This window comes from Homarus americanus, unplaced genomic scaffold (genome assembly GCF_018991925.1).
Source record: "Homarus americanus isolate GMGI-L3 unplaced genomic scaffold, GMGI_Hamer_2.0 scaffold16430, whole genome shotgun sequence".
NCBI classification, from domain to species: domain Eukaryota; kingdom Metazoa; phylum Arthropoda; class Malacostraca; order Decapoda; family Nephropidae; genus Homarus; species Homarus americanus.
Window position 1 is genome coordinate 5103609 of NW_024729259.1, and position 72089 is coordinate 5175697.

At 36.7% G+C, this 72089-nt stretch overlaps 4 protein-coding genes across 4 annotated transcripts in view; 3 read left to right on the forward strand and 1 right to left on the reverse strand.

Moving 5' to 3' along the window:
* LOC121866540 (peroxisome biogenesis factor 1-like) overlaps window positions 1–12608 on the forward strand; it is a 12898-nt gene extending 290 nt beyond the window's left edge. The window contains exons 2-7 of the mRNA XM_042366308.1: window positions 743–891; window positions 1793–4400; window positions 6524–6759; window positions 7690–7754; window positions 8721–8926; window positions 11491–12608. Coding sequence (XP_042222242.1) covers window positions 743–891; window positions 1793–4400; window positions 6524–6759; window positions 7690–7754; window positions 8721–8926; window positions 11491–12248 — 4022 coding nt within the window. The 3' untranslated portion in view covers window positions 12249–12608. The remainder of the gene's footprint in view (window positions 1–742; window positions 892–1792; window positions 4401–6523; window positions 6760–7689; window positions 7755–8720; window positions 8927–11490) is intronic.
* Window positions 12609–17396: 4788 nt separating this feature from the next.
* Window positions 17397–20251, reverse strand: LOC121866453 (28S ribosomal protein S18c, mitochondrial-like). Its single transcript, XM_042366133.1, has 4 exons — window positions 20100–20251; window positions 19568–19701; window positions 18104–18311; window positions 17397–17620 (listed from the first exon to the last, which is right to left on the reverse strand). The coding sequence occupies exons 1-4, from the start codon at window positions 20191–20193 to the stop codon at window positions 17529–17531; spliced, it is 528 nt and encodes a 175-aa protein (XP_042222067.1). The 5' UTR covers window positions 20194–20251; the 3' UTR covers window positions 17397–17528.
* A 2321-nt stretch (window positions 20252–22572) lies between these two features.
* LOC121866454 (ELMO domain-containing protein 3-like) lies at window positions 22573–48170 on the forward strand. Its single transcript, XM_042366134.1, has 8 exons — window positions 22573–23743; window positions 31408–31514; window positions 31969–32221; window positions 33723–33846; window positions 34061–34182; window positions 34796–35004; window positions 37141–37268; window positions 39516–48170. The coding sequence occupies exons 1-8, from the start codon at window positions 23192–23194 to the stop codon at window positions 39611–39613; spliced, it is 1593 nt and encodes a 530-aa protein (XP_042222068.1). The 5' UTR covers window positions 22573–23191; the 3' UTR covers window positions 39614–48170.
* A 15388-nt stretch (window positions 48171–63558) lies between these two features.
* Window positions 63559–72089, forward strand: part of LOC121866455 (alkaline phosphatase-like) — a 29194-nt gene continuing 20663 nt past the window's right edge. Inside the window, exon 1 of the mRNA XM_042366135.1 lies at window positions 63559–63661. The gene's annotated coding sequence lies outside the window, so the exon portion shown is untranslated. The remainder of the gene's footprint in view (window positions 63662–72089) is intronic.

The window sequence follows — 72089 nt, forward strand, 5'->3', positions numbered from 1 at the left end:
CTTCAACAAGAATGTTTGGTATTACTGTGCTTGTATGACGAAAGTTTATCATTCACACCAGAGTTGTTATCCATCCATCAACGGCTATCATACTTGTCTCCCTACCCAACCATACTTAAGAGGAAATACTGTAATTAGAAACACAAATAATTGAGGGCTTAAGAGGGTACCAGGGTAATGTTTTTTATGGCCACACTAGTGTATCTTCAGAAATTAATTGGGTTTATCTTTTTTTTATTATGATGATTGCTTGTTGCCACAATCTGGCCTCTGACAGTAAGCATTTACAAGTCAGCTCTCATCATTAGCCGTATGGGCCTGGCATTACACATTATTGGTTAGGATATAGATACTAGTATCTCCTATTGTTGTCTTGATTTTGCAAAAATGGTATTTGTGAAACTAATTTTCCCATAAACAATGAAGTAGGTTGTGTTCTTGGCAGGAAGTTATTGGAACACTTGGACTGACTTTTCGTACAGAAACACTTAAATATTTATTTAAAAAAATATGGAATACATATAATCAGTATTCAATCATCAAAAATTTAATTTGTTCTAATCAAGGTCATTATCCATTACCAATTTTTCTTTAACACCAAAATTTTCAATACGTGGTGTATTGATTTTGGTGCCAATTATAACTCAGAGCTGTTTTTAATATCCAATGAGCATGAATTGGTGTTATAATACTGTAGTGTACACTTATCACTAACAGTTTTTTGGCTTGGTGTATTTTACAGGGGGTAGTATGGCCCCAATCTGGCACAGCTACTACACGGGTGTGAGGAAGGTATTATACGTTGTAGATGCAGTCAACTTAACGCAGTTGGGAGAAGCCACATTACTGCTGATGGATTTGTTAGCACACCCAAAGTTGAAGGCAGCACAGGTATGATATGGTGATACAGATGTATGTTTACCCAATTGTTTAAAGTGGAGATACATTAATGGCGAGTGAGAAACTTTCAAATTTCTGCATCACCTCTACCGACGTGATGCAGGTAGCTACAGTATTAGATTACTTAGTTGCACAATAAATTGTAACAAATAAGTATTTTGTTGATCATTAGTATCAAATAAAAATTTAGTTCAGATAAATAATGTATTATCAACCAGAAGTGTTGGTATGGTGTACTACAAACCACGTTCAGTGAATATTTGTCATGGTTGGAAAGTGAAACAATAAATTAAATGGGTTTATAAAGCCCCGGAATTTTTTTGGTAGAAATTTTTTATGCATGCTGGCAGGTTGAACTGAACCACATTGTCCACGATAAATATTATGCAATTGTCTGAGAGTAAAAGAGTCACATGTTTTCAAGTTGGCTTATCTTTATCATTTTTGCTGTTCCACTTGCACTTATTATTTGTTGCATTTATGCCATTACAGTACTGTAGCTTTAATTTTGAATTTTTTTATTATAGTACTGTGTAACATTTTATTTACAATACTGTACTGTATCTATTTTTTGTGTGATTTTTCTTAAGTGAATGTCATTAGTATTGTCCATCTTATCTCACCATATTCCTTAATTATGCTGTTATTTTACTCTTCTTCCTTTTCTCTTTTCTTTCAGTGGATTCAGTGAAATACAGGTCACAGTGATATTCAAAATTGTCCCCAGAATAAGTTATTTGAAACATGAGGAGCCTTTGTAATGTGATGTGCTGACACACATATACGCACTTAGTGTTTTATTTGTACTGTAGTTGTTAAGTATATAATAGAAAGTGAACATTTTGTGTGAAGTGGCATTGGCATAATTGTTTTATTCATAGAAATTATGCAGCCAGGAGGATTTTCACGCTCGGTGGTGGTGAAGGAGTGGGCTGCTCGCCACTGTTTTGTGTCTGTTCCCCGCCACTGGGCAGGCATGGCTCTTCCTGCCCCGACTCCAACCTTTTGCTTAGAAGCTTCAAAGGGGCAGACTGTCATGCTGTCATGGGCAGGGGATATACATAACCCAAGTATAGGCAATGAGAGCACAGTATTGGTGAGCAGAGAAGTGTTGAAAGATTGTGGTATAAATGATGGAGAAGATGGTGTGTTAACTCAGGTTCAGGTACCACCACCTTGCACAACAATTACTGTTGTCGTTGGGTCCTTAACACAGTGGCAAGACTTGGCGCTTAATGCAGAAGTTGCTCCATCTGCAATATTGAGCCAGGTACGTGTGATAGGTGTAGGGCAAAGTGTTCCCCTGTGGCTGGAGGGTGGAGCTTGTGTCTTTCTCACTGTCACCAGTCTTGATCCTCCTCTCAAGTTTGGTGTTCTTCAGCCCATGACCCAGGTGGAAGTTCTCCCACCCGTAGAAACTGATGGATCTCACGATTATACTTCAATTAACTTTACGCCAACAGCTGTAGAATCTTTAGTAAATAGCGAAATTATGAACATTGATCATGGAGAAGATTGGAATTGGTGTAATAAACCAAATGTAGTAAATGAAGATAAAAAAAAAAATCAGGGACGCAATAACTGTGAAGAAAACATGTATTCAATGGTACTGAGCTATATGTGTAATAAACTAAATGAACAGAAAGCAAAGAGTGAATGTCCAGTAAAGAGAGACATTCGTTTGGGTTATAGAGTTGTTCCTATGCCAGACGAACAGGACTCATTGCCCGGTGAAAGTCTTCCTAGTCATCCATCATTAATCATCATCAGCAGGGAAAGTCTGCTGTACACTAGTTACAAGAATGAAATTAACTTTATAGGTTGTCTGAAGAAAATTAATTCCCCAAAAGAAATTAGTGAAAACTCAAGTGCTTTAAGAGAGGAAAGTAAATCAAGTGAAAAAAAGAAACAAGACGTTACTGTAAGGGATGACTTGCACACTACTTACCTGTGCACAGTTATTGTCTGGGAAAATTTTCTTAAAGAAAGGAATGAAAATATAGATTTTGTTGAAAAGATGAAAAAGATAATGAAAAGAAACATCTGCGTTGTTCCTAATTGTTTAAGACGACTTATGAAACTCAGTACCTTAAGTGTTATTGAATTGCAGACGTCAGAATTTAAGTTCAAGACTGTACCTGTATCCGTAGATATATTACCTCTTACACCAGTAAGTGATTCCAAGACAAAGCTACTCAGTGAAAGTGTCAAGAACCTTTTGAAGAATTTAACAGATGAAACCCCAGTTATTATTAATCAGAATACGTTGTTAGAAGTTGATTTAAATGGCAAAACGATTGATGTGTTTATTACTACAAGGGATGGTGTTCCTCTCATGCTTACCAACAGATCAGTAGTGCTTCTGGAAATTACACTCTTGAGACACCATTCAAATCTTCCATATATTAGCAGTACAATTAGTGATCTAAATAAGACTTTTCTTTCAAAATTTTCCTATTTTGGAGAAGCTGATGTCTTTTTAAAGTTAAAGCAACATGTCTTGCTTGGACAAGGTTTCCTAACAGATTGTTGTCATGCTGTTCCTCAGTTTGCCCTTTTACATGGTAGTAAAGGTTTAGGAAAAACCAGCTTGGTTGAATCACTAGTTGAATGTCTTTCATCATATCCCTACTATATTCATAGTGATATTGTCAGTTTTAAGCAGCTGAAAGGAAAGAAAATGGAAACAATTGAGAAAAAACTGCAGCTCGTTTTCAGAGAAGCCATCTTCAAGAAACCCTCCATTATTGTTTTAGATGATATGGATCACTTGGTGCCTTCACAGGGGCTACTAGAGCAGGACTCTGGACCTGTTTATGAACACACAATGCAGATGGTCAGTATGCTCAAAGGGCTCCTGGATCAACTTATAGAATTTTTCAGTGATGAAGACTCCCCTCTTCACTTAGAGAACCCAAACACTGGTACTGTGATGGTGATTGCAACTTGTATAACAAGAACAAGTGTTCATCCTCTTCTAGTAAGCCCTCAAGGGTGTCATTATTTTCCCTGTACTTTTGGAATTCGTCCATTAAACCCAGAAGATAGAATAATGGCTTTCAATAATATGCTCAAAGCTCATATAAAAATGTACAAACTCCGTGAAAGATTATTGTCAGAAGACCACGGTAAAGATTCTCTACAAGATACCGACGCTGATCAGACCTGTGAGCCGGATAAGGATTCGTGTTCCCAGTATATTCAACTAGACGCCAAGGTGATAACCAGGCGAACAGAAAGCTTTGTTCTTCCAGATCTGAATCACCTTGCTTTGAGGACTTTCTTACAAGCAAAGCATCGGTGGGAATGTAAGGTGAATTTAAGAGATGGTAATTTTAAAAACAAGAAGAAAGGACATGAACAAAATAGAGTGCTCTTTCTTCCTAGCTCTTCCAATGTGATTGATTATAGTGTTGAGACTTCTGGGCCAGACTCAGATGCTATCCTGACCTGTGATGTGGAGGCTGCCCTTGAAGGATACACACATTTGGCTCTTAGAGGTGAGTTGTACATTCAGTGTGACTACATATTGTTATTTTGCCTTTTTTGACTTATGATAAATTTCATTTGGGAACTTCTTCGTGTGAAGATACAGTATACGGTAGTCTGGATTTAAGCGGTTTTTGTTTATGCGTTTGGTCATTTACGACGTGCCTTGCCAGAATGAAATTTTTTAATTACGCGGTAAATTTCATCATTTACGAGGGAAGCGGCGCATGCAGGGTGCGCACAAGGTTGCCCAGTCATCAAAACATTACCGCGTTCTTCACCTGCCACCCACCACAGCTGGCCCTATGTCAGTGATAGTGAGGATATGGACTTTGACGGGTTTTACAAAGAGGCCCTGCAAGCCTCTGTGGTGGATAGTGATACAATTGATACAAGTGATCGGTGAGGGCCAATAATCTGCCCTCTGCCTCGGAACCAACCCCCCATCCCCTTGTGCCCAGCCATCTTTTCTACTAATGTAAGTGTTAAAAAACCTAATATTGATATTTCTCTTGAATATTAATTGTGTGTGCATACCATCATAAAATTAAGATGTTATTTTTACTACAACGCACGTATTGTGTCGGAAAAAGTGGAGTTTGAGAGTCGGCCCTCTGTCTATTTCAATTAATCCCATATGTTCTGTTATTTCGTTTACGCGTTTCTCGTTTTACACGGACCTCCACGGGTTCAATTGACCGAGTAAATGCAGACTATACTGTATATAAATTATGTTTGTATTGTATTGATTAAACACGGATTTGGTAGATATTTTTAAAGAGATTTAATTGGATTTTTTTTTAGTTAAAAAGAGAGGTGCATTAACATTACAGTGACCCCTCGGTTAACGAACTCAATCCGTTCCAGAAGGTCGTTCGTTAACCGAAAAGTTCGTTAACCGAAACCATTGTTTCAATGGGTTTTTGGGTAATTGGTTCCAGCTCACCGAAAATTTCCTAAATTCAACAAAAATGGTAGAAAAGTTCACTTACTTTGAGGTGTGTATGTAGAAGGCTCCTGGATGATGATGATGATGATGGGAATTACAATGGGGGTGGAGGAGAAGGAAGAAGAGAAGGCATTGGGGTGGAAGAGAAGTCACCCCATGGCACCATTTCACCCATAAAATTTTAGTTCTCTTGGTGTATTTCAAGATTATTTTCTTTAAATCAACACTGTACTGCATTATATATTGTCAATATGTAAAATATATTTCAAAATGACCAATAATTTGCTTGGAAACACAGAAAAAAGCATTTAGTTGAAGAGAGTCTCAAGCAAGATGTTACCTCCAGTGAAAACAGAGAGACTAACGCCTGTTTGCTGTGTTAAGAGGCTGGATGCTGCGCTTTAAACTAGTCACTTTACCTTCAATTATGTTCAATAATTGTTCAAATGACTAAAAAATTGAATATTAAACTTTTAAAATTATTGAATAGTATAAACTTCTTGATATTTACTAAAATAGTTAGGAATTTAAGCCCTAGAACCGATTAATGTATTGGCGGACTGATACTTAAGCTGGTTGCCCGGCCAGTGCAAGCGAAAACATGTTGAGGTCGGTTCGTAAGAAATTCGTTAACCGAATTTTTGTTCGTTAACCGAATTGAAGATCCTTATGGAAGGCAGTTCGTTAACCGAAATTTCGTTAACCGAGGCGTTCGTTAAACGAGGGGTCACTGTACTTATTTAAGTACAATGGTCTCCTGCAAGTGTTCAAGATTTGATGTAAGATGGGCTTGTAATGGGTAAATGGTTTTATTAGTTGTTTGTGAATCATTATTCACCTCCACCTCGGTGGTGGATTCATTGAGTTTGGTCCAGAACAAGGGGACATGTTCGGTCTTGTTAAAAATCTGACCTTACCGTTTCCTGACAATGATTTCAAGCAATGTAACTACATAATAATAGTGCCAATTTAGTAAAACAATGGACTGATTATTTATTGGTAAACATTCTTATGTGATTTAACATTGGAAGTTCAGTGAGCCTTCTGCTGTACTCTTTTAAAGAAATCTTGGCTAAACCCTTTGCACCCGATATAATTGAGGGTAAAATAAAGTTAATGGATAGGTAGTTATAGTGGTATTCATATACTGTACATGTATTATATGTTTGTGGTATACTTTTCCAGGTTTAACATTATCAGAAAAGAAAAATGCTGCAAATGTCCGAGTTGGTGGCCTAGCAGAGGCAAGCAGGACACTGGAGGAGACTCTAACCTGGCCATCCATGTATCCAAACCTGTTTAGCAAGGTCAAGTTGAGGCTGCGCTCTGGAGTGTTGCTCTATGGTCCCCCTGGTTGTGGCAAAACACTTTTAGCAAACTCAGTCACTTCCAATTGCCAGCTCAATTTTATTTCTGTAAAGGTAAGCTTTGGCTTATTTTGTTAATAATTGTTGAACTGCCTTGAATTCTAATTATTAGTAGTGTAATGTATCTGTGGACCAATTCTTACTGTGGTAAGAAAGAAGTACTGTATTGCAAAAATTGGCTTCAGCTTTAATAATGTCCCCTGTAAACAAGTAACTTAAAAATTTTTTTTACATCATTGGTTTAGTGATCGTGAACAAATGTTATGAAATGGGTGAAATGTTTTGTTTAAAAATAGAGAACAGTATTTGAGGGCTACAGTGGCCAAGAAAAATAGTGTTTATTTCCTGTCATAAGATTGGTGATTTGTGCCTGGGGCACCTCAAATTCATCCAGCTTTGAATGAGTAACTAACCTTACAGTTGGGAAAGTGCTGGTCACACTGCCTTCATTATGTACCATATGCTTAGTAGTACTGTATTCCATGTGCTGAATTTGCAATGGCCCAAATGGGTCTTCAGGTCTTTGGAACCCATTTTCATGAATTTGTAAGGATTACCAAGTTTTTCCAGCTGATCAAGTTGAGCACATTTAGGGCAATAGAATTTCAACAAGTGTGAAAAGAAGTGAAAATTTAAAATTTGAGACCATATTATGTTAGAACTGATGAGTAGATCAACATATATTTTATGAAACTTGTAAGACAAAATGTACTCTAAAAGCTGAACTGAACCGAGATCTGGATCTTCAGTTTTACTGAGAAAAATAAAGACAATGAGAATATCCATTTGAATAAAGACAGTGTAAACTTTAGAAAAATGTGACGCACCATAACAAGGCACCTCTGTACTGTACTGTACTGTACTACATGTATAAAACCAAAGGAAAGAATCATGAGTGGAAGGTAAGTTGTGTTTAATGTACTGTTGATTCTTAATATTTCAAATGTCTTGAATATTTTGTTTCATATTTCTTATTCATTGCAGGGACCAGAACTTCTGTCAAAATATATTGGTGCAAGTGAGGAAGCTGTCAGAGATGCTTTTGAGAGGTAAATTTAAAATTAGTCTTGACAATTCAGAATGTAAATATTAACTTCACTAAGAGAAGTGTGAGTTTTCTGATCTCTTCAGTTTTGCTAAATGCAGTACTGTACTGTTCTACTGTACGTTGGTTTTGCTGTAAAGCGTGTAAAAAATTTCTTCCTCTATTTGGGCATAATTTGTTTTCCTATGGTTCAATATTTAGCCATTGTTGTGATACAACACAGTACTCTGTATATCACTATACCTTGATGACACAGTCTCTGATTTCACCAATCTCTCATAACATGTCTTTCACCATCCTATGAATTTTGTTATTATCTCCAACAATTTATCTTTTGTAATATATCCTGCAAGGCCACAGCTCCCTAGTATTCTTAAATACAAGTATCTTTCTGGTGACCTTTTCTTCCTGTATGTATCATCACTATTTAATTTATCAGTTTTATAATGCCTATTACTTTGCACAGACAACCTTGTTCTTAATTTATTTTCCATCTATGCCTCCAATATATCAAGTATTATATTGATATAAAATGACTATTATAAGTACTCCTTTGTAAATGCTTCTTGCATGTTCCAAAATGCACTTCCTCTATTTACTGAGGCACAGATGGAACAATTTTTATTTCCTATGATGAAATTTTCTTTCTGTTAAAAGGTCTTAATTATCTAAATATCTTAATAAAATGATACATTTGCTCTAAGTACCTTTCATGTCACAAAGACAGAGCAGTCATGGAATAAGGACCCAAAGGTAGTGCCAGTCTTAACAATATCTATATTTTACTTCATTTATTTGTTTCTTTTATGACTGATTGCACAAGTTTACATGGTATAGTACATTACAGTACAGTACTTTCACTATGGAAGGTACTGTAGTTGTCCATTATGTTGTACATTGATTTTATTGATCATTTTTATACTGTAGTGTCTTTTTTTGTGATTTAATCACTTTTGTTGCTCACCAACAGAGCCTCAAGTGCCAAGCCGTGTGTCCTCTTCTTCGATGAGTTTGAGTCTATTGCACCACGGCGTGGACATGACAGTACTGGAGTGACAGACCGAGTTGTGAATCAGTTACTTACACAAATGGATGGTGTTGAAGGGCTCACTGGTGTTTACATTCTAGCTGCCACCTCAAGGCCTGACCTTATTGATCCAGCACTGCTTCGTCCAGGTATTACACTTATTCGGGTACAGTACTGTTCAGGATTCTGAATGAGTTTCCTCTTTTCCTTGAGAATGAGATTGTTCATATATTCAAGGACATATCTTGTTTCAATTCCTAATTGGAATTGTTTTACATAAATATAGTCCTCATAATCCTATTCCATCCTAAACTAAATACAGTACCATATGCACTAAGTCTTCCAAAAATAAAGAAAAAATATAGTTGAACTTTGGTTCCATGAAACAAAGTTATAAAAGACCCAAAATTCTTTACTATTTTATGTTGATTCATCAGAGACTGTTCTTTATTCACTCTTCTATTCTCAGTTTTTCTCCACGGTACATGACCCTTTTTACTATTGTTCAGTGTCTATGTTCAATAGTTTGTCATTGATTCCCCAGTAAATACAGGATTCATATCGAAATTCAAATAAAAATAATTTCATCATAGTCCATACCATGAGAGAGCAGAATGTAAGAGAGTAACTGTAGGTCTCTTGTCTCTGAGATGAGTGTTTACTCCCTCTTTTTGGTAATACAGTGTACAGTATTGCAGTTTCACTTCCATTTGGTTTTTGACCAGAAATCTTGCCTTTTTCCCATGGTATTTGGTGTCATTCATTTGAATTTTACCTTCATTTCCGTTGGAAATGAGTCGTTATTGAGTTATCACCACCCCATAGAACCTGATTTAACCAGCCAAAGAAACCTACCTAACTACCTAGACCCCTTCCATATTAAACAGAAAGTAATTATTTTGGTATCTGGTATCAATGAAAGCAAGTTTATTGAAGCATCATGATGATATTTTAAATTTTTTTTGTGGATGTGAGAGTACTGTACCCTCAGGCCGAGCGGATCAATTGTAAACAAACAGACAACACGCGGTGACTGCAGATTTATGTGAATTTACCGTTTTGATTATTATCCATTTGCGACGGAAGTGGTATTAGAAAAAGTTGTTGCAATTGATGAGATATAACTTCTGGTGAACCCAAAATTGCTCTAACCCAATTGGGAGTGAAACTGTAATAATACCCTCGTTCTTCCTAAGAACAAGGAAGTTAATTTTGGGAGAGGAGGATCATGTTTTCTATGGATGACGTGTCCACAGTAGCATACATTACAGTAGGGTTTAGCAAAGTGTTGTCACCTGTGAGAGATTTCCAGGGAGTTGTTCTGACCTGTGTCTGAGCTACACTTTTCTGTCATGACCACCTAACTGGGAAGATGTTGAATGTAAAGGCAGATGCTCTATTGAAGGATATAGTGAACCCATCTGATTGTTTGTTGGAAAAGAACCATTTTCAAGAATTCTTCAGCTGAGAACTAATTTGTTGGTACTGTACTGTAGTTCTGTATGCAATGTTGGGAAATTACATCACATTTTCCATAGGTGAGTTCTGCTGAAGTGGATGCTTTTTCCTTGAATAAAAAGTCATGGATAAATTCTTTTCCCTCCGCTTTGTGGGATGCTCCTTTATTTGTCTTTGCCCAAAACCAGTCCAGATTCCTTCTTCTTCTTTGGATCAGAGAGTGGGGAGGGAGCTGGATTCATGTCTATACCCTCAGTTTTGCTCCTTAATGAATAGATTTTCCTGGTGATATTCCTTTTTCCTAGATAAATATCAGGGATTTTAGTGTTTTGATTATCATAATGATTTTTATCATTTACTTTTCCTTTCTCTTGGAAGATTTTTTAAGTCAGTTTGCAGTTAGCTGAACTGTTATGTTCTTACTTTTTACTTTGGGTCTGTGTGTGGAGTTTCTTGTGTTTCCAGTTGTTGACAATTATACTCGTACCGTGCCAATTGCCACTATTTACATGCACAGCTTTAACTTCAGGTTAGAGCCAATGCATCTTGTTGGGATCTGGTAAGGGGCATGTGATGTCCATTCTACAGTACATGTTGGGTTAACAGCTAAAGTAAGATCAACACAGAATAATATTAGAGGACTATATGGTATCCAGGTAGTTTATAAGGTCAGTTCCTTGTGCTCTTATATGTCTTTAGCTGAGTCAACTCCCTTGGTTGGATGCAGTTATTGAAGTTTACACGTTAGAGTGCCTTTCCTCTCCCTTTTCTCTTGTTGGCTTCAGTTACATGAACCATCTGCTCCAGGTATTAGGTTATGATTGAGCCTGAACTAGACAATTTTAACCCTTCCTTCTCTCTAAGGGTCACTATGAAGTCAGTAGAAAGTAAGTGGATAGTCAAGTACGTGCTCCCTGTTCACAGCCGAGCCTTGAAACAACCCATTCCGTTAGTATGGTACCTAACTCGTTAATCTCCAGCCATCAGTTGTTGGGGGTCTATGAAAGTCACCTATTGTAGCCTTGTCATGATATTGTCTTTTGGCTTTGAGTGGCTTCACCTTACTAAATAGACTCTCTGTGTAACCTGTGTGTTGTATTAGAAAACTCATATGGTATAAAGGTCGAAAATTTCTTGGATTGGTACACCTTCTCCACCTCCATAAAGGATGATAGATAAGATAAGGGTATGATTATAATACACTTTGTAATCTCTAGTTAATATATTTGTACCCACTTTCTTTTTCTTTGTACAGGTCGCCTGGACAAATGTGTGTTTTGTCCCATTCCATCTTTGAGTGACAGAGAAGAGATTCTCCAGGTCCTTAGTGATGACATAGACCTTGGTGAAGATATAGATTGGGGAGAGGTTGCTCATGTCACTGAAAATTTTACTGGTGCTGATCTCCAGAGTCTTCTGTCTACTGCACAAGTTCTAGTTGCACAGGAAGCACTTGGGGATACTTTATATGAGGGTGTTATTCCTAATGACCAACTTCAAGAAAAACAGCAACTGTCTAATACTGTAAGCTCAGTTAATGAACAAACTGAGGTAATAGAAAGAACCTCTTCTCTTGAACTTAGTAATGAAGAAAATGTGGTTCATGGACTTGGCAGTGATAGATATTTGTCACACACTGTACAAGAAGAGGTAATAATTGAAAAGGAAAGAGAAAAAGTGACGTTTAGCCAAAAAGTAGTCAACCTTCAAGAGAATGATGAATTAGATATAAAAAACAAGGATGAATACCAAGAAAATGAAGTTGTACAAGTTATTGACCCACCAGAATATACTGATGGATCATCACAAAGCAATGTTTGTTGTAGTAAACGATCAGAGAACCTAGAATTCAAAGTGTTCAAAAGACATATTAATGCTGCGTTAAAAGAAGTGAAGCCTTCTGTCTCACTGTCAGACCGCCTAAGATACGAACAATTATATGCAACATTTACCAAATCTAAAGGTGGAAACTTTGGACAACCATCTCCAGGCAAGAGGGCTACACTAGCTTAAGTGGGACAGAATTGAATATTTAATTATTTTCACATGTTTATTGTTGATCACTTATAACTACAGTTGAGAAATATATTGGAGACATATTGAAAAAATTTTTATTTTGGGGGGGAAGTAGATTCCCTCTTCTAACAGTAGTGATTACACTTATGTTTTGGTGAGATTTAATCTTATAACAAGCAAAATTAAATCCTGTATGATGGACATGTAATGAAAATTAGGCTGCTGTTTGTTAAGTACTTAATGGTAGTGTTACTTTGTGGGTACTGTATAGGGTATTGCAGGGTAAGTAAACAAACTGATAATTCCTCTTTTTTATGCTGGTATTGTGTTAGAGCCTTAAAAAATTATCTAAGATTATCTTCCCAGTTTCATTAATCCCAAAGTCACCTAACTTTGATGTTCTTCTCTGTTATGTACAATACTGTACTGTACTAGTGAGGTATTGTTTGTACTGTATATGAAAGTCCACTGATATCTAAGTATACTGTAAAATGTTTTAACACATTCGTGCACTCAGTCACGCTATTAGTGCTATGCACACCTTTTATTTGTCATTACTGTAGTATGCATTGATATCTCCACTCAGTGTAATATGTGCATTGCTGGTACTTGTAGATATTGCCCTTCCACCAAGACCACATTATGAAAGATGTGAGTGGATTTTTAGGGTTCTGAAATTTTTTGTTGGTGTTATTTTGACTGAGATGTCCTAATGTTCAGTATAACCTTTGGAAATATGTGGTTCATTAGCAGTTTGCTACTGTATTAGTAAAAGATGGGTGGACTTACAGGATATGTGAGTGATCATGTTAGGTGAGTACTGCTTTGTACTGCACTTAGGGATGAAAAGATAAAAAAGATAATTCTGTAATGGAGTTATGAAAAAGGGACAGTTTAGAAGTGTCTTGAAACTTGATTGTGTTCGGTCATTCTTAAAACAGATCCTTTGTTTTGACTGTGAATCCTATGGAGTGATTGAAAGGATGTGAAGATGATGAAAGCTTCCTGTTTTATCCCATAAAGTGAGAATGGAGCGAGGTATATTGACAAAGAGATGGAGAGATCAAAGGTAAAAACTGAACCTTGTCAAGATATAAACATTACTGGAAAAATGATACAAACATATACAGTATTACACCAGTGACATGTTAACAGACCATCAGGATTATCAACAGACTATAGTATGTCCAGGGTTAAGAAATTTGATAATTTAGTAGTACAGTACTGTATAGTTAAAATGTTTGGGAGTGAATCTTTGATTGTGACGAAAATTTTGAACTGGTTAATGGATAATAGCAAATATCAAATAATTGATAAAATATTTAGCCAAGAATCTGATATGAATAAGAAAAAAAAGATAAAATGTAATGGTATAGCCGTATGGGTACCATCATCATTGTTTTATGACCATTTTCCATACCTACAGGGGTTGACCTTGTTTACCTGACAGTAACTCACCATTCTGCTTCATTTAGTCATCAGGTTGTGTGAACATCATTTAGATCTCACTCCTTCCCTGTAAAAATTTATTGATGTTTATACTCGGATCCATAGCCAAATAAGAGTTTAAATAGTTCAATTAAACTTGTTCGGGAGGATAACTGACTATGTGGAAGAGTTTCCAAGTGAAGATTGACTGTGTTTGTTTATACTTTGGATATAATTGGCAACTGGAATGAGCAGGCATATCAGAACTGTACATGACACTATATACACGATATATACTTTTGCCTGTGTGAGTGTTGAGGTGCCAGAGAGGATAGTTCTACTAGTGAACTCAAAAAGATAGAATAAACAAAATAGAACAATCATAAAAACTTAAAGATGATAGTTCTTAGGTTTTTATTTAAAGAGTAGATGTCCCTTTCCTGTGTTTACCCAGGTGATATTGTGGACACGGCTGTAAATCAATTGGTGGATCATCTGTCGGGTTAACCAATGATATAGCTCACAACTATGGATGTAGTTACTGTTTTAGTGGCAGCTTATACACCTTGCACAAATTTCTTCCATGTTTGGCCCAAAGAGCAAACATTCTCAAGCACTAGGGTTATCCATTATAATTATTGTATTCAAAGTGTAAAATAACAAACTTTCTTGAATATTCCAGGTATTTATTTTGTTAACAGTCTATGTATAATTTAAAATTGTGTAGTACAGTACAGGATTCATTTATATTGTACAAGATGTGTTTTGGTGTTTGAGGAGCAGGTAAGTACTGTACTGTAGACCTGAGGCTTATATGGGTGCCCTTACATGAGGTTCATTTAGTGTAAAGGCTGGACCTCCCTCAAAATATATTTTACTGTACTTAGTTTCTCCTTGTACCTGTGTATCTCCACTTATATTTATGGTATCTCCACTTATGTGTATTTTATCCCCATTTATGTGTGTAGTACAGGTACCCCTTTTTTATCAAGATATCCCATTCATTTACTAAACAACCCTGGAGATATAAATGATATCACTACTCATTTGAAAAACACTAATACTTAATACAGATCTTTCATATGAGGCATTGCAGGTATTAATGAAGTCCTCTATATGTACGAGTATATGTAAATTTGTTTTCTGTGGTAACAATCTACAGTCTGTGGAAGAGAATGATTACCATTATGTCCCAGATGCCACCTCACCTTGTCATCAGTATTGGGATAATTAGCTGTATGTAAAGGGCTAGTGCAGGTGGTCTTGGTGTTGGCTGGGAGGATATCAGTTATGACCTGGGGAGGTAGCTGGGGGAATCAAAGCCACTTATGGGCCCTATGTCACAGCCACATCTCCCTTCCTTCTTCAGCACTCCAATATTCACCCCCTTCAAATATTTCTAATTTTCCTGCAATGCCTCATATACAGTACTGTACTTGTACTTTACAGTATTGGCATTTATTAATTACTAATCATAAGCATTATTAATTCTTTATTATTATGTATGACATAAGCAAAATGTCCTAACAACATTATAATTTTTTAATTTTGTTGCAGGTGGCGATAGTCCTCAACAAAACAGACAGTTGTATGAGCCGGGGTGTGAACGAGCTGTTAAATGTAATGAGGCTTGACAACCTGAAGGAATATGCCCCACAACAGCTTTTCACTTTTGAAGTTAGTGCACTTGCTGGTAAAGGACTTAGAGCATTGCTCAAGTGGATTAAAGGGGAAAAGTGAGTTTTCTTAAAAGCACTTTACAGTATTTGTGAAAAATATTCAGTAGAAGCAACTCCAGTGAAAATGACATTAAATATTTTAGTAGATATACAAATGTAAGGTATAACCTACAATTCAAGTTTATCTTTACTGAGAATACAGTGGGGTATGCTATAACGAACGGATCCTACTACGAATATTCCTATAACGAACGGTTTTACCTATAAAATTGATAATGCTATAACGAACGAAACTCCTACAACGAACATTATTTATTTATTTATTTTTCTAATTTATTGTTTTTTTATTACAAATATAAATGATATTCTTTATTTCAGGGGTTTAGATGCATATTTATGCACTTTTTTACAATTTTATATTATATTTTTCAGTGTTAAGTGGTTGTATTTGGGGGCCTGGAACGGATTAATCCTATAACGAACGAATGCTATAACGAACAAGGTTCTAGAACCAATTAGATTCGTTATAGCATACCCCACTGTACATTATTTAAATGTTATATGAACAAAATATTTTTTAAATAGTGTATAAAATAAAGGTGACAAAGTTAACATCCTCTCATTTACCCATGAAAATAAAAACACAGTAGGCTCTCACCAATAACGTTTAATAGGTGCCTGAAAAACACCGTTATTAGCAAAAACGTTATTTGTGTGACATTAAAATACATGTAAAAAGGGTTTATTGGTGCCGCCGCTACAAGAATTTCACCCATTTTTTCCCCTTGAAGCCCTCCTAACACTTTGTTAGCTGAAATAAAAAGAACTGTTATTCAATCATCAAAATAAAGAGTTTGAGTAATATAACACTTAGCTTGGGGGAGTTTTTGAGGTGCTTGGCGTGATGATTGTTCCGTATCTGAGGGCCGCTAAGACTTGCACTGTCTTTCATTCTACAAGCTAACCATTTCACAAGAAAATGCTGTTATCACTGACAACCTGTTTCTATCGCCTTTATCATTCATAGCTCGCCTCGCATCACTACCGAAATATTTTTAGCCAGCGCAATACTCTTCTTGGTCTCCTCTAAGTTCCTCTTAATATTTCGCACTGTAGACTCAGGACAGTTCAATTTCCTCACTTTAAAAGTTCCCAGTCATTCAGGTGGCAAATCACTCCCTCCACCACCTCCCCTAGCCCCCACAGGCAAAAATGCGGAAGCCATTATTGATCACCGACCCTGACAACCACTGGTTATAGTGGCGAAAATCTCACACGTGGGCGCAGCGCTGTATTCCACTCAGCGTGTGTGAGAGTGAGGCGGAGTGGACAACTACGTCATCAACATGGCGTCAAACAAACGCTATCATTGATGCGCTCGGACGCTTCCCGCGAAATTTCCGTTATTCAAGAGAATCCAGACGTTATTATCGAAAATGAGTATCTATTGTAACTTACCGTTATTTTCGAAAACGTTATTGTGGAAGTCGTTATTGGCGAGAGCCTACTGTACTTTCATCAGTCTTATGCACTGGGCACTTAAAGAACAGAGACATTCATGCAAAGATACAGTAAAGATAAACACTAAACAGTACAAGCTGCTGTGGTATTCACTATGCCACAACAGTACAGTACTACAACCTAACCTCAGTAGTACTGTAGTTGTTTTATGTACTTAGTACTAATACAGTATTGCTAAAGTCTTTAATCATCACTCACAAATCTTCAACATTATAACTATACCACATGTCTAGTTATTTTTTGTGTACCGGGTACCTTAAAATTTCCAATGTAGAATTTGTGCACTCTTGGCATTGGCATTATAATGTGAAGTACCACAAGCATCACAAGTTAGAGTACTAGGTTAAGCTGGAATTCCTTGTTCAGTACTGTACAAATTATAGTAGCATTTATAGAAAAACATGTCACTGCCCCTCATGTTAGCTTTGATTTTTGGACCCCAAGTTATGGAGTCAAGGTAACACTTCACTTTGTAAAATCATGTACAGGTACTATACACACTAAAGAAAGCCTCATATAATCATAATCATTTATTATAACAAATAACCTACAAATATCATGTTCAAATTACAATAAAAATACGTACTGTACATGAAAAGTTGAATTTATATACATCTGAATGTGTAACTTCAAATCAACAGATATATCACTAATAATTATGGGGTCTCACTGGATTATTAGGATCAAATAACTTAGGATCCTTTAAGAATCCCACATCCTTCAGCATCACAGCTATGTATCCTGAAAAGAACAAGTGAGGTTTTAATGCTTGGTGGAAATTCGTACTCAATTAAAAAACTATCATGTCTTTAGTCACTTTATTAGAAAAAATTAAAAGTAAAATTCACTATACACAATGCAAGAAATATTGACAAAATAATCCCCATGATGTCTTGATTAGCCATACAAGAGAGAGTACCTGTCTTGTAATACACAGATAGAGGCACACTCTCTCCCTAATGCTCTTTTCCTCATGTATAGGAGGGATAATTCTGTACTTATTTTGGAGGGAATACTTGAAAGATAAAAGGGAAGCAAGAAAAACAGAATGAAAACACTAAATCATGACTACAAGGTTATAGAGGAAGTAGAGCAGTGACTAGAGACAAGAGGGCCAGAGAACTATCAAGGGTAGCCACTTCACTTTTTCATAACACAGCTTCCATAGGTGGCTGAAACTGTTAATTTTAGCTACTAGGGTACTTACAAAACTTTGTATCTCACCTGCAGCTATACTCTTCTGTACTTCCTTTTCCAACTCTCCCTGTTGTTTGCGGCATAATCGAGTAATGTTCCGTCCATAAACTTTACCAGTGTATGGCGAGATAAACTGTGATAGTAGCCTTACATTCTTGTAATCGAGGCGAATATTGTACTTGCAAAGAATACAACGGATTTTCTCTCGTTCATATGGGTTGGACATATCGATGGGCTGAAAATATAAGGAATCTAATATAGTTGCGTATATTTCTATTAAAAGCACACAGTGTAACATTATTTAAATAAGTATTGGGCCACAAAAATGACTGTTCTTGATATAATCTTTTATGAATTAAAGGAGAGTGGATAGCCCATAGTAGAATCACTATCCCAACATGAATGAGACACATTAACAGGTCCCTGATCAAAGTGGAAAAGATATCATCTATTTATTTACCATTTATTTACGTTATCAGATGTACTGGTAGTTGCAGTTGCCTACAGGTACAGTATAATGATCCATCCCTTGGTGGCTATTCTGTACATGTGGCAACTAAGAATTTGCACTATGAATGAACTAGTAGCTTGACTAGAGCATTTTCCAACAATAGGTTTGTCAGTATTTTGTGTACTCAAGATTTGTGCTAAGCTAAATGATAGATGTAATAATATTGTAAAGAAACTTTGTCTATGAATTAATATTAAGATTTCACTAGTTTGCATTATGGGTTTTTATCTCATATTTGACCATCTATTGTGGACAACATAATCCACCTTCTTATACTCAGATAACGGAAATGTTCCCACTCACTGTCAACTATGTACACTGTACTAACAAGTTGATGTATGACGAGCGGTGTGAAACAATACAGTACAGTATATAGATTAATATGCAGTTACTTAAAATCTTGTTACATTACTTAGTATTCATTTCATTAAGACTTCATTATACTTAGAGACTATTCACTCGCAATAATGAGCTTACATTCAACAGTCCTGTTATATATAGATCTACGTCACAACTGTTTTAGAAGCTTGTGTCTCACCCATCACCAAGACGTTATCACATTTAGGGAATGGTCACCAAGGAGTGGAACACTATACGGTACCCACATAAACCTGTACTTGTCATCTGTGTTACATCTTAACAACACAATTTACAGGTAATTATTTACAACTTCACAGACGCTGATTTTTCATGGAAAACTAATTTAAAAACACCACAATTTCACTGTGTTTTATAGAGGACACTGTTGTAGTTATGGCAAATGTGTTAAAAACTATTTATTTATAAGTTCAAGTCAAATTAACTTACCCTAACCAAACCTAACCTTAACCTAACTAGCATAACTTAACATCTGTCGTGAGTGAACTTACTGTTACTGAGATGGGGGGAAGCGGCTGTAAAGTCCTCCATATTAGCCAAGTTTGCAATATTAAGTGCAATATAATTCTCTTAATACAATAAAACTTCACTTAATGTCCTACCATGTCTTTTTCTCTCATTTCCATAAGCACATGCTCCACTTGAGAGGAACTCAGTGCATCATTCTTTGCTTCACCAGAGATGGGGCTTGTGTTGCTTGTATCTGCTGTTGTGCTGCATGATGCTCTACCCACACCTAATAAAAGTATTAAGTGCTTCAAAGTAAATTCTATTGGAAGTAAAGGAGGAGACGTTAATCACTACAGCAAATACTGTATTCTTATTGAAGTGAAGCTCTTCCTGAAGCCTAAGGTTTTATAAGAGAGGACAGTCAGTTTAGTTCAGTGCTTGATATCATGACTGGCTGGATAACTCGGAGTTTTGTTCTCAAATATTACAGTAAGAAAACATGTATCTTCTATTGAAACATTTCATCAAGCACTGGTTTACCAACACTGTCTTCTAGTATTAACGGGTGACAGTCTCTCCCTACCGGTAACCACAGTAATAGGCAATTACCTTTTTTTTTATTTAATAATAAAATACAATCCCGTCTAGCTTATAATGCTCATGATATGATAAGTACGAACTTACGAATATAACGAGAAGTTCCTGGTGGTAAGTGTCTGCCTATTAAATAACTTTTGAGGGACAAGAACATTCGTCTGCCACAAGTCGTTGACGCCATGACCTTCACTGCTTATATGTGTGGCAATATCTTATTAACAAATATATATTTCTTCATACAATACGTTAATTTCTTAAAATCAACATAATTCAATATTGTAACCTCTACAAAAATAAAAACAGAAATCTCATGAAATTATTAAATGGCTATCAAGATAAAACAGCATCAATATAATTAAATTTGGTGCTAACTTATAATTTAAAAAAACAATTATATTTTTCTGCTCATATAATTATAAGTAATTTTGTCGTGAATAAATATATATTACAATATTATCTTTCATTTGAGACAGAAGTAGAATCTTTAGTAATTCCGACAAATAATATGAATTCCCGATGATTATAACCACACCAGACTGAAGTTAAAGTGAAGGATACTTTAGTCACTACATGAAGAATCTCTAAAATGTAGGTTTATTTTCGTGTAGTGAGATGAAATATTAATGATTATAAGGCCACTAAAAGGTTGACGGGTTGGGAGTTCAGTTTCAGTCAGTAGCGTTTGTGCATCACCCAGCCAGCACCTCACCTACCACCCTCTACCACAGTCTACCACCATCCTCAGTTATGCTATGTGAGTGAGTGTCTGTGTCTGTGTGTGAGGCCCAGCACAGATGTTCTCCCTGGCTGCTAGATGAGGAAGACCCGTGTGATGGTACCGTCTGTCTAAGTCATTATGGTATGATAGTTGTTATTATTATCAAGAGAATTTACTTTGGGTGGGTCCTGTGAGGGTTTAAGTAGGTATATAGTAATTGTATTTGTGTCTTCCTTGTGATTTAGTAGCTGTAATGCTAAGGTACCATAAGACAGGGTGACTTCAGGCAGTGTTGGAGGTTTAATGATGTCTGAAGTCAACCCATCTGGGGTGACTTCAGACAATAGTATTAATTAAATTGGCTGTACTGTACCTGTTAGATCCTCTCTGGACAGTCTGGGGGGTGGCTTCGAGCATCAATGAAATCAGAAAATTTGGGCCAAAATCTGCAGCAACCAAAGGCTAATGTTGACGACTGACCCACTGACGAGTTATTTGTTTTGGTGTTTATTTTCTTATTATATTCTTGTGCAAATGCTTCGTTTAGTACTCGGTAGATATTTAAGTAACTAAGGTGTGCACTACTTTATCTTCTTGGCAGTAATGCAACAGGTGTTAAGTTATGCTAGGTTTTATGTTAAGGTTAGGTTACGTTAGGGTAAGGTTAGGTTAGGTTAGGTTAGGTTAGGTTAGGTTAGGTTAGGTTAGGTTAGGGTAGGGTTATTAAAAAACAAAGCCAAAAATTGTACGAACTACGACAGTGTCCTCTATAAAACATAGTGAAATTGCGCCATTTTTATAATCATTTACTATGCAAAATCGCCGTCAGGTAAGTCTTCGGTTATTACCCAACACAATTACATATAAAGTATAGATCAAACAGGGAAGAAGAATCAAGACAAGGGAAAACTTTTCAAGGAAATTGTATTACGTGAAAATAACTTGCTATTTGATTCTGTTAGGGGCTCATTTTTTAAGATTATACATTAGGAGAGCCCCATAGTTAAGCAGCTTCTAAAGCTGAAATCTGTCGAATATTGGGAACACAAGTTTTTGAGCGATTGAAATTCCCGCCTGCCTGCCTACCATTATTTTGAAGTGCTCAAAGAACTACAATTACCAACTTTGTTGTGCCTTTGGTGACAGTGGTGGACTATTTTTTGTAGCCATCAGTTCCAAACCAAACAAGGTGGTGTAGTGGCTAAAAGGAAGCGTAGTTACTATAGGGTGGACGTGAAATTAGAAGTTACATGTCGAAAGGAAAGTGGTGAGTGTTTCAGTGAACCACTTTCACTGAGATGAGCGTACAAGTACGTGGTTAGGTAGCTTGCGTCACATCAACACACTGACCCCAAACAACTTTAAGTACCGTATGTAAGTTATAAAGTTAATTAATTTCATAAAATCATGTGTAGTCAAATGTTTCTAAGGTACTGTACTGTACTATATATAAATGTTAAAAGGTATCAAATTAAACCTTATGAGTGTCACAAAGTGATAGTCTCGATTAGACCCTATTCTTATTAATTCATAATAATTCCCCTATATAAGTGGTTTCATTATGAGTGTTTTTTGTTTTTTTAGGGTCCCTTATAATGAGGACCCCATACTGTAGACTGAATATTTACCTTCCTAGCCACCTGATAGCTCACCAATAAAGGTGACGCCATTAAAAATTTCCCATAATTTTTTTATTGCTGAATGACCATTATACTCATGTGTAACAAGGCAGAGGTAGATATTTTTGGTGGTAGTGACTGGGTTTGGTACAATAGAGTACTGTATAGTATAGTCATGTGAGTTAATGGGATTGGGTTCCTGGCAACCTTGTAAACTAATGACTTCACAAACTTCATACTGTACTGTATTCAGAATATCATGAACTTCAACATTATGAACTTGCAGTTGTAACTTAATTTATATTGCTTCCAGTATGTTTCAAGCAACCAAATTGTCAAACGGTGCGGAGATTATTATTATCGGTATGTAGGAAAAATAGTACAGGATATCCAAGACATAAAGGATAAATAGACCGAGTTATGTAATGTATAGCATAAGTTATTGAACTAATTGATCAATAACAGCTGTGTATGGACAACTTGCTGACTGTGAGTGAGTCAGCACCTATCTGTATCTGTAAAAGAGAAACACATTGATAAATGAAAGATGAAAACTGTAATATGGGTAACTATTTCATAATATATGTACTGTACTATAAGCTCCCAACAATATAATATACATATTGTATGGAGTGAAAATTGTAAAGGATAGAATGCTGTGTTCCCTACTTTATGTGGTTAGCTTTCAAGGACTTTTAATCATAGGCTTATAATTCTATGTCTTTCAGATTGCAGTGGATGTGAATCGGTAACACCTTACTGTTCCAGGCAAAAGAGCTTTGTGTCTTGAGGTACTAGTTGACCAAAATGGTACTGGTACAAGTAGTACAATAGACAGTACAATGGAGGCTGGTGGTCTGTTTAAAGTATATTCAAGAAGAAGTATTAAAGATAAATCTACCTATTCTGCAAATGTTGTGGCTACAGATTGGTCACTTTGCATTTTTTGCCAGAAGTTTAGTAATAAAAAACTTGTTTGTCTAGCTGATTCTAAACCAAAAGTTGCAGTTGTAGGATACAGTACTCTTGCAGATGACTTGAATAGTTTCCATCGGATTGGGGAATTACCAGAATCCATGAAACTAGACCGCCTCGACGAAGGATATGGAGTCAGCACTACACTGGCAAACCACAAGGCAAAGTGGCATAAGACCTGTAGAGACAACTACAACCGAACTCAGCTAACTTATCTGCAGAAACGAAAATGTGTCGACTCCAGTCCATCAGCAAGTGAAGTGAGGATGTCAAAACGTAGTAGATCTTACTCCACTGGTGCTCATATAGAAGACATTATCCATCTAAAAGGCTTCTGTAATGAAGTTGGAAAACCAGGAGAACTACATCAAGCTAACACGTTTGGCCTTGGTTGTAGAGTACGATCGGCTTCCCTTCGGGTAGGTGACACCAAAATTACTACTGTATTACCTAAATACTGTACTGTACAAATGATGTAGCTGCCATTGAAAATTATATTACAGTACTTACTACTGTACAGTATATGGAACTGCTGTATACCAAAGCCAGTCAATGTTATTTCACATTTGAAGAAATTTATGTTTTCACAATTTAAAATTTACTAAATTTATTATGTTAATCAAAGAATTTAACACATGATATTCGTTGATGACTTTATCAAGACGGTCACTCCAGCATTAAAGTTATCAGTTTTAATAGACACATACCTAGAGTTCTTTACATCCAAAAGGAGTTGAGGGTTCATCCCTTCACCTGAGGCTAAAAACTCCTTGTTCACAGCTCAGGTGTTGAATTTTAAACAAATTGGAAAGTTACTATGTGGATCCATGACACATGTAGGAATAGCACCATCAGAGGCTTTATTACAAGAGTAATGACGTGAGGTCACTCAGCATGTACTTTATGGCCCAACTTGTTGGGGTTTGATGCTTGAGAAAGACAAGGTTTCTTGGGGCAGCAGAACATTACCTGGAACTAATTTTATTAACTGGAAAAAAGGTTAATGCAATGGAGTTCAAACAATGCTTACTGTACTGCATTCAGTGCAGTGATAAGCAGGACATTGTAATTAAAATCAATCAATGTAATTCCTAATTCTCTCAAGTCCTGAAGCACTAATGTTTCTAGTACAGTACAAGTATATACCAGTTGAAGATAATTATTTAAGGACCACATTGCTCTTTGACTGCATGATGGAGAATACATCAATATCCAGATCATCTAAACCCATCATAAATTTGTAACATTCTTATTCTCTTACAATATTATCAAATTGTACTGTTTGTGTAAAGAAAATTTTCTAGATTTTCCAATGATTATAGAAGTTTTCCAGTCATTGTGAACTCCAATTAGATTTGTTACATGACATTTCCAATGTTTTCCCATTTTATGGCATTATAATTGTTACTGAAATTGGAGATAGGGAGTGACTTTTTCACCTAAAATGATTCCTAGAGATTAATTTTAGAAAGGTAAGACATTGAAATAGGTTAAGTTGAGGATATGACTGAGCTTTATATCTTGTTTACAGATGCAAACCTAGACTTAACCTAACAGTTGGCATTAATTAAACATTAAGGGTATCTGCTGTCACTGCCATTGCCATTAAAAAGAGGAAAATCAGATATTACAGTTACCACCTATGGATGGGAGCTGAATGAGTCATGGTGTACAGTAACCAGCACAATGCCCTCTCTCAGTCACCTTTAACCACGTTGAATTTCTAGGAATAACCTCAGTCCAGCTGTCTCCCTAAAACTGATTAACACTTGGGGAGTATTATATAATGCTACATCGTTCCTGCATATTGTTAAAATGACAAACTGTAGACTTTCTATCACATTCCAATTGGTGCTAAAAATCCAGATGACTGTTCAGTCAGCTGCCAGTTTGTAGTGCCAGGCTTTACCCATAGTATGTCAAAATTTGGGCTAGATTTGATGGTGTACATAACTCAGCCTATCCATAGAGAATAGTGGTTGTAAGCCAGGTTGATGTTTGGCCCATGAGATGAGATGTCAAAATAGGATCGTAAGATTCAGGAGGTTTTGTGGTGAATAATACTCAGTTACTAAAGTATATGCATGCAACAAATTTTCCTTATCGGTATTTTGTTATATAAGTGATAATACCAATATTCAACTTGAGTTTTGTGTGAGTGTAGAGGCAAAACTTGATTTGGCCAGGGAAGAAAATGTCCAGTTTTCCAGAATCTTTTGTTTTCTGAGATCTGGTTTCAAGGGTCTTTATCTGTAATGGGTTTCTGGAAAGGAAGTCCAGTTTGGCTTACAGTGGACAAAAAAAAGATTGAGTTACATAGGTCAATGTGCACCAACACCCATTTACCTCTCATTCCCTAAGACGTAGCCAGTGCCTCTGATCCCCCAAACAAGGGCGATGGTTGCAATGGGAGAAGTGTACAGATTGTTTAAAAAGTGGCAGCTGTTATTATTGAGTGTTAAGCCTGGGGTGGGATCTGAAGACTTGGTAGATACAATACACGGTCTCCTTTCCTCAACTTCAGTCATAAGATTGGTTTTCTGGATTTATTGATTTTGTGTGTGAAATGAAGCTTTGGGTTTGCATTGTCACATTTATAATACAACTGTCCCTCACTCTGCATGTGGTTTGCATATTGCTGTCTCTCAAATGTATACACAATACATGTATATGTTACCTAAGATAAAACAATTTACAATATAAAATCATACAAATGGAATATTTACTAGTAGAGAATCAAAATAATTAGTTGATACACTAGCCCGGGAGTGAGTCAAGAGTTACTGGCTGTGGGCATTGCAGCTTGCCCTCTCTTAAGTCATCCAAATACTGTATATATATTTATTTTTAACTTGGATACTGATATTGAAACAGATTATTTAGCCAGTAAAATACAGATACAGAGTGGACAATAATAACAATACTGTATTGACATGGCCGAGCCTGAGCCGTCCTAGTGGCACGTGATATTTAGTGTGCATTTATCTTAATGAATTGTTATATAACATTTTGTGTCCTCTGGATTAGTATACATATCATGGTGTTAGTAAATACATATGAAAATGTTACCAAGATTAGATCTTTTTTATTTTTATGTATATTTATTTATTATTACTTTTAACAGTACTGTATATTATAAATATATGCATATTTTACAGTAGAGTTGATATACAGTACAGCACTGTAATCTGATAAGTGAGTGGAAGCAAATACAGCAGGGGTTGTGTTCAGGTGAAACAAAGGCACACACAATACTGTATCAGTATAATTATTGCAATGGTAATTTCTATCTGTGTGACAATTATGATATAATGGTTATGATGGTACAGTAAAGTAACTGTTACAAAAATATTAATACTTAGACAATAGATATCTTTAAAGAGATGATTTAAAAGAAGGGAGCGTAGTCTTTGCTTGGATGGGTGAGGGGAGGGAGTTGTTCCACACCTTATGGGGGTGGTGTTAGTAGGTCTGGGTGTCTTAACCCTTTCACTGCACCGTCTTTAATTAATCAGGATATCCTGTGTGCGGACATTTTAAAAAATATATTCTGTCTATATATTTCTATTATACAAGTACAGTATAATGAAAATTTTATTTTATATTTTTTGCCGGGTTCATTTTACATATTTCCACTTTGTAGAAAAATACTTACGTATAATGCAGTCACATTTTTGCTCGTCAGGTGCGCACTCCAATTTTAAACCACATGATCATATACGATACAGTCGCAGTGAAAGGGTTAAGTTATACCTCTGGTTATTCCAGAACTGGAAATAATTATTCTCAATCAAGTGATTAACTAATTTATAAACAAATAGAGCACAGCAGTAAGTTTTAAATACTTAAGAACTGTAGTGACTCTTCACATGTCTGTCTGCCAGCCAATGAGCTGGCTTGCTACAAACTGACCCTAGGTTTCAGTTGCAAAGTTAGAGTAAACAGACGACAAGCAGTCCCCGGATTATGTACGAGTTCCATTCCTACAGATGTTCTTTAGTCAAAAAATGTACAGTGACCCTTAACGGTAACGCTCGTTAACGAAATTTCGGTTAACGAACTGCCTTCCATAAGGATCTTCAATTCGGTTAACGAACTTCTTACGAACCGACCTCAACATGTTTTCGCTTGCACTGGCCGGGCAACCAGCTTAAGTATCAGTCCGCCAATACATTAATCGGTTCTAGGGCTTAAATTCCTAACTATTTTAGTAAATATCAAGAAGTTTATACTATTCAATAATTTTAAAAGTTTAATATTCAATTTTTTAGTCATTTTAACAATTATTGAACATAATTGAAGGTAAAGTGACTAGTTTAAAGCGCAGCATCCAGCCTCTTAACACAGCAAACAGGCGTTAGTCTCTCTGTTTTCACTGGAGGTAACATCTTGCTTGAGACTCTCTTCAACTAAACGCTTTTTTCTGTGTTTCCAAGCAAATTATTGGTCATTTTGAAATATATTTTACATATTGACAATATATAATGCAGTACAGTGTTGATTTAAAGAAAATAATCTTGAAATACACCAAGAGAACTAAAATTTTATGGGTGAAATGGTGCCATGGGGTGACTTCTCTTCCACCCCAATGCCTTCTCTTCTTCCTTCTCCTCCACCCCATTGTAATTCCCATCATCATCATCATCATCCAGGAGCCTTCTACATACACACCTCAAAGTAAGTGAACTTTTCTACCATTTTTGTTGAATTTAGGAAATTTTCGGTGAGTTGGAACCATTACCAAAAACCCATTGAAACAATGGTTTCGTTAACGAACTTTTCGGTTAACTAACGACCTTCTGGAACGGATTGAGTTCGTAACCGAGGGGTCACTGTACTTTACTTGAAACATATACCCTATGTGCATACTGTACTTACATAACAATGTTTAAAATCCCACTATATCATAGCCCAAGTCCCTATATACTTAAAAAATCACTTAATTTAAGAGAAAAGAAGAAATAGAATGACAAAATACAGGAAATGAAAGCTAAAAATACGTAGGTAGTAGGTAGCTATCAAACAGGGAAGTACTTCTTCCTGGAAAGATATTGCAAGCATAATGTGATGTCTGATGTGCTTTTATGGGACCTCGTTCGTATCAGCGGGTGTTTGTAAGTCGGACATTCGTAGGTCTGGCCCCCCTGTATAGTAATCACACTCCTATGATACATATGTTTCCAACAATGCTTTTCTTGGCATACATTTTGAAATTTACATTGGCAGAAGCACAGACCTTGGCCATTCATCTCTGGCAGTGTATATTTTTATACAAAATTAATAAATTGTGTCGTAACTACTGTACTGGAGTTCATGCAAAGTGAGGAAGAGTTGTACTTTACATCTGTACATGGGTTAAAGTACTGTACTTTGGTTTTGATTTTAACAATCATATTAGTATTTGTTTAAGTATTTTACTGCTTTGTGGCACACATAACCTGCTTTCAGCTGTTTCAAAATAAGGCTTTATGCTTAGCAAGCATTAGTTTCTTGATTGAATCTTGTTAGCTACTTTTCTGTTGATTTTATATAAATTAAATTAACTCCTACTTGTAAATTACCAATCGCTTCAACTAATTCTTTATAATTCCTGTTATACTGTATGTGATATAATTGCTGTGTTGATTAATGAAAGAACTCTTTGTATATTATATTATATATATATATATATATATATATATATATATATATATATATATATATATATATTTAGATATCAGAAAAGCTTAGAGCTACTTACAAGTACTTTGGACAGTAACACAGAAAGCTGTAAGGTGTCAGTGAAGCATAGCATAGGTTGTAGGTATATTTACTCATTGTGATGATTGTTTTGTTTGTACTGTACTGTATGACCAAATGACCCAATTATTGATTGATTGTTGATTAATAATTTTTGATCACCTCAGGGAGTTGTGACCCTGTCTTGCCAGCTGTTCCCACCCTGTAGGTTGGTGTTAGAAAGGGCAATAGTATAACTTTGCTTCAACCTTCCTGATGGTAACTGGGTCACCAGAACTGTGCCCATCCCCTGGTCTCTGCTGCATTTTCTGGGCTGATGCCCTGGGTTTGTAGAGGAGTGGGGACATCCTGAACTGGTTTTACCCAACAACTGCCATCAGATTTTTGCTGCTAACCCACGTGTGTAATATGCCCAGTCTCTTTTACAACTAGGGGTGCTGCTGTTGGTTCTATTGGACATTTTAAAGCAAATTGTACATTAGCAAAAGTACCACAAATGTATAGTGTTTCATGGATTTCATTTAAAGGGGAAAATCTTACTTAGTTTTTTTGGTCATCTGTTTTATTGTGTAAATGGTATACAATTGTGCAAAATATTGGTTCCCGTCAGTAGAGACAACGTGTTTTGTCTGGGACTTTTTTGTTATGAGTAAGGTTATGAATTTCTGGTGGTTGAGATTTAAACATTAATTTCTTATTAATTGTGAAGAAAATTTACTGATAAATTTCCACTCAAATACCAACTCGCAAAGGAACACAGTTATCCTCCTTATCACTGACTGTATGTGAAGTAATTAATTCTGTCAGTCATTCATTTAACCAATTTATTAAGAATAAATCCTCCTACAATATTTGATTATTGCCAATGTTTTGTAATACACAGTGTTAATTGGTTATTTTTTATTACCTGTACAGGATAATTATAATTCATAATTAACTCTAGTTGAAAGAAATAATAAACAAATTAGTAAGACTACAGTAATATCAAAATTAAAACAAATATAAATGCTGATTTTAAGAAGATTTTCTGAATATATTCTTTTTGACAGTTAAAGTATGCAGAGGAAATTGATCAGATAATTGTTATGCATCATGTACAGTGGAGTTGTGTCATATATAATAGTGTGAATGATCTGAATGACTTTGTTTAAAATACACATTGGGTTACAACAAAGCAGTAACTACAAACAATTACAGGATTGATGATTTACTGTTCATAGTTTAGTACTGTACTGGTGTGATTCATATGCAAGTTGACAATACTCTACTGTATACAGAGAAGTATAGAAATGTTTTGGCCTTTTCTTGTTAATACTATCTATCTTTTTTCTTCCCGTTCTTCCCTACTTGCTTGAGGTTTGTGTCTTCTCTTGATCTACTCCATGCATGTGGGAGCAGAGGAAAGACATTGTAATAAATAGAGATGTTGCAGTTGTCTCCTCTGCATTACTCCTGCCACATTCATTGTAACAATAGTTTTTAATTAATTAAGACACTTTCTAAAGGCTCTGTTTTGCAAAGTAACAAAAAGTTTAGAATTAATATGAAGTGTGTGATTGCCTCTGCTCAGCTGTAACCCAGAGCACTCTAATTGGATATCCTGGCTTAGGTTTGTACAGTTTAAGCATCAAATAACAAGGTAACAATTTTTCCCTGATTGCTTAACCATCCCAGAATTCATTGTTGTTTTTAATGCTTGTAATGGTTCTAATACATAATGTTTATGAGTGGAAATGGGGTGATGCTCAAGCTATATGACCTTAAGTATTGCCTATGTTACATAGAGTTGTTGTCTTTGTACTGTACTGTACAAGGACTTGGTATGAACCAGTATCAGTTGGTTTTGTAGCAGTTGCTTGTATACTGTACTTGATATACTGTATATCAATTTTGCAGAATCTTGCTGTAACATGGCAATTTGGGACAGCTATTGGCATACCTGTATTCACCATTTAATCAAGAAACACCATTAACCAAAGCTTCAAACTTTAAATTTTAAGGTATAGTCACTAACAGTCTATGCATGCCTAAGCAGAAGTTTTAAAAATAATCTTACACACTTAATTCCAAATTTTGGGAGCATGACATTATCATTTTCAGTAATTGTTGTTACACTTTAAGAGTCTTAAGTTACTTAACAGAAATACATCTTTATATATGTAATTTTCTTGGGCTCAAAATTATTCACAAGTAATAATATTGTACCAAACAGGAGTTTTCAGTCAATAGTAAAGAGATTGTGTAGTTGGCAGAAACAAATAATAAAATTAGTCAGTAATGGGATACTAAACCATACTGGATACAAATAGTATGATGTAATCTTACATAATTTGGAATGTTTCAGATGTTAGAAAGTTTGCATCAAAAAGAACCACCGTCTGAATTTGTAGATGTTGCCGAAAGGAACCGAAAGAACAAGAGTCATGGGGCGAGCCGTGTAGATAGAGTAAGGTACGTAAATAATACTACTGTAATTTATATCACTACAAGAAAGGAATGGTTGGCTCATTTTATTTTGCATTGTCTTAGATCCATATGATGTGCGAGTTGATTAATTTGGGTAACTGCACTGCTCTGCCTAAGACTATTGAAACCTTGCTATACTGTAAATTAAACTTAGTTATAGCATAGGGTACGCAGGAGTACCTCAGATTTGTTAAGTCAAATTATGAAATGTAGGAATGGCTGAATAGAATTAGTTGCATAGCTTGTACAAATTGGAGTAACATCAGGTGATAAAGTGTGTTATGGATGAGTATTGTAAGGTATTGAAGTGCACGATAGTACAGTGTACAGTGCTTCCTCTTTTAAGATATATTTTTAGGGGTAATTATTTTAAATTTCTTTATCAGTAAATTTAGTCAATTTTGTTTACCTGTAGCTGAAACTATTTTTATGTGCACAGCCAAGATGAAGATTTTGCTGCAGCGCAGGAGGAATGGGAGGCTGTTCAGTGTGTGGAGCCAATACTCCGCTCCCCACACAAGGAGGACTTCCATAAAAGTCCCAAGAAATATATTGATAGATCATCATCCTCACCTGCAAAATCTCCTGCAAAATCTCCTCAAGGCTTACCACCAAATGTGAAAATTACTCCCCACACAGATTTTGATGAAGTGTGGGATTTCTTCACTCGTCAAGATATGAGTCATGTAATGGTGAATATTGACTAATTCTTGTTTTATCTTACAATTTGCTTAATTTTTGAAATCTTTAATTTTGTACATTTACTCCAGAAATACAGGTTATAATGTGTTGTGATACGATCATTCACTATAGCAACATAGTCATACCCCATACCCAAGTTACAATTGGTCACTTACAGTTTAATGATCGGCCGTCTCCTGACCGCAACTCTCCTGTCACATACTATCTGAATGCAATCAATACTCCAACTCCTGGCCATAACTATTACTATTCCTTGTCCCTATTCAAATTGCTCTGTTTTATGCCAGTTTGAGAATGTGAAATGTTGTGAAATATTTGTTGAGTGCTCAGTGTTCCACAATTACACATACTGCAAGTAATTGTTTTATGAACAATAACTGTGAGACCAGACCAAGTCTACCATTCCGTAAATTTTTCAGCCAACCCAGGAAGAGACTGCTTTGGAGTCTGCTGTAGTTTCTGTGCTTGTTTATAATATTTATAGTATCTGTACTAACATTCTGTGTTGTAGGATATATATGTCCAATAGTGTTAGATGTATTTAGGCTACATTAACGTTATATAAAGTAGGATATGTAGGCTACAATATACAAATAAAGTACTGTACAGTACAGTATGTTGTTAGATATTCATAGGCTATGCAAATGTCATGCTCTATCAGGTAAGTAGCCTAGGCTAAAAAGATAAAATTGACGGAGGCCTGTGCAGAAATAAGCCTGTTTTTGTTAGGTCTTTGTATATCTCAAGCAACTAATGCTGACACTGTACACTATATACAGTATAATCAATCCGGTACTGATGAATTATAACATTGTTTCAGACATCTTCTGATGGCTTGTAATATCAGTTTAAAGTTTTAAACATTAATTAACTACTGACGACAAACAGCTGTGAGTGATAACATAATACAGCGATATCCCCGTTAGCCGGAACAATTAGTGCAAAGCACTTCCAGGAATGAGAGATTTCCGGGTAACGAGACAACTCTCTCAAAGCAGGAAAAATATCCCTCATTCCCAGAATTTTCTGGGTAACGGAAAAATGTTCTCGGAAGTTCCAGAAATTGCCCGCTATAATATACTGTATATTCATCTCTCAAACTCGGAAAAAACTCCCCCATCCCCGGAATTTTCTGGGGATCGGGAAAATTCTCTCTGAATTTTCTGTAAAATGTGCCCCTCGGAAAATCGTTTCCAAAGCCGGAATTTTCCAGAAAATTACTTCTTTGGGAATGATTTTCCGAGAAAATTTCAATTCCGGCCATCGGAGAGTTTCGGATTTGAGGGATTCCGGCTAACAGAGATATTGCTGTATACAGTATAGTACAGTATACTGTACATCTTTTATGTTCAAATATAATAATGAATTTAAAACATTTGTTTTCTTTTTTTAGAGGAGTAAAAAATTTTGAAATTAGAATTTTATGGTTTCATATTAATATGCATTTGAAATGAGTACAGAGGATACTTGAGATACTTATTTATTTTTCAGGGATCCATTAAACCAACACTAGAACAGAGAGGAGTAAATGGTCTCTTTCGGACAATATTTGGACCCAAGAAATTGAAAGCTGAGCTTGTGGAAGAGAGGAACTTACTCTTTGCAATTGCACAATGTGAGTATTTTTTATTTTTTTATTTCTTTGAGAATTGTAAATTCCTTTACACCCTTATTTTTAATTCTGTCATGAAGCCTCGTAGTTTTGTATTGATTATTTTTATCTCTCTTGAATTGACACAGGATGTATTGTGCAGACAATATATTTTAAAGGCAAGTAGCCATGCATTAATATCATCCCCCAGACTTACATACTGCTAATTCTATTGCAGGTCAGTTTGATAACAGTGAACCAATCCACCTCCAGATTTTACAAACTGTGTACAAAGTCCTCACTGGAACCAAGGTTGATTGTCCTCGCTTTGGCAGTCATTGGGATGTGATTGGATTCCAGGTAGGATAGCACCGTTTCCCAAAAAGATAAATCTATCTCTGGGAAAAACATAGGCCATTATTGTGCGAGTTCTTATTTATTTTTTATTTTTAACAATGTGAATGGCGATTTAATGATGATGAATAAGTGGATTTTTTATTTTATGAGCTTTCATTTTTACACAAATGATATTCACAAATGATGTAGAGAGAATGTCAGTCTAGATTTGGTTAGGTTAAGAGTTGTAGCCTTGGGGAGACACTGATTGTTCTGAGTAATTTTGATGATGACATGTTGGAAACAACTGTCACTAGGGAATGAACTTTAGACAATTTGTATGAAAAGAAATTTGAACATGAATAAAAAGAAAGAAAAAACGTGATTTTGTTTGTTTAATGAATTTCAGTGGAAAAAACTAATTTGTTGAATGACTTCTTCTGTTGAAACTCCTGAGCAGAAGTCATTCCCAAAGGTCACATATTATTTTCTATATAGCTTCCATTAAAAATGGAAATGAAGATGTCTCTGTAATGTATCAAGTAGATTTGTTCCTTTTGTGATATGAATAACTAATTGGTGACTGATGTGCTCATATACAGTGTATGATATTATTTTTTAACTTTATTCCCTTCAGGGTGTTGACCCTGCAACCGACTTGCGAGGTGTTGGTCTGCTTGGGTTGGTTCAGGCTCTCTATTTGTTAACCCACGAACCTCTGCTGCCTCTGGCTCGGGACATATTCTGTCTGAGTCATGATCAACATTCTCAGTTCCCACTTATGGTGCTCTCAATTAATGTCACAAGGATATCACTGCAAACTCTTCGAGAAGGGTATTTAAATAAGTAAGTTTATCATTTTTCTTTTATCCCTGGTATATAAGGATGGAATTTCTAATCCATTTATCACATTACATTGTGAGTCATGCAAAATAAATTGGTTCATATTTCTTGCTGTATAATGATGCTCAATAACCCCTTTAACCCTTATAGTCTGTGTGTGAAATGGCACAACACTCTATCTCTAATGGCAAGATAGCCAACATATTAAGACTGCATCCACTTTTTTGCACTTAGTAGCTATATCAGTTCCCATGTATAGAACCAAACACACAATGTGCTTGAATACCGCTGATGCAAATGTGAATAACAAAGTGTGCAGCCAGACACACTGCCTCACACTCCTTATTTGCAACTGCATGAGTTGTGAATGAGTTACCCTTTATGTATAGAACTAAACAAGGAATTTATTTGAAATACTGTATAACATTCAATGCCATAATATCCTGACCACGGGGGTTAATTATTATGACCCTTTGTGAACTCTACTCTGCAATCCTTTTGCGCTACCGCTCACAGAATAAGGTTGGAGTGCACAATAAACTAGCCGCTCTAAGTGGCAAAATTAAAAATTAAATGAAAGTCAGAGGACGTACTGTGTATGTTCTAAAACACCAAGCACACTGTATGTACAGTAAGTCCGCGCTCAATGTCGTCCCGCTTAACATTGTTTCGGTACTACGTTGCTAAAATTTTGAGATAAAAAATTTGTATAACGTCCCGATGATCTGATACTACGTCGTTTTGCTTCGTTATGGACTATGTTCTACAGCACATCACCCTCTCTCGCCTGTCCCTGCTACACTCTCTCGGCTCGGCACAGACTCTTAGTGATTCACCACCCCCCTCCGCTCCCGCCTCGTTTCTCCCCTTCTCTCGGCACACTCCTCCCCTCCCGCCATTTGCCCCCTCTGCTTCACTACCCACCACACACTCGCTCTACCACCTCCGCCCATCGGTGAGTACCAATACAAACTTAGTAGTCGTATATGTATGCACTATTTTCTATAGAAATGGCAATGATTTTCTGTGTATGTATTGTATTTCATGGGGCAACGGGAGGCTGGGGAACGTTACTTCCATATTTTATTTATTTCTTGTGGGGAAAATTGATCCGCTTAACGTTGTTTCGTATAACGTCGCGCTTTCCGGAACGTAACCCCGACGCTAAGCGAGAACTTACTGTACAAGTAACGTGAGTGATACAAGTACTGTATGATATATAATAAATAGGTGAGTGTATTGGGGTGAGTATAAAGATGGTATTGAGGTGGTAGTGTAAGACGATTATTGATATGGTAAGAGGGGTGAGTATTGAGAGATGTGGGGGTGTTTATGGTGTGGCGTGCGGTTGTGACTCATAATATAGTGATAATAATAATGGGTTTGTATGTGTGCAGGTGACTGAACATTCATAAACCGAGAATTGGAGGGCACTGTATTCATTTCATACAGGGTGGCTCAGAGTATGTTTTCTCTAATTTCATTCTTCAACAATGATTTTAGAAAAGGACCCCCCCCCCACCCCACCCCCCTTCCCCCAAAAATGCTCATATACCTTGTATTAGCATTTTATACCATCATAGTCATAAGTGCAGTACTGAATAACTTTGATATTAATCACTGTAAGCTGAGTACAGGTAAAATTCAGCTTAAGCAGGTTTAGTGTTTAACTAAATGGGTTGAACCTTTTTCTTAGATTCGTTTTCAGTGGCAGTCCTTGTCACAGTAGCCTCAGTCATTAGGGTTAATAATCTTGCAAAGTTTTTTTTTTTTTTTTTTTGCCAAATCATCATTCAGAGTTCATTGAACTGTATTATGATTTTGCTGCTACATATTCAGGGCTTGAATGTCTAAATTTAAAAATATTAGGTAAAACAGCTTCTCCAGTGATATAGGTTTGTCTTTTGAATTTGAATTTATAATACTAAGGATGTGCAATGTATCAATAATATCTTTGTAAGTAAAATAGTTCAAAGATATTTCTAAACATGTACTGTATCTGTTTAGACTGCTTGTTTATTTAAGAAAAAAAACATGATATCTGTATTTCCGCAGTTGCCTCTTCCGACATCCATCACGACTGCTTGAAATATTCTCAAAACTAAATTAAAACCTACTCATGACGCCTTTTTTCCTCAGAGAATGCAATAGTCGTAGCAACGTGAGGCATGTGCTCAACCAGTTCTTCACTGCTGTCATGTTCCACATCTACTGGATTTGGAAAACTGAATCGAAGACAATAAAAGACTCTGGCTTTATAATCAAAGGTGAGCATGTAGGATGACTTTCTTCTGTGCAGTCTGAATTGTTTGTATACATCTCAAACTTAATATGCATAAAGATGATTATTAACTTCAAAGTAGTTGATCAGTTACAACTCTCATGTTATACAGTATAGTAGTTAATTATGTTTGTTGGCATTGACTGATGATTTACTTTTATTTTACATATTACCCCTTAAAGAATGCAATTCCCAATCCACGTCTTTCCTGCAGATGCAAAAATGGATATTCAAAAGATATATGTAGAGGATTTTTAGTCTTATGGACTCATAGAGAATAATTTTTGGAGTTGGGGAATGTCACAGAAATTCCTGTAGTGGTCAACCAAGTGATGCAGTAGACTGTCAAAGTGTGGGAGGAAGAGTTGGGTTTGGAGAGGCACGTGCAGCCTAGTCTTCTATCCCATTTCTCAGTCTCATTCTCCTCACCGCTGCTCAAAATTTCGTTCACAGTTTTTGCCAATTCTTCAAATATATGTATTAGCGCCTTGAATATCTTAGGTTTCGGCGTAGAAGAAGGTGAGAGGGTTAGCAAGCCTGCGTTGTTGAAGCACATTGAGCAAGCATGGTGGTCTGTATGTTTCTGGGGAGTCTGTCATTTCAAGTGCTCTTGGTCTGAAGATGCCAAATACTGTAGTACTTTTCTACGTTTCATTAGCCACAAGCTGTTTAGGTCCAAAATAGAGGCACTCAATTTAAAATCACAATCAGGGCTTATGATCTAAGATCAGTGATAATACAGACAAACCTCGCTAATCCAGATCCCAATTATCCAGATGTCGCTTAATCTGGACGTCAGATGTCAATCCAAACTGAATCTGGACAGGCGTGGAAGTGAGCTTTCTTAATTCAGAAATTTATGTCGATCTGGACTGAACTCATTCTGTAGTACAACAATACCTTGTACCCCATGTAGAGGTCGAGATAGGTTCCTAACTCATAGACCTCTGACTGAATGAACTCTAATAGAGGTCACTACACCATAATATATAAGATGTGTACCTAAAGCTGTTTCTTACCTGGGTGTTGGGAAACATTTTCTTATAGTGCTTGTACTATTTTATTTGATAATATATGCATGAGCCACTGAGCTGTATCCTAATTATTGTTTACTGTATTAGTGGTATTAGCAATCACGAAGTTAGGAGAGGGAGTGGTGATGGTGGTAAGCAGCACTGGATGGTGGAGGCAGACAGTTGTTAAGTGGTAGGGGTATGGTACATCTGTTTCTGTGGTAACGTTGGCTGCTCACTGCCAGATGCACGTGAACATTTGACTTCCGGCCCTCAAGTAATCAGATTTGACACACGTAGAATTATAAAATTAATAGATATTTACAGAGTCAATTGTTATTTTATATATTTGAAAATGATGAAATCAGTAAGAAAGAGATTAGGTGCATAAACCACTCATGTTACTACTGTACAATGCTCTGTGTTACTCCCACCACCGCGCTCATCAACCACACAGCCCTCTAGATACACGCTCGTCATACAATCCTCCACTACGCATTTAGGCTTTTCAGCCACAACATTTTGCCATGCATAATAACACAATATAAAAACTGATAAGATCAATTTAACAGAATGTAGCCATGGAGTGGGAAAGGCTCTAACTTGAAACTTAAGGCACACTTACAACACTATCACTTGAAAGATCTAAAAACAGTCACAATAATTTGCATAAATCATTCAGTTAAGAGAGAGTGTAGCTAGTCCAGTATCAGGAGCACAGCTGGGAAAAAATTGTACCTGAAGAGAGAGTTATTGGGTTAAGGGTTAAGAATAAACTTCATATATGATTTAGGTATTTGACACATTTTCTGCAATAGATTGATACATGCTAGGTTTTTATATTCATATACAACTGAATTACATTTAGCAGTTTTCTCAATTGAAATTATTAAAAACAAAATTTCAGTGTTTTAACTGAAGAATAATTACTTGAATATCATACTAAATTTTAACTTAATGCAATTCACAGGTTTTACAATACACAGTGACTTCTATTTCCTTGCAGTTGATTTCAAAGTTATATTGCTTTAAGAAAACTATTTTTTATACAGCCACTCAGGATTCACTTCAATATTTCTAGTTTTTATTTTTACTTCTGAAGATTTTTAATTATAAAATGGTAATTATATTTATTAGTTTATCAATTGTGCAGCTTTCAGTCTCAACTAAAGGGACTGAATGTACCATGTGCTTCGGAACATAATTTTTGGAAATTACAGATGCAGAAGCCTATTGCAAACGAAATGTGAAGACTGTCCTACAAAAACTGCAGGCACAGTTACGCAGATACTCGCACGACGAAGCAGAAATGCTGTGAGTTGTAGAAACCTTACTTTTAGGCTCATGAAAGGATCTCATAGATAATCAAGAAAATCTTAAACCAAACAAGAGCTGGGTGTGACAGGTTGTGATTGTTCTTCATACGTTAGGTGACTTCCTTCTTGCTGTGAATAATGCTAGATAAACAAATGTAATACATATTTTTCCATTCCAAATGTGACACTTAGGAAAAAATTAAACCAGATAGGAAAGATAAATGGCCTTTTAATCATTTGTAAATAAAATTTCAGCAGATATTTTCATCAATATTGAGAAAATGATGTGTAGTTACAGACCTTGTTATACGAAATGAATGTCTTACTGCATTTATTGATTATTTTTATGTTTTTTATATATATATTTATAAAAGACTAGTTAAGAGTTATGGTAAAAAGTAATTTATGCTATCGTGACTTGGGAGGGATGTAGTGTATATTCATGAAGAACTACTACCTAATGAAACATGCAATTATGAAACTATTTATACTCACACACACACACAGACACACATAAACACACACATACATCATACACAGGTAGACCCTAATTTATGAGAATTTAATTTATGACTATGGAGTTACGAAAAAGCAAATGGCCCACGCTTTGATTTACGAGCAATATCTCTGAGTTAAAAAAAATCCTTAGTAATGATGAAAATATGTTAAAATAGTGTAGGTTTATTATTATTACCAGTATGTTTACTTACTTCATTATTCTCTAACATTCACAATGTTGTTATTCTACAAATAAGCTTTCAGAATGTCATCTTTCTCCTACAATTGTCACACAGATATATCTTAGTCCTCACTTGAGTCACTGAACCAGTTGCCTGAATGTCCAATTTCACCTCATTTATTCTCATGTAATATGTGGAAAATTGGACAAAAGAAATTTATTCAGTATTCTTAAATTTAATTTGCTAATTATATGCAATAAAAGTGTAAAGTTGTAAAAGGAAGTGTGGAATTTGGAAATGAAGAAATGTTTGTAGGTGTGGATGTTGCTGGCAATGCACAAGGGAGGGAGAGTGGAGCATCATATGACTGAGCTGAAATGCAGGCTGGCTGGTGACTTTGTGCCTCTGTGTTCTGATATTTTTTTCTCCAGTGGCTTTAAGACAGCACATTTAAATGTTTGAAGCCATCCCACAGCTAAATCACAGTGCTATGCATTTACCAGTTCTCCATAGACTGCAGTTAGTCAAGTTTTTGTAGAATTTCCACCTTTTCTTTTACACTAAGCACTTTGTTTCCTTCAGTGCAGCTAAACTCGGTTCTATCACTTTGGAGTTTGAGGGCATTGTAAAAGCAAAATAAAATCTCTTTTTAAACAATGATTACAGAGCACACCCATCTTAATGCTTGAAACAGTGTCATCATAGCTCAAGGTGTCTCTGATTGCAGTGTCTGCACCAAGTAAAGAAAGTGAGAAATATAGGAGACACAATAACTCCTCAAGGGTCAAGCGTGGATGTTTTCTCTCTCTCCATAGAGAACATCTCCAGTTATATAATGGCAGTCAGTATATTATTAGGCTAATATAACTATTATACTTGGCTTAACATTTCATACTGTTCAATTGTTTCCAATCTCGTCCATTTTCTCTTTTTAAGTACTGTACAGGGATATAATTATTACTCTACTGCATGTATACAGTGTACAGTACTTCACTTACTACATACAGTATTTAATGACTTATAATCATTGTGTATTCCAAAAAATTTCATCAAAACCCTGTTTGTAGCACTATGTGGCATTTTAAGACATTTGGGGAAAGTTTATTTTTTGTAGGAAAGTATCCCAGTTTTTATAATGGGAATCTAAGGGAAAATGTTCATTGATTTATGGAAAATTAAATTACAAGAGATTTTTTAGGAGCATAACCCTTTCATAAGTCTGGGTCTGTCTGTACTTAATAACATACAGGTATACACATTAATTCATGCATTTATTGCCGGTAGTACAGTATATGAATATTAACACAAACATGAACCGTCTCGGATATATTTATTCACACATACAAATTTACAGTTACCAGTACTCACAATATAATATCCATAAACAGTTGTGTGTGTAATTACAAATGCCGAATCACAATTACTCATGTGAAGCAGCCTCACACCAGATGATCTCCCCAGTATGAGATGCTTATTAAGGTAGCATAAAGATGTAAGAGTGTTATACTATTCTGAAAATAATAGCTTCACAGCTTTGGGAAAAAACTCATTAATGTTGCTCATACATTTGCACACAATACTGTTGCACTTCAGTTCTGATACCTCTCTTTTACCTTTATAGTACAGTACATGGTTAAGGTTAACTATTTACATGAACAATTTAGTATTGATGTATGGTACAACACACCTCCTTTGTTTGTGTGCCACTTATCTTTATGTACAATAACTAGGTCAGCCTGGCCTAATTAGGTAAGTTTTTTTTACATTTTTTCCTGACTTAATTTTATTTTGTTTTCATTATCAAAACCAAAAATTACTTTTTATTTTAGTTCATGCTGTGACCTAAAATCATGTGGGATGGGTTCTGGTAATTCTTTGCTGCATATAATTATATTCCTTGTAAACTGTATTTAGAACAGAAAATTCTTACATTTTGTATCCAAAGAAATAACCTTATTGGTAGAATATGGTAGCCTGGTGGTCGTCTGATCACTTGGCATGTTTAGAAGTACAGTAATAATATTATTAACAATATAGTTGGATAGAATCAAGAATTGCCTGCACCTGTCCCATATAAGCATAATTAGGTTTTCATATTATGTAAATTGTAAGTCCACATAAATATTAAGAGTAATTTAAATAATCACTGTGAAGTTCCTCAAAATTACTTGTCTTTTATATTATGGTGAGGTTTTGGTCTCTACTGCACAGTGAGGCTTTTGTAATGATATAATTAACACAGCACATGCAGATTAAACAGACATTTTCTCTTGTCTGGTATACCAGTAGTTTTTATTATGCTAAGAAAGTGGAAGTTTTGAATGCCCTTAGGCATTTTAAACAGTTTTATGAGAAACGGCACAAAGGAAGTACAGTACAGTAGGGTATTGATAATGAAATAATATAAGGAAGATGTTATGACGACTGGGAGTCCCATATTAAAAATGAAGTAAATGTTAAAAGAAGCCGCAGGAAGTTAAAATAATTTAAGTTCTTTTGTATGGATATAAAATTATATTGTCTCTCTTTTAGGTGCCTGTACAGTATTTGAAGAACAGAAAGAAAGAAATTGATATAATTAAGAATGCATAATATGAAAAGGTGGGATGATAAACACGGTGTGTTGGTTTTTAAGTGAAAAGTGTTTGAAAGTTATTGAAGAAGTTCAGTGGAAAAGATTACGTGCAAAAAATGATGGTTACCGTAGTGAAGCTTTAAATCTAATCACTGTACTACTCAGTTGGTGAAAATCCACATTGTTTTGATTTTTGTTACATGACATAACTTATAAGACATGGGGTAAATTCTACTGTGAGGGTTAATGCATTGATCTTTTCATTAGGAGTTAGAATGTGTATATAATAATAGAACAAAAGTTGTGCTTTTATAGGTGACGTTACATGGTTGTAGTTCGCAGTTTTATTGTTACTGTGCAGAAGGGATCAAAACTGGCTGAGACATATTGGAACCCCTTATATGATACAGGGAAACTTATTAGACTATCATTTGGTTCATATGTCAAAGATGTATTAATAAGTTTATTGTCAGAGCATGAAGCCTATCATGAAATATTGGTCAAGAATTACTTTTTTAAGTTTAGTATTAAATAAGGAAACCAAACCTTTAATGCTTCAGTATTGCTCATATCCACTAATGTTGGCTGAACATGTATTTGAAGCAAGGTGATTATTTTTCTGTATTAGATAGAAAATAGACAAGCAAGAATCCTGCCAGTTCATTTATCATCATATTTACTTCCATGGTTTGCAGGAATTTGTGTAGCTGGTAAGCACATATTTGTTAAGTGTATGAATGTTTTTAATATATTCAGCAGTATGAAGATTGCTAGGTTTGCCATACCATCAACACAAGAATCAGGATTATATTTTTTTACAAAAGGTGTTGTATGGTTAATGACACTTGTACGTTTGTCCTTTAGTTGTACAACAGAATTCTCACATTATGTTTTACAGATGATAACACTGAAATAGAAAAAAAAAGAACAGAAAAAAAAGGTCACTTGTAGTAAGCCTATTGTGTGCAACCATAAACACTGTGATTTTGTATTAATATTTACACTCTTGCATACTCTACTGCAATGCTTTTGTATAGATAGAGAAGTTTTGGTAATTGTCTAGATGGTGTAGCAGTCACTTTTCATCCATTATTTAGCATTTTATCAACAGGTATAAAAGTACAGTAATGTTGTTCTGCCCTTTGACGTTTTATCATATACAGTAACGGTCTTAAACTTTGGAAACTTTGGATCTTCCAAAATTATTAGTTTTGGGAAAAAATCATATAAAACATCTTTTCAAACAGACAGAACAAATCAGCTAAACCCAACCCAACCCAACCCAACCCAACTTAGTATCTTACAATATATTTTAATTAAGTTGGGTAATGTTAGTAAGATTATACGTTCGGATGGTTCATTTGGCCAGTTTTGAGAGACATGAATGATATTTTAGCCACCGTAATGGAAAAGGGTTATGACATATTCTAGACAGTTAGCAAGGTTTTGTTTGTGTTTAAGGTGTATTTTGTATAGTGCTTGATAAACTACTGTATACCATACGGACATCTGTAAATTCTTAAGACACAAGTCCTAAAGTGGAGTACACACACACACTGCTAATTATATATTATTTTAGTATTAATGTTTTTGGGTTTTTTTAGCTGGTTGTTATCCTTCATCTGAGGTAACGCAATGAAGGATTTTTGTGTGTGTGTGTGATGAGGATGAAGATATTGCCGTTGCTGTACAAATATTATGATAAAGGATGAAGAGGCTCCTTTTTTGTTTACCATGTTCATGCAGAGGCAGATGTGTTCTTATTTTTGTGTCGTTGATTTTATTTTTAGTGCAGTTTTCATATTTTTTTTTTTAAATTTGTAGTATGTGATGTGAAAGTCATGCTCAGAATGATATACAGTACAGTATTTCAGTCTTGTTCTGATTATTATCATTACTGTAGTTTGTTCTCATCTGCTCCTCGTGTCAGCTTTTATGTTATATATTATTTGTAATTATTGAGTTGGAAGTTATATGTTACATAATTGCATTCTCATTTGTCTCCCTCATATTCATGTAGATAGTGCATACTTTATTACACATACGGTAGACCTAACTATCCTATAGTGATCTGTTAGGGAAAAATGTGGTGTACAGTATTTTTCATGCTGTATACAGTAAATCCTCACTAATAGCCAAAAATCTGAATTAATGAAGTAAAATTTACACTTGAATTCCAGCATATTTAAATTGGTATGATACTGTAAATAATCACCATTTTTACATGAGCATTTATATAAACATACTGTGTATCAATAAGTACTTAAATAAATTTAATACTTACTGTACTATTGAATTGTAAAAAAAGGATGGGTTGGTCTTGAAATCCCAGTTTATAACCAAGACCAGACTAGATGACTCATTATATTAGCTTTACAGGGCTAACACCAGATTAACTCTGCAATAGAGCTGTTGGGACTAATTATTTATCCTTTAGAATATAGAAATAGGTGTTGCCATTTAAAGCAGAAGGTAATTGAGTTAATGCCACACCAGCAGTTTCTACACACTTGTCACTTACTTGATTGTACCTTAGGACCATATCAATAGTCCATTTTTCAGTGCCAGCTGTTTTGCAGAGGGAGAATAACTGAATTACTCAGAGTGGTCTCAGTTGTATTAAACATATACAAAGACAAACACTGAATTAGATATCTGCCTCTTGTAGACAGGATAGACATATCCACACATATTAAGTAAAGTACAGTGTTGGAGGTTAGACTGTTGCTGTGGTCCAAAGTGATGGGTGATTTACACACTATACATGCAACAATGACTTAATACCTGCTTTAAATAGTACAGTAACTCCTACTTTTAAGAGAACCCTTTTGAGGACCCTGGTTGTAGTTGGAGGGTGTAGTAATTATTCAAATACTTTTTACAGGAGTTAATATGGGCTTTATTTCCATAGCTGATACACAACACGAGTCTTCCAGGATGGTTACAAGGTTACAGCTACCTTACAGAGTAGCTAGTAGAGTAGTGAAGGAAATTGCAATGGCTGCCTAATTGTGTTTGAGTGGATAGTGCAAGGGTAGTCAGAGCAGGGGATCTTGCACCTTCATACATACTATTAACCCTCTCGCTCACCATGACATGAATCGCGTTATATTATTTGGTAGCACTAAATGCATCGGTGACGTGAATCGCGTCATAAAACTTAAAAATTCGCCCCAAAAAAGTTTTTAAGATAATCGCATCAATTTTAATGTATCATAGATAGCTGCATGATCTCACGAGGCAAACTTCCAGAAAGTAGAGTACAGTACAGTGGACATAAGCGCGGGTCAATTGTTTACCAGTCTTCTCCCGTCAACCAAGCTGGTAGGATATGTCTCTGTCTTTTTAACTCCTGTCAAACTCTCCCCATTACATCTGCTGTACACGTTTTGACTACAGTGTTGTTTTATAGTGAATTAGTTTTCAAGTTTCAGTAAAAAAAAAATTTGTTTGCAGAAAATATTTTAAATTTTTAATTTAATTCAAACAATAATGGTACATGCCTCACAAGGTTCATTATCATAGAAAATAGCTAGGGGACGAGGAAACTGCTCCTACCCCAAAGGATTATCAAGCAGTTATAGTGAAAGTGTTGTTGGCAAGGAAACAAAATTAGAAAAACAGAGCAAGAATGGCAAGCAGCTCGTCACTACCACCGCCTCCACCATATGTAAATCGTTTATATGGCCTATACAGTACGTTTATATACAAGGTACTTATATAAATTAATTTTTTAATTTATGTATGTAACAATATATGCATAATTCCTACAATATCATTATCTATATAACAAACATACAAAATGTAGAGAGAGAGAGAGAGTGTGTCTCGGAGCATGACTTTGAAAAATGCCAGTCCACCAGCTTCAAAAATCGATTATATAACCATAAGTGCTACAGGATATTTAAGACCACATTTCCTTCTTAACATTACAAATTATACAATACACAAAAATTTAATACAATAAACCTCATAGGTGTGAAAAAAAATATATATATATATTTGGATTTTGGTGATTTTTAGGCATTTCTATTTTTTTTTTAATTTTCTCCCCAAATTATGAGACATATAGATTTTTGAAAGTCAATGTTATAAAGCTCATAAACTTCTACTTCTATAATTATGATATACCTGGTGGGTTTATGACAAAAATATTTGAGATATGATGCCGGGAACTCGTTATTTGGAGTGAAAAAACCAGTCTCTTTTTAGTCTTATCTATGTATTTTCTGTGTAATGTTAAAGCTAAAACAATAATGAAGTTAGTGTTATATTGAATATGTAAAAAAAAATTCTTGTGGGGTAAATTGGCCACATTATTACTTGTCATGGTCACAGAAATTTAAAAACTTATTGTGTGAGCGAGAAGGTTCAATAAAGAATAATACTACAGTACTGCAATAGTAAGAAAATAATATTATATAGAGAAAAATAATTACCAGTTGTTGAAAATAAAAGTGTATTGTACTTATCTAAGTGATATATGTTTGGTCTTGGACATATTTCTGCTTAGCCTAGTAAAGATGTGGAATAAAACAGGTAAATGAAGGGGAAAGTGTAAAATATTAATTTGAAATAACCTTAATAGTGATTTTTTATAAGCTTCCTGTTTATTGTGATTGAACATTATAAATACAAAACACAACACTAGAGGTAAACTTTATTTTGGCATATGCAGAATTATAGGAATGAGATCAACTCTTACTTCAGTTTTCACCATTAACACTTAATAAAGGAGGCAATTATTTGATAATGTACTGTCTTGCCTTACCAACTAAGAGGCTACTTGGAAGTCCTACACATAATGCCCAGTTCCCACTCTGTAAAAGTGAAGTGACAATAGTAAGAGCTTCCAAATGTAAAACTTGCTTCCAATATACCTGATGGCACCTGGGGCACCATGCCATCAAGTTATCATGGCTAGCCCATGTAAGTGTGGATAATGGCCATAAAATGGTGATGATCAAGATGACCGTGAGATATTCCATTTATGTAAAGTACGTAAATTCTTTTCTCTGAGATGCTTTTTTAGGAATACCCACTCGAGATCATCTCATAACCTTGACTACTCTCCTTTCTACTGCACTGGGTGCCCTCTTTACTGTTGTCAGACGCCACTACAATGCTCAATTTCTGGTGCTTGTGAAAGGTAAAATGCAAATATTTTGGCTTAAATAATTATATTCCATAATTAATTTTTTTGTCCATATTACAATTTTTTTTTTTTTTTCCTCAAGTTGTGGTTACTGTACTTGTGCAATTTTTAAAGTACCTTTAGTTTCACTTTTTTTTTTAAATACAGTACAGTACATTATATTGACATTACAGTACTGTAATGTGAGATTATCTCCTCTTATTCTATGTAGTTCACTTCCCAATACTGGTGCACACTTTATTGATTTGAAATCATCTCTTTTATTACTTACAATGAAACATGAGAGAAATTTTCACAGGAAAATGAATACTGTATTAGTACATTCCTGTACATACTCTCACATATACGTTAGAAGAATATATGATAGTGTTAAATAATAAGAGACAAACTATTTTTATGAACAGTCTAACTGATAACGAATGCTTCATATTGTAGGTGGTTGGCCTGCTTTGTTATAGACAAAATCAGAACGTGATGCTCAAAAGTAATTTTCCCTTTGAAACTTGTTCAGGTAATCTGAAATTCAAATTAGTGAGGTGTTACTGTATATATTTTTGTATTCCCACATAACATCCAGTCATTAGTTTTGTTGATCCATATCATTAAAACTTAGTTACCACTTTGAGGTTTAGTGTACTGTACTGTTCTGGCATGAGCATTAAGATGTGTTATGCTCTTGCTTTTTTATTGAAAAACAGTGGACAAAGATATTGTTTGGATTTATGTGGGAATGTGATGTGTATGATATGTTTTAATAATCAAGGGACCATGTAAGAGGGTTATAGACATGCAGCACACAGGGTGAGCATTATGATGGGTGATACCATACCCAGTATCTGCCGGCAACACAGTACCGGTAGTATGTAGAGTTTATCATTAGAAATAGCATTATCCGTGTTTCGTATACCAAAGTTTGCTGTAGTCGACACTACGTGCTTTTAGCTAGCTTTATGTGTGTTGAGGGATTCGTACTTAGTACAATGCAGTATCTATCTTTAGATGAATCTTCAAAGTGCTTTAAAGCTTGCATGTATATTTTATGTTTTTTATATCTTGATCTATCTACAAAAACTTAAGATTCTAAAAAGACATATTTATCAGTGATGATAAGAGACATTATATTATTGTTTTAGGGATATGTTTTCTGATCTGTACAATTTTGGTTTGGAATCATTACGTTTCTTATAATTTTTTCTGCCATTCAGTTCAAGGTGCATTTGTTTTATATTCTGAAGTATTGCAACAACATAAGTTAAAGTGTTTTGACAATCTTGTGGTTTTAGAAGTGAAAACCGTACTCTTATAATGATAGATACAATATGTGCATGCTGCTTCTCATGTTAGTATGGCAGAATTCACTTGTCAGTTGGCTGTAACACAGTGTGCTGTTCTGTGTGTTTCTTAATGTGATAAACAGTATCAGTGATGATAGTATATGTGATGTAAAGAAATCATTTTATAACTGTGAATGTAGACAATAATAACTTGACATGAAATTGAGCAATAGGTTTTTAACCCCTTCACTTATTGCATGGTCTAGGAACTCCATTTATTGTCACTGTATATGTAAATGCCAGCTTGGCCACATGGTTAGGAAGGGGTTAAGCAGAAACCTGGCACCATAGGTAATTGTATGAGGGGCTGGAGATTCTGTTGAATGGTGTTATAGTTAGTGAGTTACCTTATCCTTACATCTAAGTACCTGTTTTAAGCAGAACTATGTACATGGCTCTGTTGGAGCTATTTAATTGTGTTCATATTGTTTTGGCCGGTGATCACCAGAGCCAGTATTGTGTGTGACTAACAGAAAGTATAGTTTTTGTTATATTGAGTGCAATATAATTTACTCCATCAGAGAGTTTCTATTAACAGTATGTTTTGGCATTGACTTTACTTATGTTACAAATAATCTTTAAAAGGTATGAAAGGTGTTCATTTACTCCTGTATATAATGATAGGAGACAAACAGCAATTGAAAAACTTTGGGAAGAGCACATGCAATAATTGTAGAGTTATTAACTTATGAATTTTGGTTTGTGAGGTAATGTGATGAATACAGGATTTATTTGCTGTGAACTTAATTATATATAGTGAAAAGACTTTGGCTGAGAGAATGCATGACCACAGACATTGAAAAACTGTGGACTTCATTTGAATTATAATGGAAATACCATATTGTATTATTATTATTTTGTGTCTGTTTAAAAAAATATTATTACTATAGGTACTGCAATTATTTTTGGATACAAAATTGCAGACGAGTTCTGAACTGTGGGTTTCTATTTTTCATTTTTTCTCCACCAGTTCTTCATGTGACTTGGGTGACAGTTTTCAAAGTATTGCACTGTATTTCTGAAATTCATTATAACAAGTGAAGTCGGACAGATAATGTACATTACACCCACAGGGATCTTTTGTCAGCAACACTATGAAAGTGTCATCAACAGTGTCAGATTTCATTATATCTTTAAAGCAGTAATTCTTGATATCTCTTATATGAGGGAACAAATATGTAGTCATATATTATGAATAACAGTTTGTGTTGTTTCTGTATTATAGGTTGACAACCCTTTATCTGAAAAGCTCTGAAAACCGAAAGTTTTTTTGTGGAGCAATATTTTTTTTTTTTACAGGGATTAGCCCAGCCAGGCATAGATCACTGACCCACATCGGGGCCTGGGAGGAGGTGGAAGGGAATGTAATAGTAATAATAATAATTATTCATAGTAAATAAATTTTTTAATAAAAAAATACACCAAAATAATAATGATAATGATAACAATAATAATAATATATAATAATAAAATATAATAAAATTAATAATAATAACAATAATACTGTATTAATAAAATAATAATAAAGATACACAAGAATGAAAAAAAAGATAAAAAGTGAGAAACACGACCTAAGCCTTTGAATTATTATTATTATTATTATTATTTATTATTATTATTATCATTATTATTATTATTATAATAATAATAATAATAATAATAATAATAATAATAATAATAATAATAATAATAATAATAATAATAATAATAATAATAATATTCCCCAGGCCCTATGTGGGTCAGTGACCTGTGCCAGGTGGGCTATAAAAAAAAAAAAAAAAAAAATCTAAAAACCGAAAAAATCCGAAATGCCTCTGGCCCCAAGGATTTCGGATAAGGGATTGTTAACCTGTACTGAGTAAAGTGCATACGTGTATGAGAGTATAATATTTCCAGATTGACAGTATCGCACACTAATACATATTTTATCTATAAAAGGCTAACTGCAGGGTTCTATTGATATTATGCATTTAAGTTGTGTTGCTGACAAAATAACAACTGTAAGTGATTTTTATTATAACTAATATTGAAGGAAACTTAAACTTGTTGGTTTCACATTACAAGGGCAGTTGAGCACATATCACTTGTATTATGCACTTAACCATGGCTTAATTGTCAGAGAATACCTCCCTTGGGTATTTTTTGGCATTTTGTAGTTTACTTTTCAGTTGCATTGTTTTAGAATAATGTACATGACTGGTAGTTTGCATCTTATTAAGTAAAAGGGATATACAAAATTTCTAGTTTACTTAATGCATACTTAATTACTTTGTGATCCACTGATGTAGGTGATAAACCTCTAAACTGGGGTATTAAAGATATAAAAAAAAATCAGGATTTTATTTTGTACTAACTCATTACCTGCAATTAACCCTGTGAAAAATTGTAGTTAGAAATATATATGCCACAAATGTTGTATGCCCTAATGCCTTGTTAGTGGCTTGTGTGTTATGCTAACCATGTACAGTGAGTACTGAAGAGGTCCAGGAAGCCCATCAACAATAATGGCTGAGCTGAAATTATGAATAAGTTATTCCTTCTTATTGCAACTGTACTGTATTAGGCAACATTAAGGTGTTTTATCAGTCAGTGTAACTAGACTTTCTTCCAGTAGGCCATATTGGTTTCACAGGCATACATCCTACTCAGTCTCAGCCATGATTTCTCACTAAATATTTGTCTCCATGTTTGCAATATCTCCCAATATTGGAGGTAAGTGCTTTGTCCTTAATATTATAGCACTATACAGTATAACAGTTATTGGTTGGACTACACAGTATTTAGCTTTAGTAGTACAGTAAAGTAAAAGGATTGTTTATTTGTGATCATTACACGTGTTGTTTATGCTAGCAATCCAGTTTCAGTCAACTTGTGTTAAGTGCCAACTTGACCCACACTGTGTCAAAGAGAAAAATTTTCCGTTACCCAGAAAATTCCGGGGATGAGGGATTTTTTTTCCGGCTTTGAGAGAGTCGTCTAATGGAGATATCACTGTACTATATTACCCATGCTATGATATTTATTGTGTTGGATTGCTTTAATTATAGGGAGTGAAATGGTCCTGGTAAAAATCTTGATAGCATTTTTCAATATGGTGTAGATTCTATGATGACCTCAGTTTTTATGAGGTATATCTCCTTGTATTCTTGGATCATGTGTTTAGGAGCAGAACTCTTTTTAACTTCAGAGTTTATTTAAATTCTAGAGGTAAGAATCTTACTGAGGCTGTGAATCAAAGCTCAACAGCCCAGATTTAGTTCTTCCCATTTATGGTTTTGTCTGGCCTCTTGGTTCTGGACCTGATTTGGTACTTGGCTCAGGTACTGCCCCAACACCTGGATCAGTTGGTGATATGCCACTTTCAGTTTTTAGTATTGGATGGTAAACAATGACAAGGAAGATAAGGTTAATGGACTCACTGTAAGGGTATTCTGAGGGTTATGGTAGTTAACCTACTCCATCCTACATGTTTATATGAGAAGGATGGTTCAAAGGATCAGGATGTGGAAACGGTGAGAGAGATGGTATAACTTCTCATTTGTTGACTGCAGAATTTTTTTTACTGATCTCTAGACTGTCCTACTGGAACACTCAATGGCAACAAGTTCAAAGTGTTATGGGTAAGGAAGTGGAAAGGGGAACACTGATGTGTTCAACCTCCTCTTTCTGTAGATTGTTTGAAATGGAAATGTGGAAAGAGGGTTTAAATGTAGCAAAGAATTCAAGCTTCCGTTGTCATGTGTATCTGTCTCGGAGACAACATTTGCTATGCCTGTTTTCAAGGATTAATTTGCAAGCCTGTTAAAGCTGCTGCCTCTGTTGGCATGGTTAAACTGTTAGGGCTTTGGTTGGAAACAATACTGTACAGCATCTCCAAAGTGTCTGGTTCCATGGAAATTTCCATGAGGAATACTGTTCATGTAGCCATATCCTCATAATGTATTTATTTTACACCAGACATTGAACTATTCGGTCCCTCAGGTGAATTGAATGATGATTGACTCAGTGGGAGGTTTGTTAATCCACTTGAAGGACTATGCATTTTCCAGTATTGAGCTTCTCTTGGGTCAGTAGTAATCAGGAAGGAAATGTTTAAACTTAAACCTGTGGTTTGTGAATTCATTTCACATAATTCCCTGTGTGGCCAAGGTCAAGAAATTAATTTTTCTTACAATTACATAATACTGTGATTCTGAAAGCAGTTTCTTTTTAATGCTCTCTCATGACATTAGACAAAAATATTACTGATGCATATATGAATGGGCAAGATATTGAGGCCTTTGACCCCCTAAGCCAGGCAACGCACACACACACACCCTCGCTCTACAGCCTCAAGGGCCTAATTGAACATGTTACAGTCCATACATTGCTATTTGGTAACTCTAGGTTGCCAAAGAAACAATTGGCTGTCATATTGGGCTGAAAGAAAGCATGAGTAATTATGTGTAAAAACATATAATATAAGGGTATCGCGGCAGCTGGGGGCATGGTAATTTCGTCTGCAGATAGTCGACCCTCGTTAATTCGGACTAATAGGGAGGGAAGGGTGTCCGTTTTAGCCGATTGTCCGAATTAACCGATTTAGTGGTTAATATTGCATTATATTTCAAAGTCATTGTTTTTGTCACGATTTTATCCCACTTTCCACTGTAATACGTACGTAATTTCAGCAAAAATATTACATTTCCATGAATGTATTATATCAAGCACAGTATGAATAGAATATCATTGTAATATAACAGTATTTTAACCGAAAACTAGTAAAAAAACGAATAACATCTCAAGAACATCGGAAGCTTAGGTAAAATCTTTTGTTTTCGTCATGTATTTTATCCTATTTTACATTAAAATACATCACGCTTCAGCAAAACTATTATTTATTTCCGAGAATATATTCATTCAGGCGCAGTTTAGGTAAAATATACGTGTGATGTAACAGTTTTTTTTAACTGAAAACGATTCGAAAACACGTGTACCGTCTAGCTGATACTCAACAGCTGGTGGTGCGTCATGCGTCGTTGTAATCAATAGGAGGTTGAAGTAGATTACCGGGTATTATATTAAGTGTGAAATATCGAAAAGGTTTTTATTCCCGGTATTTTTTGTAGATCAATGAGAACTGTGATGCTGTATATGATATGATAAGTTAGCCTGTGCTAAGAACTTCAACATAGACAACTGAAAACACGTTGTAAGGTAATTTAGCCTATTGTAAGTTGGTGAGCTTCATTTGCTGAAGGAACTGCACAACTTTTCATTACTAATTGGTACATATTTTACGTTTCCATTGTTTACTGGCTGTAAATGGTAAATATTTTTCATGTCTGAAGCTAAAAGTTGCATCCACCCCTTCCCCACACTTGTGGTGGAGATGTTACATTTAACCAAAAAGACGCTGGTGTTTTATCCCAGCAGTGGGTGGACCAGCATTTAGCTTAAGGTCCGCGTAGGTAATATTCCTACAAATCTAGAAAAAAAAATCGTTCAGATTTTGTCGGAATTATCCGAAAACCGGATTAAAGGGGTCAGAATTAACGAGGGTCGACATCACTTTAGGCTGACCACTTCACCAATCTGCAGAGATTCTCTATTGATATGCTATTGTATAATACAGGGGTCTTAGTGTTACGAACGTCCAACTTAACAACACCCACCCATACGAACAAGGTCTCATAAGGTCAATTATTTTAAGAATCCTCGCTTAACGTCGGGGTTATGTTCCTAAAAGCGGGATGCTATACGGAACGACGTTAAGCGGATCAATTTTCCACATAAGAAATAGATAAAATACGCGAGTTACGTTCCTGAGCCTCCCTTTACCCCATGAAAAACATTATATATACAGAAAATCATTGCCATTTCTATAGAAAATTGTACCAATGATATGTATTCGTAACAGAGACTGGCTTGGCGTCGCTTGGGGACGCTGTGACGTACTGCCAGTGAGGGCACGAGCTGAAAGAGCATAGCACGGCCAGACAAGAGAGTGGGTGATGAGCCGTAGAAAGTAGTCCGTGACGACGCAAAACGACATAGTATCGGATCACCAGGACGTTATAAGAATTTTTGGTCTCTAAAGTTTAGCGACGTAGTACCGAAACAACGTTAAGCGGGACGACGTTATACGAGGATGCGCTGTACAACCGGTTAGTAGTATTAACATATGAGAACTAGTTTGTGTGGCGTAGCGGCGAGGCAAAGTGAATCGGCTGCTTGTCCAATTAACCAGTCCGTTCACACATATTTATATTTGGGTTTTAAGTCACGAAACCCAAACGGTAGTGCGCTGCTGCTGGTTTCCTTGGCAACGAGAAGACGCTTCTGCTTTGGTAAGAGATGAGTCCACTTGAAATACCTGTAGGTGAGTTCCTCCTCCGGCGATCAGAAAACTGATGATTGGTTATCACACTGGTCGTGCTGGTTCGCTGGCGAAAACTGCCGTGTGCCAATTCTTCACAGTCCACGTATATATGGAGATCTGTATGATGACATCGGAATTCGTAATTCGTGCTGACGACACAACAATACTGCTCAGCTGCTAGTGAAATACCAATTGAATTCCAGGTTACGAAACTGTTGTTCAACACTGCAACACTGTAATGTCTAGGGAATGCTGAGTGGAGTCTATCTCAACCGGCTCAATCTGGATATGTACCAACAGGCTGTAATATTTGTATATTACGAATTCTGCACGTATTTGTATGTGACAGAGATAAGGAGCGCTCACTACATATCGTCTCAATACGGGATATAGTTTTAAACACTCGGATTATGTAACGCGTCACTGCTGTGTGGTTTCTTGTTTTTCACAAGACACAGACGGATGATACGACTACCAGTTTGAAGAATCCGTCCCACCGCTGCCACCTATATGAATCGGCTGCTTGTCCAATTAACCAGTCCGTTCACACATATTTATATTTGGGTTTTAAGTAACGAAACCCAAACGGTAGTTCCTTTGTTTTATTATAAAAGGTTGTGTATATAATTCCTGAGTGTATATCAACCGTAAGTCTCACTCTAGGAGTGAATGAGAAAGGGACGGCGTTTATGTATGATAAACGTTAGGTCACGTCCTTACAATATGAGTTGTGGTGAGCTACTGAAGCTTAGGGGCATCGCAGTGCGTGCTTACAGAAATGCTGAGCTATGGGTCTCGCCCTCTTGGGTAAGTTGCCCGCTCACGTGTCAATCTCATGTCTTACTCATAGACAGTGGAAAGTTACAGGGTGGTGAATCTGAATATAATATCAGATGTATTGACCCATTTATATAATACGTTCTGTTGATGAGACAGGGGCCTATTACAAAAGCAGCGGGTGGGTAATAAGGCATCACCCAAGTACGTGGCTTAAAGGAGTGTCAGTATGCCTTACCCTCACCTCAGTAGTGTGCGTGATCAAGTGTAAACTGTTAGTTTATGCTTATTAACTCTATTTTCTGCCCTCATCATGGCTCCCAAATGCAAAATTGATGCAAGTGATAATAGTGCATCCAAGAAAAGGAAAACAATTACAATGGAAGGGAAAGTTGATGTCATTAAGTGTTCTGAAAAAAATCAAAACACCCTCAGTCATTGGTAATGCATTGGGCTTCAGTCAGTCAATGATCGGCACAATTTTGAAAGACAAACACAAAATTTTTGAACATGTTAAATGATCTACACCAATGCACTCGGGTTTCAATGTAAGTGTTAAACCTTAATTCCTTTACTGCATTTTGTCATTCAATTTATTCTGTTCTCTTAAATAAGTGATTTTAGATGTTATAAAAGGACTTAGACTATGATATAGTGCACGTAGGGTATGTGTTCCGAGTTACATACATTTCCGACTTAACATTCTCAGTAACGGAACTCGTGGGTAACCCGGGGACTCCCTGTATATAAAACAGATAGAGAAATGAAATAAAACTTCTTTGGTTTCATATGTGTGTGTGTATGTATGATTCATAAGAATGACTTAGTACTGTATTGTTCATTAAATAGTTGATAAGAGGCGACTAGTTCATAATCAACAAGTATGTACAGTAGTAGGATTATTTATATTTTGGTTTAGTATATATTCTTTTCCAACAACGAACATTCCTACCCCTCTCCCGGAAGACGCCAATGCTACCATCCATCCCCTTCCCCCAATCCTTATCCGAGGCCACTGCAGAAACCATTTTACCACAGATGAACGAACCAGAAGACGAGTACTATATGTGGACGGAGGTACTGATATCTGGAGTATATGGAATAAAAAAAATGACAAAGTTTAGTTGTGTTCGTGAATGAGGTCAACTAATGAAAATTTTAAGTCTCTAGAAGTTGATAAATGATGAGGACGACAAGTTTTTACATGGAATTTTTACATGGTATCAAACAGTCTTGATTAACATGTTGCTGACACTGACCTTTCATTTTTCCTCCATGTGTAGGAAGTAACACGATTATTGCAGAAACAACTGACACTTTATGAAGGTGAACGACTGAAACATGTCTACTTAATTTATCAGGCCTCACGCAACTGAAAGGAGATCAAGAACAGTTTTCCTCGTGTTTTTTTGTGCATGTGGGTGGGTTTTTTTGGGGAGAGGGTGTTAAAAAATGTTTCACCTGTGTGGGTTATCAAGCACCGATCACAAGGTCTTAATATTTATAAGAAATAATAATCAAGTTCGTGTTCATGTTTCTATTTGTGTGTGTGTGTCAAGTGAATTAACTGAAAGCCTTGTTATGGCCCCTCTACTATATTAAGTCTTAACTTCCACGACAGACGATTTTTTTCATTTCCTTAATGGCCACCCCAACTAAACGTGTCCATACCGAGGTAAAAAGGCCAATTACCTGTGTAGGATCCCTCCAGTACTCTTGATAGTCTTGTACTGTTGGGTCAAGTTACCTTTAAGCTGAGCTGCGGCCGCTAAGAACTGTCCTTACCCACACTGCCGATTGCCGAGGACCCCTAAAATAACTGCCATCTCCCTCCACACAAAGTCCCACATACAGTAAACTTGAGGCTCTCACTTCATTTTGGAAACATCAATAGTTAACACAATCCGGGTGTGTGATGACTTCAGGTGAAGTGTTGATGCAGCTGGTATGTAGTGACCTGTGTACTGTAGTGTTAACGGGTCTGTTGTGTAATATTGACAAGGTCGTATGAAAAATCCGGATAAGAACTATAATTCTTAAAGGTTTACAGTTCATACTCCATCATTCATACACGTACAAAAGAGCCTTTATAGTCAGGTTTTGTGAGTTGAGACCTTATGTGTACAGTATACGTAATAGGTCGGGACATGTTCTTGTATGAGGTATATTATAATTAGCGTATTGTCATCGTTTGATTATAATCTTTTGTGTTTTTAGCGCCGTTATAATGTCACCATGATATTGAACATTAATAAGAATAAGATCAATTAAGTTATTTATTCTCTTATGTTGTAATTCTGTTATGAAATCATTACATAACACCACCCACTGCACTTCTGTTTATCGTATTGAATAGTACTACTCTTATACAACTGAGGTCCTTAAACACGTATGTATTCTAGGTTAGGACGTAACTGTACACTAATCATCAACAATTAGATATGAAAAGTTTCTGTATTCGTATCTTGTAATATGTTAATGATCATTTTGAAGTTCATTGCTTAACATATGTATGCAATCATTACCTAGAGCAATGGAATAGGATGAGAATAATGTGGTGGTGGCCAGGTAGTGTAGAATAATGTGGTGGTGGCCAGGTAGTGTAGAATAATGTGGTGGTGGCCAGGTAGTGTAGCGATTCAAATTTTCTTTGTTTTCGAAAGTGTGCTGCAGCTCTTTTTCCGCTGATATACATATGAAACTCACTTCCTGAATCCACATTCCTTCTGAAGTATGATTATACGACAAAACCATTATTAACAGATATCGATTAAAATCCTAAGCTTGAGAACTCTTTTTATGCTATAGTTTACTCGTTTTATATCTTCAGGTCCAAGTGATATGCTGTCAGTAAATTATTAATTATAAGTGTCGGTAAATTTATGAAAATCGAAATTGATTATAATACTAATAATACCATTCTATCTATCTAAATATCTATCTATCTATCCCATGTTTGTATGTGTCGTGTACGAGAATAAAGAAATCTAAAAAAAGTAAAAAATAATGAGAATAATGGAGAGTTAAGACAACGACAGGAGTCACTTAACAAAAGCATTAATAACCCATGCTTATTTTTATCCTCAACTGACATGTGCATTGTGAACAGTGAACCTTAGTCACCCCCATTCATTAAGAACGCTTCTTATTAGACTCGGGACTTGGGAACATACTCAGTATCCGCCGTAGGGTGCCACCACTACTGGATGTAACTCAAAACACAGTTATTAATCCAACTTGAGATGACTAATATGTAAACACGAACGCATAAGTCAGTACATTTCTGTATTTGCGTGATTCATTCCGTATAAACGCTTTACAGGTGACACTCATCAGGAGGCCTCGAGAGATGTGTAGCACGAGCACCTCACCGTGGCCAGTACAGAAACTTACCCGATTATTAGGAAGGTTTTACGTAAAGGAACGACTCACCAGAAGAGGTGACAGGAGAAGCTACCTGTTTTAGGTAAGTATACTGTACACGTGACACCGCAGGGTGTGATAATTATCTTTCACCTTCAGGCTATTAACAACGCGTCTCGTAATGGGGGATATTGACATAGTTCTGGAGGTCACGTAATGGCCCGTCTTGTAACAGTAAACCAACTGTTCCTTAGTTATTCGTTATTATATCTATTTTCCTGTTTAAAAATATGTCCTGTTATATTATATTTGTATGAATATATCGTCATTAATAGGATAATACTTCTTGTTGTGTGTTGCACTGACACTTGATGAGTTGGGTGGATGTTTGAGGCAGCCCCACAGTCACCCCGACGTGCACAGTGACTGATACAAAAGACGGCAGGTATAGGCACTTCACCCTCCCCCAGGCGGTGCCCTGAACCTGCTGTCTCATAATTGTGGCGAGGAGACGAACACAACTCTCTGTAACACACCCGCGGCACAGTACACTAACCCACTGAACCACTTCCCACTGAGTTCGTGTCGTATAATACAGCGTATTGTGTTGAGCAATTGAGGTGAACAGTGCTACTCTGCCCTAAGTCTGCCTTGGAGGTGGTGGTGAGGGGGGGACACCAGCTGGGAGGGGACAGTAAGCCAGCTGGTGGTGGTGGTGGTGGTGAGGGGGGACACCAGCTGGGAGGGGACAGTAAGCCAGCTGGTGGTGGTGGTGGTGGTGGTGAGGGGGGGGACACCAGCTGGGGGGGGACAGTAAGCCAGCTGGTGGTGGTGGTGAGGGGGGGGGACACCAGCTGGGAGGGAACAGTAAGCCAGCTGGTGGTGGTGGTGGTGGTGAGGGGGGACACCAGCTGGGAGGGGACAGTAAGCCAGCTGTGTAGACGAGTGAGTGAGTGAAGTACAGTACATGTAAACACTGTATACCAGCCCACAGCCACTGACTACATTGTTTAAGAACATGTAAGAATTCAGAACCCATGAGTACTACACTTGTTAATACTGTAGGCTACATCAGAACCTACTTTATGCACGGAAATAAAACCCGCGTCACAACATGTCTTTAGACTTATGATACATGACTGAAAATATATAGTGATCGACAATTATATGGACACGATATAAAGAAACCTTTAATATTTCAGAGATATATTGTGTAAGTGTGGGGCCGCCCGAGGTACAACATAATGTAGAACCTTTAATATGTACCGTGGCACGTCGCAGTTCAAGGATTTACTGTACCTTTAAAGTAACAATTACTTAAGGTTGTTGCGTAATGAAAACCCCGAGATACTATACTGTCATTTAGCAAAAACATACAGCATAATGGATTCTATTAGACAGGACTCAACCTTAGACAGATGGTGATGAAATGAAAGTGGTGGAGGCTTGAATCTATTTTACAAGTATTGTCTAAAAGTTGAGTTAATTAGACACAGGTGACACATGCTCTAAGGTTATCCATTCTCGTTCATTAAAGGATGAAATCAGGTTTGGTGAATCTCCTCGAATAAAAATTTTATCAATGGCCTCAACACCATCTGTCGTCACATCCTTGATTCTCTCACCAGTGGGTACAGGAGCTAAACAGATTTTATTCGAGGTAGAAAGAGTTATTTTCCCGAGTATAGGTTATTCGAAATACAGATAATTATTTCCCCAAAGCCTCGTCTATTGCTCAACGTATGCCGGTAATAATGATATGGCATTACCGTGCCTTCAGGGTGGTAGTCTGATGAATGGCCGTAACACGCGAACTGTGGGATGAAAGTATGTTACGCCTTTGTTGGAGTGAAGGAACCATTTGTCCCCAAGATTCAGGGATGCAATTTGACAACCTTTGATGTTTGAGAATATCATTATCATGGCTCTTGTCTAATGGTGCGAGTGACAGACAACTTTACGGGGACTGAAATTGTGATGTTTAGTTGAGTGGTTGATGAGATGGCAGTAATTTGATAGATGGGCGTGACTATGACTGATTGGGAGTGTTATTGAAGTCACTGTACATTGTAGCTCCAGTCTGTGTTGAGGTGATCTGATAAAGATGGCCGAACTACTGTAGTTCTTTGTTACTTCTACCGAGTTAAGTATCAGGAGAAAATTGGTTATTTGATTAGTATAGGGCAGGGAAACGTTAATATTCACAGCATCAACAAGACTTGCCCAAGCCTCCCGTGACAGCTTGGTATGTGTGTGTGTGTGTGTGTGTGTCTACTGGCTTGGGATTCCGAATCACTCCGCCATGGTGTTAAGTAGTTAGTTACTGTTTAGTATTCATCGTGCCAACTTGAGAACAACTGTGAGTTATGTTTCCATGTCTCGAATTTTTCTCATGCATTGAAAATACCCAAGACAGAAACTCATTCATTAGATTTGTTTTTAACTGGTATAACTTAGTAAACTAAACGAGGGGGGTCAGGCCTGTGTGTCATCTTCATGGGTTCAGTATTGTAAAAGAACGAGATAACTAACTTTTTAAATCCGACCCAACCTACAGTAGCATCGAACACGGGCCGCAGCAGTGAGAGGCAAACACCATACCGCTGTACCATCAAGCAAATACCACTCGCCACATATAGGAGACTATAAGGTTTATAAAACAATACACTGTCATAGTCGGGGTGAGTGTGGGTGGTGTAGGGGGCGGGGGAGAACTTGGTCAACTCGTGGTCAGTGAAAGGAGTCAGGTAGGGCCATGGTTAGATCAGGTTATCACTAACCCAAAAGGCACTGCAGAGGGGCGATGGCTGGTATGTTATTTCAGGTATCTTTAAGTATCATCTTATAGTTTATAGCAGTCATAGGCCGCCACAATAATGTTTTCTGACTTAATACGCCCCTCCACGGCATAGGCTACCATAAACAAAATATGAGTAACTTGTAAACACCGTAGTGGCACAATATGTTCAGAACAGTCAACAACATTAGCAACGTCTTGGTTTAATTTTTTCTCCGCGTTTCAGCTCTGGCTCAAAAAGTGCCTGAGGTATCGCAGGGACAAACAAAAAAGACATGAAAAAAAAAAAATACGGGTAACACCTAAGTACCCCCTGTCGGAATTTACAGGTAAATCCTTGGGGCACCCGGAGACAAAGGAGAAAAAGAGAGGTGTACAAAAAATACACACACACACACACATACACACAGGGGAGAGCCTTACAAGAACTTGAATAAATGTTTAAATCTTCACGTTTACTGTACCATATGATTCACATCGGTGTAAAATATAAAAGAAAATGAGCCACATATCTGTAGCTGGTAACCACTAAGTCCTAAATAAATAACAAGAAAATAAATTATATCAATTATTCCAGGAGCAGCCACACATTCCTCAGAGATCAAACCGAATCATTATGTTGCAAATAGTGTGCACACTGAACTAGTAACACAGTAAAGCTCCATAACACTGTGAAAATAAAAACGAGTTTAAAGGTACTTTGGACTGTCCGCTCCCCGTGTCAACAATCTCTGCTAATTCTTTAATGGATATATCTACTGTCGTTTTCTACAATACTAACATTAAAGCATTTCAGAAAGTGAACTCATAACAAACCCGAGCAACTGTGAAAGAGGTCATTCGAAGAGTTGGTTAAGTTGAGTGGTAACCTTGAACTGAACATGAGGCGAGTTGAGGGAAGGAAAGTGCTGCCTGGGGTCAGTCAGACACCGGCAGTCGTGTAGGACGAGCGTACACCTCCGCAGCCACTACCCACTGACAGACATTACACAAGTCCAAGGATTTTTAGTGAGTAATGATGGCATAACTTACGCCCATAACATACTTTTTTATTATTCTTTTCCCTTCGTCTATCTCTGTGCGTAAGCAAAACAAAAATAAAAACATTCGTATGTTTAAGGTAGAGAATTACTGTAATTTTTGTATTGGTGAATGTTTAGAATGACTGAGGATTCAGTGACGATTTGTTTGTTCCGTGATTTTAATTCAATGCATTTTAATGCTTAAATGTAATTCCGAACTGGCAAGGAATAAACTATTTTGAACTAACTTAAGAAGTGGCAAATAAGCCGTTAAATATGATGATTGTAGCAAGAATGAACTGCTCTACCGAAATTGTAAGTAAATTCAAAGCTTACTTTCATGCTACCCTGCCGTCACCGCGTTCTTTGCACATAACAAAATTTTAGGTAAAAATTATGGAAATGACTCTCGATTCTCAAGGCCACAGAGTTGTTTTGGTTCCCTACGTTACTAGGTAATGTCGGCCTTCCACATCTTCAATTGGTCGCTGCTGAGGTTTATGTGGGTTTAGTCTACTTCTTTCCTCTAACGACGTCATGGCTTTAGTAAATACCTATGTTTACTGCCACTGAGTCTAGTCAGCATATTTAGTGCCGTTATGGGTTTAGTGAACTTTCTGTATATAGTTTGTTTAAAAATAATTGTTGGTGAACTACACGATGAAAAGTTCACACAACAGGATGCAAGTGAGTTACGTACAGTATATAACTGATCGAACGGTTCATTATTTATGTGGTAGATGATTAGACCGGGAAATAAGAAACACGATTGAACTCTGAATTCACCGAGAACGAACCAATGAACCTTATAATTATATTCTTATTTGATAGTAGTCGGTAGTCAATTGCTTTTAAAATCAAACCGTGTGAATTCGTTATTGTTAAAATAATTTTTCCGGTATTTTCCTAAACCGGGTCCGTGAACTACAGTATATTCCTGTCACAAGGAAAATATAAAGTAACTCGCGATTACGTGGAAATTCAGTCCGTTTTATATATTTATGTTTTTACCTCATTGTGAGTAAAACAAATGCACATAATCGTAATAACATGAAAAAAAGAACTGAATGTCAAGGGAGGAGTCATCAGTAACCAGTCTGGGACGATAGTTCAAGGGAAGCAGTCACTTTCCATCTTGAATGTCGCTCCAGTTTCTGTACTCATCTCCTTACTGTTCATTATTAGCTTTTTTTGGTGATGAATCACAGCTACTACAAATACACTGTCTCATACGAGACACTTGGCAATGTCTCGCATCACAATGACTAGTGAGACAATGACTAGTGAGACAATGACACCAGTATCCGTAGGTGGTGAGTGACCCTTAACCTACACGGACCAGGATGTTGACGTAATTTGGTTATCCCCCAGCATTTGACTTAGGTTGTGTTGTAGGCCAGAAATCTGCAACTTATTGGAGTATCAATACATAAGATTTATGTAAATTTTGCAATAATTCCGATTCTTGTCTGTGATTCTTTACATAATTGTGAAATCCAGGACCTCGACTGGGAAAGATGTATCCTATTAAATACTTGCCTAGTGTATAAATTTAGTCACTGTGCTTAAATACTACCTTACATGCTGAATCGTAGATATATATGATAAAAATTCCTGTCTATAATAAATTGAACACCTCCGAATAAAACGAAACAATTTACCTGGTTCAATTAAGTTCCTCCTCAAAGGTGGCGACAACAATTCTCTCTTTCAAGGTTAGGATAGAAAACACGGCTATCGAGAGGTTACCGCGAAATATATATAGATACTGTACTTTTAAATTACAGTAATAACATTAAAATATTATAATAAATGGGTTCAAGAAAAAGGATATGCTTGAAAGTGATGATTGGGATAAAAATGTCTCGTGTAAATCGGTCATGAATGAGTTGGAGATGAAGAGGAGTTAAGAATGTTGTCCTAGCAAGTGCAGGGCGAGGGCCACAAGAAGAGAGGAAAGAAAAACAAGACTAAAGGAATGGCGAGGTGCGAATATAAACTCGCCAGTTGGAATGATCACAGAATGATAAACTTTACATTATAAAGAAACTAGAAAGACAATAAATTAAAAAAAATGCAAAATGGGAGTAGATAAAAATTACGAAGAGGGAAGGGGGGGGCAGTTACAGTACGAGGCTTGAAAATGAATAACTGTTCTGGATGATGCAATAGAGTAGACACTAAAAGAGAACTAATGCCAATAATGAAACGACGAAAACATTCTACTGCCAATGAAGTAAATGGGAGTTAGGAAGAATAATCTTACCATCTACTGAGTGTATCGGATAAGAGCGTCGTAGCTAAGCACCTCTCTGGAGTGGAGAAAAAAATAAAATCGGAAATTACTGAGATGGTGAAGACAGGATATAAGCACAATGGTGAGGACAGGAGTGGATGGATTCACGGGATGTGTTGAGTGTGGGAAGTGGGGTAGGGAAAGGATGTGGGGGATCATGTGTGGGTTATGACTGGTAGTGTGGGGGTTCATGTGTGGGTTATGACGTAGTGTAGGGGTTCATGTGATCACTGATGGTGGGTGGCGGGGTGTGTATGGTGGGTTCATGTATGGGAGGTCGTGGGTAGCCTTGTGTGTGGGAAGATGTGGGTTGCTGTGTATGTGGGGGGGATCGTGAGTGGCGGTGTGTGGAGGGGAGTCGTGGGTAAAGGTGTGTGTGTGGGGGGGGGAGAGGAGGAGGTCGTGGGTAGTACTGTGTGGGGTATTCATGGATGACAGTGTGTGGGAGTATTAAAAATTGCTGTAAAGTGACGGTAGAAAGTAATGTAAAGTCAGCAATGCTGTTAATTTTAAATCTAATGTCCCTGAGATTTCTTTAAGTCTGAGCAGTATGAATAAAGTTTTAAATGAGAGAGTCTGTAGGGATAACCTTCCTGTTAATATATATGAATCAATGGATATTATTTTCAATGTCTTAATTCCATGGATGCCAGAGAGTGTTCACTGAATTAAATTAATTACAAGCAAAACAAGGCCGCATGTGTGTGTATGTGTGTCGCTTTAAACAGGAAAACAAATCAGTGGAGGTATTCAAGGGCAAGTGTTAAGGCAGCACTCATCCCAGTGGACACGAGGCCATCAGACAAGTTCAGGTATGTCCAAATTTGAAGATTATGTTGACAGTTTAATGATAGTGGCAAGAATTATCATGATCTTCAACAGTCCACACGACCATAAAACTTGATAACGAAGCAGTAAATCGTTTATACTGTATCTTGATCTGTATTCCCCAGCAGATCAGAGTCTGGTGGGTGAGATGCTGTACTGTACACTTTAATGTTATGATGTATTACTGTGCTTTAACTCCTATAGTCCTTGTCGGAACTATCACCCTTCAGAGAGTTGTTGGAACTATTACCCTTGATTGGTAGGCTGCATTTACACCAAGCCAGTCAAGTCAAGTCATGACTCATCGTGAATCGCCACTCTAATGCACATTTACTCCAATGTACTGTATCTTCTCAGAAACCATTCCCACCAGATGAGTAAAGTCAAGTCGCATCGTGTCACGTCAAGTCACAGATGGGGTTGGGCCCATTTTCTTCATCAGTCACGCCGAGTCCGCAGTGGTGTGTACATAATGCAGGTTGACGTCCTGATAAATTTAGTTCGAGAGCATCCTGCTATATATGATCCCACTGATCGTAGCCACCGGGATCGTGATGTTATAGCTGCTCTGTGGAAGGAGGTTGCTGCTGCATTGAAATGTAAAGGTGAGACAACAATTTTATTCTCAAAGTAACTATACATTAGTGGATCATTTTATCTTGCCACTCGACAGCCCCACCTGGGGATACAAAATATTCCTTCAGAATGTCACGAACTGACATAGCTTCTGCTGTAGGTCTTGTGCTTCTTGTTGGTGTCAGGCTCATGTTTGACCACCGAAAATCAGTTGCATCATCAACACCATCACCAAGAAAGTAGTTGAAATCGTTTTCATGTTGAATGAAATTATGAAGCACACAGATACTCTTCACAATTGCTTCAGATTCTTCAATGCTTGTCTCCATTGATGTTTGAAGTACACCAAATTCGGGTCCTCCTCTTGCGTTTACGACACCGAATCCACAACAAAACAGCTAATTCAGCGAGAGAATATGCGTCCATCCTCCTCGAAATCAGTCTGGGTACCGAGTTCTGATTGACTCAGGTTGACTCAGTCGGTGTGAACGGCAATGAGTCAAGTCAACTCAAATGACTTGACTTGACTTGACTGGCTTGGTGTAAATGCAGCCGTATTGTCCTTCGAGCCTTCAATCAGCGTTCCAGCGTCCTTAATTTCTCAGAGTATCTCATGATCTCGTAAAGGATTTAAGGCTGCTTCATTTAGTCAACATCTCGGTCGAGTTTGAAGATGTCACTGACCTACTTTTTTAGACCATGTTTGTTTTTCTTTTGCGGTTGTGAATGTCAGTGGGTAAACCATTGAGGGAAGGGGGCGGACATGAGATACGAGTAGATGGTAAGGTTAGGGAGGGCTTGCATACAGGGTAAACATTAATCTTGACAAAAGGTGTTAGGGAGTCTATCCAAGGACAGCTCTTTGTAAACAATTAAAAGATCACCAGTATCAGCAAGCAGCGGTGTACAAGGAAGAGTGAGTTATTGGGACTAGTTTTTGTGGTGGTAGGGGGCAGCAAACCGAGAGTATTGGCCAGGTCACCTCTCCCACACGGCCATGCCCTACAACCGCCACACCCTAGCCGAGTCACCCCAGTTATTCCTGTTGCCCGTCACCCGCACCAGTCAGAGTTTTTTTGTTAGTACTTCCTTACACGGGCCTTTGATAGCTTATGTTTTTGTTACCATGACTTTTACGGGTTGTCACGCTTGGCAGGCGTATCATTGATTGTCACGCTTGTCAGACCTAAGCCCTGATTGTCACCCTTGGCAGACCTAAACCCTGATTGTCACGCTTGGCAGACCTAAACCCTGATTGTCGCGCTTGGCAGACCTAAACCCTAATTGTCACGCTTGGCAGACCTAAACCCTAATTGTCACGCTTGGCAGACCTAAACCCTGATTGTCACGCTTGGCAGACCTAAACCCTGATTGTCACGCTTGGACCTAAACCCCAGCGTGAGACCTAAACCCTAATTGTCACGCTTGGCAGACCTAAACCCTAATTGTCACGCTTGGCAGACCTAAACCCTGATTGTCACGCTTGGCAGACCTAAACCCTAATTGTCACGCTTGGCAGACCTAAACCCTGATTGTCGCGCTTGGCAGACCTTTCCTTGATTCTTTACATATATGGCAGGGGATTTCTTCATTGCCTTATATGCCTGGCAGAGTGATACCTGATTGCTCTCACACCTTAGCACATGGTTCCTTATGGCACTCTTGCTTGGCAGACCGGTTCCTGGTTGCCGTTACGCTTACCAAACCGGTTATAGATCGTCATGCTTACCAAACGAGTTTCAATTTTTATCTGTTTACTTCATTGGTTCTTTGTTTTGGTTACGCGAATTAAGTTGCTGTTTTTTGTGGTCGTGGTTGGCGAAGTAGTAGTAGTAGTAGTGGTTGTTTGTGGTCGTGTTTGGCGGAGTAGTTTTTGTTTGTGGTCGTAGTTGGCGGAGTAATAGTTTGTTTGTAGTCGTGGTTCTATCGTACAATGTATGTGTGCAAATTGGCTGGTGTGATAATGTCGTTAAACCGTTGTAGTAAATGGTGTGAAATAATAAAATTCATTATAATCAATAAATACGGCTACTTTCTACACTAGTACTTGGTAATGTAGGAGGGAAATTATCACGACTTTCCAAGAAGTTCACTGGGAGTAGAGAAAGGGATGCCAAGCCACTTCTAAGCACTGGGTTGTTAAAGAAGAAAGTGGAGAAAGCCGAATTGGTTTGTCCTTCACCGCTGGAGTAAATTGTCTGCTGGATAAAAAAAAAAGCGAATGGCCAGACTCGACGACCAAATTTCAGGTCACTTATGAACTCGTGTAGGTCAGCAGTCACCCCGCATACCCCACGCACCCACCTTGTCCAGGAATTGCGCAATGAGTCGAGTAACATTCATAAAATCCCCTTAGTTGGTATCCCGTGAATTATAGCTGTAGATGCGATAAAAGCGGCACTACTTTACTCCCGAAGTTCCCGCCTTTATTGTGTACGTATTTTGAAGCAATATTCCAGGAAAACACTAACGTTATTCAGTAAGCATTAGCTCTGTTTTTGTTTTCATCTAGATTTCCTGTGTATCCCGACGTTGGATTTCTCGGGCATTATATAACGGATTTCCCACTCGCCTCGTGCTAGTTTTTCAGCGCATTGTTCTCGCAAGTCAAGATTTCCGGGTTTTTCCTACATTGGCCGCCAGTGAATCGTCAAAAGCGTAAAAATTAACAGCCCCTTTTTACATTGTCTTGTTTCTTTGTGTGTGCTCGGTATAGTGTACGTGTGTTTATCTCATGTTGTACTATTTGGGAAGGTATTATCTAGTGATGTCGGTCATCTTGCAGCAACACAACTTCAAGGTTGGACTGTTATGAAAGTCGTTTTGTGGTTTTGCTTATCAGTAGACTGAGTATATGTATCAGTATAGTGAATGACTTGGCGTCTTGGGTAAGTGAAATCGTTATTTTTTTTAATACAATAATGGTTGGCGCAAACATGTGTGAAATAAAGCTATTGTAATCCTGTTTCGTTATTATCACGAAGGTAAAGACCGTTTTTTGTTACGAACTTCAGTGAATGACTTCACCGCCACACCAAATTTGTCAACTGAGATTGTTTGGCGGGGATGATACACGCTGGACGACAACCCTTATGAGGTTAAAAAAAAGGTAGTTATTTAAAATTATCAACTCGGACTATTCCTTGGTCACACCTCTTGCTATTATTCAGTTGTGTCGTCGTCCATCTAACTTTGAAGTCGTGTAATGTGTTTATAGAATCCACGGCGATCTGGGTATACTGTATATTAGTATTTGGTATATATTATGGAAGCTTCATCAACAGTTGTCCCGGAGCAGCTGACGTGGTACTGGTGCTTTCGTCAAAGGTAAAACCCCGAGCAGATCCAGTTGAACTTGGCATAAATACATCTTGCAGTCTTAACAACATTGATCTCTAGACCTCGTCTTATTTTTCTTTAATCCGTGACACTCTAACGTGTGTGGTCACAACTTGTCGCTTTATAGTACTTGTCCATTACAGATCTACACGTGAAGGGTATCAGTGTTCTAACCGATCACTTGTGTCTGTGGCGCTTGATTTAAAGGCAGCAAGAGATTCTTTACAACTCGGAGGATAAATTCTCGCTAAATCAAACATAACTTTGCCTGAGTCAACTAAAACTAACAATGTAATTCGAAGAAAGTGGAGTTCATAGTTTAGTATTAACCATCAATTTGGTAAAGGGATTTTGTCCAGAGAGAAGTTGTGTAAAGGGCCACCGGACCTGTTTTACTTGTGGGTGGTGTTAGCGCTAGGTAAGTGAAGCTACTAGGAAATGGGGGGGGGGGGGTTGTGTAGTACCCTGTGGGCAGACTCTTCGACCTTATTTTTTTGTGTTTGAATAGATTAAGAAATTTACATTCTCTAACTTCCTGTTTTAATACTTCCTTCAGTTGTCATGAACCTGTTGGTGTGTCAATCAGGTGTTGGCCGCTGCCCGTAAAAAACAAGCAGCTCCATTCGACGTCTGGAATAACCTTTCACCTTCCAATGACGCCCTTACACCAGACAAAGGTTCTCTCGCCTTAGGGCCCTCTCACACTGAGGCCGGAACGGACATATTCTAACTCGAATTGTTCGACCGAATGAGTCAAGCTAACAACACATATCTTGAACTATATTCGAATCATATTTAATTCGAATCTTTCAAATTTTATCCTAGAGGGAGGACAGTTTCCCTCTCCCTAGAAAGGTCAGATCTCTTCCTTAGAATAGGCGCTTAACCCCTCCTGTTGTTGAAGTGCAGAAATACATTATAACATCTCGCAGGAGTTTGAATTTCCCGGCGAGGTTTAGTGAGGGTGACGGCAGGAAGTGAGGGTTAGTATGATAGGCCATAGTCAAAACAAGGTCACGTGGAGGAGTCGACAAGGTTCATTACAACAAACCGGCTCGGGGGAGGCGACCCTGGCACAGTAATCATGGAAGCGTCAATGGCATGTTGTTTCATTATCGGAGTAGTTAGTGGCAAAACTAGTCTAACAACGTGTGTGGGATATGGGCAATGGTAGACGGAAAGAACAGTTTCTGGAGGTATTCTCTCCAGTGATCGAGATGACCCAGAAAGTTTCTACGTTGCGTGTTCGTCAACATGAGTATGCCAAGGATACGTACCACCCGATGCCTATTGGCTGGTGTCCCTGAACTGCTACAGGAAGTGGAAGAAAGTAGACTAAGTCCCCTTTGAGTGCACATTCACTGATAGTTACTTC

Coding starts and splice junctions, on each gene's coding strand:
- LOC121866453 (XM_042366133.1), bottom strand. CDS start 20,193: ATGGCGTCAACGACTTGTGGCAGACGAATGTTCTTGTCCCTCAAAAGT. Junction 18,312..19,567: donor AAATGAGAGAAAAAGACATG/GTAGGACATTAA, acceptor TTATATTTTCAG/CCCATCGATATGTCCAACCC. Junction 17,621..18,103: donor ACAGAAGAGTATAGCTGCAG/GTGAGATACAAA, acceptor TGTTCTTTTCAG/GATACATAGCTGTGATGCTG.
- LOC121866454 (XM_042366134.1), top strand. CDS start 23,192: ATGGAGGCTGGTGGTCTGTTTAAAGTATATTCAAGAAGAAGTATTAAA. Junction 31,515..31,968: donor AGCCGTGTAGATAGAGTAAG/GTACGTAAATAA, acceptor TTATGTGCACAG/CCAAGATGAAGATTTTGCTG. Junction 33,847..34,060: donor ACTCTTTGCAATTGCACAAT/GTGAGTATTTTT, acceptor ATTCTATTGCAG/GTCAGTTTGATAACAGTGAA.